General features: G+C 35.8%; 1 protein-coding gene across 1 annotated transcript; it reads right to left on the bottom strand.

Annotated features, from left to right (window-relative positions):
* Nucleotides 1-9866: 9866 nt before the first annotated feature.
* On the bottom strand, nt 9867-58361 carry LMNTD1 (lamin tail domain containing 1). The gene is made up of 9 exons (XM_032287097.1): nt 57924-58361; nt 54727-54959; nt 51818-51992; nt 37642-37828; nt 36974-37093; nt 30072-30289; nt 29328-29500; nt 14916-14978; nt 9867-10096 (listed from the first exon to the last, which is right to left on the bottom strand). The coding sequence occupies exons 1-8, from the start codon at nt 58010-58012 to the stop codon at nt 14947-14949; spliced, it is 1227 nt and encodes a 408-aa protein (XP_032142988.1). The 5' UTR covers nt 58013-58361; the 3' UTR covers nt 9867-10096; nt 14916-14946.
* Between the last annotated feature and the right edge of the window lie 12140 nt (nt 58362-70501).

The following is a 70501-nucleotide window of genomic DNA, read 5'->3' as shown; positions in this document are numbered from 1 at the left end:
TAATTTTTGTATTTTTAGTAGAGATGTGGTTTCACCATATTGGCCAGGCTGGTTTATAGTCCCAGCTACTCGGGAGGCTGAGACAGAATTGCTTGAACTCAGAAGGTGGAGGTTGCAGTGAGAAATTGTGCCACTGTACTCCAGCCTGGGTAACAGAGCAATACTCCATCTCAAAAATAAATAAATAAATAAATAAAAATAGTTAATGGTTAAAGTTTAAGTTCCTTGGGTAATAACCCCAAACAACTTATGAATGAAAAATCTAACAATTTAACCCCTTGGTTAAAACACTTATGGACATAAATAGTCTGAAGAGCTAAATATGACAGAGGACCAAGAGCTTTAACTTGCTAACTAACCTTTATTAGTTATGGCTATTTACACAAAGTTCAGCCAAAAAAGCAATTAATCTCAAACTTGACAGACAATTGACAAAACAGCAAGTGCATTTAAGTCACCTGGATAGTTAACTGTGTGTTTTTCTTTGGCAAATTAAAAAAACTGTTGAGAGATGAGAATTAAAGAGACATATTTAGATAATATACTTTATCCAATTAGAGTTTTCAATTAAAGTCAATTTCTTTCTAAATTATTTGTATTTTTTAAATAAAAATGTTTATGTAGAAAAATAATTTGCATGAATATGCTTCTTGAAGCATGTTTGTTTTAAGAGACAGAGTCTTACTATGTTGCCCAGGCTGGTCTTGATCCCTGAGCTCAAATGAACCTCTGGCCTCAGCCTTCCAAAGTGCTGGGATAACAGATGTGAGCCACTACACCTGGCCCAGCGTAGTTTATAATAGGAAACATTTGGTAATGAATTTAAATATCCCGTAGGTGAATGGGTGAGTAAATTATGAGAGATTTGACCCAATAGTCATTTTAAGTAGTTATGAAGAAACATGCTTGTAATGAAATTACAAAAGAAATGGAATTATAAAACGAAACCTCATGATATTATTGAAAAATAAAAAGGTGAATGAGGATTCAGGATATAAAGATTGTATGTACTGATTTCAAGTATTTGAAAGTGCTTCCAAAATCTTTAAGTTGAAAGAGCTTCCAAAGTCTTTATGTCATGGCTATAAATTTATTAGTTTCTTTTAAAGTAATATATTAGAAAGATTTATTTTGATGCCAAAGAGAAACTGTAAAACTGTACTGATAAAAATCTAAAGGAAACCAGAAGGCTTAGTTTCTTTTTAAACTATTTGACTTTAAATAAAAACCGGTTTAGCAAATACCCTTTTTAACTCCCTGCTCCTCCACCCTACAATTTGTTGAGTATCTGAAGGCTTTGGATAAGCCTATAATGTGTAATGTATAGGCTTCTGTAACACCATCCATTACTTTTCTCTAATCCCTCCTGTTTAAAAAGTTAGCAAGAAATAAGCAAGCAAACAAACCTACAGCTAGCAAAGAGACTAAAAAATGACAGATATTCATAGTGAGTTTTTTGCTAGTTGCAAAAGAACTAGCAAAAACTCCACTTGGGAATTACAAAAACGGTCTCCTGACCATAAACCTTTTTCTAAGATTAAGTGAAGTTTAAACTTTAATACCCTTTTTCAAGGGCATCATTTCTGAAACACTTAGCAATTACAAATCTGAACAAGGTATATACTCTTTAGTTGCCAATGAGCAAAAGTAGTAAATCTATTATCTAGGTGGAATGGATCATTTCATAAAAGCTAGAAGTGAAGCCCTTTCATTCTTATATTCAAGGTATGGAAAAAGGAAGCTTCATTTTACAGAGGTGTGGAAGAGAACTATAAACATGAAAATAAGTTTTTACATTTTTGCAAATAGTTTAAATTCAGAACTAAAGCCTTCCTTTATTTTTGCACCATTTTGCTTTTTCCTCTGGAAATAAATGTTCATCAATGTCCCCTAATGCTGAGCCAGCAATCCTAATTGAATACAGACATTAATCAACAAGAATCTACAAAGATTCTGTGAATCTAGTAATATACAGACATTCGTGCTTCTCTAAATCTGATACGCACACTAACCACCCAGGGAGAGAGTTAAAATGTGTGTTCTAATTTGGTAGGTCTGGGGTGGGTTCTAAGACGTTGGAGTTCTAACAAGCTCCCATTTAATGCAATGCAACTGCTGTAGGGACTAGTCTTTGACTAACACAACTCCAGGGTGACAAAGAGCAAAGTGGCATGCCTTTATGAAAGTGAAATCAACAACTGACTGAGGCAAACCATATGACTCTTGCCAGATACAGATGGAGCAGCTATAGATGAGTTCTAGCTGGCTACTGGTGTGGAGGTTCAGTGCTGCCTGAGGATGAAATGAAAACTAAAGTGGCTGGTTACTATGTAGGTGCTTGCTCATTTTCCCCTTTTTTTTCCTATAAGATAATTACCAAAGAAAACTTAGTCATTTTATACTGATAAAATCAAATGTTGATCAAGAGAGTGGGGTATGGGTATAATCAGTATACAGCAGACATTATATATGAAATGTGTTTCTTTTGGAACAAAAACTAACCTTATTTAACCAAAGAAGCTAGAAAAAGAAACTCTCTGTAAGAGAAGTAACAGAAAACTCTACAGAGCAGTGGTGGGGAGGGGCTAGAGGTGGACTATGAAGCTAAGGAAATGAGATGAGAAAGGAAGGTTGATGGAGCAATATAATGTGCCTGTATGGGGAGAAAGTCCTTGAGAAGTTGCTAGAGATGGGAATGCCCAAAAGACTTTAGAGACAATAAACATTCAGTTCTAAGTTATTTGCTGGGCTATAGACCAAGTAACATAAATTTTCTCTATTGCCCCAAGGCAATGTGGGCTGGACACACAGAGTCTTGTGTGGAAAGTAGTTTGGTGCTGGAGGATTTGGGGTGGTGCCAGCCTGATGGTGCCGTGCTGCTGGGAAAGAACAGAATGCACAGAAGGCAACACAAGAATAGACCATGGAGAATTCACCAGGAGGTCATTAGTGACCAGAGAAGCTCAACCCCTAAACAATCCACATTCCTCAGAGTTATTAGGAGAGACAATGGGTTTCCCATTGTAGGGGCAGGTTACAAGCCAATTTTTCGTTAGCTTTTTAAAAGGATAAGGCAATTCCAGCAAGCTGGAGTCCTTGGGAACATTTAGGGAGGTGATAATTTACATAAAAATAAGGTGTTGAGGCAGTGATTGCACAAATAGATACAGAAGGGCGAGACATGTGTCTAGAAATCAACCTGAAAACTTCACAGTTTAGAGTTTACTTTCGATTTCAAACGATGGGAAGTAAGACTCATTGTGGGATCTTGAACAGTAATGTGAATGAAATTGTGCGGCATTTTGGCAAAACCAGTAGGACAAGTTTAGAAGAGCTTATCAGTCAATCTTATGAACACGTTTTTTAAAAAGCCTTAAGACTAGAATATCTCCTCATCCTCCTTCAAGTTTTTACCTGAAAATCTTATAGCATAGGCTTAGCATAATAAATCGAGCCAACTTTCAATTTAGGCTGATACTCTTAAAGGATGTCCTTCTTACTTCCTGAGACAACTCCTTGCACATGTCAATTTCCCTATAGCATATTTTCATAGTGGAGATGGAACAATGTATAATTTATTAATTAATGATGATGAGTTGCATTGTATAGATTGATATTGGCTTAAAACTGAATTTTTAGGGGAAAAAGTTGTCATACAAACTATGGCTACTTTGAATATTTTATACTTTGTTCATTCTGATAGTAGATGATAAGGAGAGAAGAATTTTAAGAAGTCTATGCTTATAGCAAAGGCAGACATTTACTCTGAAGCCAAAGCTAGATCTCATCACTATATTTGATCAATAATTTTTAGGTTTTATAACTATACATGTGAGCTAGAAATGCTATGATCCATTTTTTAAATTAAACCCTTTTTAAAGCAAGTCATAAAAAGCAAGATTGAAAAAGCTGACATTTCTTAGAAAAATAACCACTATTTTATAGTGGAACAAATTCTGTCTTCATCACTATCCTACATGCTGCTGGATTCCAAAGGAGAAGCTAGGATTATTCTTTCTCTTCTATAACTTATGGGAGCATGTTCAAACACTTGGCCCCAGAATGCAAAGCTCGTGATGTGACTCAGTCTACCTTTCTGGACTCATTTCCTTATTCCTTCTTTTATTCCTTATTCTAAATGTACCAGTATAAATGACCATTTCTTAAAGCTGCCAAGTGCATTCCATGTATTTGCTGCATGTCCTGATCGGCCTTCCTTTCCTCCATTAGCCTGAAACATCTACCCTGTCTGTTAAAATCAGCTCCTTGGCACCTATCTGCAATTATTGTTCTTTAATCAATCCTCAGGACTTTGTATTTAGTTTTGTTGTAGTACTTCTATGATTCTTTAAATATTTGGTTACAAGCATCTTTCCCACTGGTCTATGACTTTCATGAAGGCATGAACAATGTATTATTCTTATACATTATTTTCATGCTTAGTGTATAATAGATACTCCAAAAATATCTGGTGATTACAATGCATAACAGTGAAAAATAAACTTGAAAGGTAAAAACTAAACAAAACTACCAGCCCTTCACAGTATAGCTCCAGCTAATCCCAATGGATTTTAGAGATTAAAGGAAGAGGGAAAGATGTTGAGGAGCCCTGGAAAGGTGGTGGAAGAAATTAAGAGTTAATTTATAATCTGTAGAACCAATTGTTGCTTCAGAGATATATTCAAATAGATTCTTCTTGCTTCAATTAAATTCACAATATACCCACCCAAAACATAAAAGGCCATAGTTTCTTGCCTGTTCTGATTCTTTGAAACATCAGGATTCAGTGGTTCCACGAATTGAATTTGGGGTGGACTTGGAATATATTTTATTGTCAGTGATTGGGGCAGACATTCCCATTCCCAGTTGCATTTAGAAAGACAAGATCAAGTTGCAAAGTAGTGTGTAATTGCTTGGCAATTTACAAATAATAATGGGTTTAAATGGCACACAATCCTTTGACAGGCGTTCTATAGAGAGGCCAAGTCTATATTGCCTCCCTTTTAATCTGGGCTCTGTAGCTGCTTGAGTAATAGAACATGTGTGAGTGATGCTGTTGGTTTCTGCATCCATAACCTAAGAAATGGGCAGCTCCCACTTTCTGTTTCTTCAGCCACACACCCTTGGAACCTAGGGACCAGGCGTGAGGAAGCCCCAGCTGCCTTAAGGTGAGGACGATGTGGATAGGAATGTGCTGTCAGGACCACTTTGCCAACCATGTGAATGGGGTGTCTTGGAAGTGGATTCCTTCCCCACTCCAACCTATCCAGGAGGCTTCTTATAATTCAAACTGTTTTCTACATAGTAGAAGGAATGAGACATAAACTTGAAAAACATTTCTTGTGGTAGTTATGCTCCTGGTGACTGTGTTGCTCCTTCTGTCTGAACTCTATTCACTGACTAATATAAAATACAACGTGCTATGCAGACAGAAGGTAGGGAAGAGTTTTATTACTGACCTTTGTAATGTGTTGATATTAAGGTAAAATTTGGTCACTTCGTAATCATATTGACTTCTTATTTAGGGAAGCTTTCTCCCTAATTTTCAGGACCACAATCCAGACACATACATAACTTATTTAGGACAGCCTAATACTCTTCTCAAATAATTCCAAAAGTTTCACATTTTTTAATATTGCTGTTAAATTTAAATAACAGGCTGGTAATCTCATGACATTGAATATACTGAAACTATGATTAGCCTAAGAAAAGTAAAATTTTAGGAAAGCAAAACTTCAAAAATAAAACAAAATTTCTACTTGTCTCTGGTTTGTCTCCATAATGTATTCCAAATAATATGATTATGAATAAATTTTTATAGGTATATTTTAAGTCAGTACTCTCATAAAGATAGATAATTGAGTAGTAACCATCTATATTGTCTAAGGACAAAGTTGTATTAGTTTTTTCCCCAGCATTATTAAGACAGGATTGACAAAGATAGTATATATTTACAGTGTACAACATGGTATTTTGAGGTATGTATATATTGGATGAAATGATTAATTCGATAAAAATAACATTTATGCTTACATACTTAACATTTGTTTTATGGCAAAAACGTGTAAGCTCTACTCTTTTAGCAACTTTCAAGTATACAATACATTATTATGAACAGTCACCAGGCTGTACAATGGATTTCCAGAACTTATTCATCCTGTTTAACTGAAACTTCTTACCCTTTGAACAACAACTGCTGCAGAGTTGTATTGTTATTTTGAATGTAAAACTTACTCGGATTGGTTAAATGTTAATGTCTCCTCTAGACACTGAAGTAAGGGCCAAGAATAGCAAAAGTTTACCCTCTAAAAGAACTCTAGCCCTGATACTTATCTGAAAATTTGGATTTCTCTTCAAAGCTCTTCAATTAATCAAAAACGTTATCATAGGACTAGTGTTTACCATTTCATATTTTACTATATCCTGCCAAAATCATAAAGTAAATGTGTGTGTGTGTGTGTGTGTGTGTGTGTGTATTTAGGCAAGATACATTAAAATGTTTACCTATTTTGGGGTATAAAGCAGGAGGTAAAGTTTTGGATTTATTTTTCATTATATTCATCTAGTTCATTTGTAGATGAATTTGTTTCCCTAAAATGAATATTATTAATGATGCTCATTAAAATGTTAATGAAGTAATGCTCACAATTCCTGCAAGATATTTATAAATAGAGTGCTGCTGCTAACTTGCAGAGGGCAATGATGAAGTGGCAAATTTCTGACACCATAAGATAAAGCCCATTGCTATCTAAGGCTGCTGAAACCTAAAAATCAATCTTTTAGCTTTTATTCACAGAAACTTAGGAAAATATAATGCTGCAAAAACACATTCTTCCTTTATAATCCTTGAATAGTCTTGCATGACTGTCAACATTTAGGCAGTTAATTATTTATACCATCAGAGATGAGTCTATCTGCCCTCACCTATGCCATACTAGAGAGAGGGTGACAGTCCCTGAGCAGGAAGATAGTGCAGGCATTGCGCTGGAATGTTCTGTGGTGATGTAACTGACAAGGAATCTATTACAAATCCCAGTGCTGAGCATTCATTTATCTCTTTATTGCAAGGGCAAAGGTTATATACTTTCTTAGAGCACACTTCACAAAAGAGATAGTTAAATGTACCACACTTTTGGCCACTCATGGAGGAAATAATTGTGTAGAAGAGCTCAGAGGAGATGCTTTATTAAGGAAGCATCGGTGAATCCGAGAAATGTAGATGAACTTTTCCTAAGATGACACCATCTTCAAAAATAAGGAAAACCCTTTGTGCTGAAACATGTTTTGGGTTCAGGAAACCTCTGTTCATATGAGAGAAATAATTGAAAACACCTGAACCTTACATACCAGTTTTTCATATGTTCCTATTACAGATCTTTGAGGAAAAGAGGTTGGGAGGGACGTGTGTTAGGGGTGAGATGGTTTATTGGCCATAGTCACCGGAGCCCTTTTGGTTGTATGTTTATACTCCCAATGTGAACACGATAATCATCACAAATGGAGACAGCTGGAAGAAATTTTCAACCATGAAATAAGTTAATTTTTATTGTACACTCTTAAATTTCCTGCTATTCTCCTCAAAACATTGTGACTGCAGTTTCTATAGTAACCATGAAAAAAACAGAAGAGTCTACACAATTTAGCAAACACATGATTCAGAGATAACACTTAATGGTGAAAAGTGGCAAAAAGTGTTATTGACAGTTTCCAGAAATGTACAAGTCTGCTCCTGCGTGTCCAAAGAATGAGGAAATAATGTGAACTGTGTGGCCCAGCAACTAGAAAATATTTATGCTGCATCATAAGCAGAAAAGTATATGTAAAATTATTTTGTTGAGCAATGGCTATCTTTTCAGATGCTTGAGACTAGAATATGATTTTTTCCATCTTGGAAATACTAGCCATATTTTATTAGAAGTACTTTGCAAACCATTTCAACCATTTTTAGTGTACCATTCAGTGGCATTAAGTACATTCACAATGTTGTGCAGCCATTACCTCTATCCATTTCCTGAACAGTTTTCATCATCCCAAACACAGACGCTATACCCATTAAATAATAACTTTCCATTCTCCCCTTCCCAGCCCAGCCCCTAGTAAATTCTGTTATACTTTCCATCTCCTTAAATTTTTTTATTGAGATAAGTGAAATTATATAATATTTGTCCTTTTGTGTATGGCTTATTTCATTTAACATAATATTTCAAAGTTTATCCATGTTGTAGCATGTATTATAACTTCATTCTTTTTTTAATAACTGAATAATATTTCATTGTATTATACACCATATTTTAAAAATCCATTTCTCTGTCCATGGACATGTGTTGTTTCTATTTTTGGGCTTTTGTGAATAATGCTCTATGAACTTTAGTATAAAAGCGAGGCAGACAGGTGGGAGGAAGTCCCTGGAGAAACTCCAATCAGCCTGCCCACTGAGATGGAGCCTTGGGTTCGTGCCCTTTGCAGAGGGGAGGAGACGGCCCCACCTCTTCCTGGTATTCAAATGGCAGTACAGGAAGCACTCTAGCAGGGGACCCTGGCCTTGCAGAGGATCCCTGTTTCCCCCATTTTTCCCCTTCTCACTCAATAAAACCCTGCTTTACTCATGCTTTAAACCATCTTGGAGCCTAAATTTTCGTGGCCTTTTGTGGCCGTGGGATGGACAGTAACTCTGTATTTAGCTAAACTGAGGAAAAGTCCTGCAACAAAAGCATATGTTGGGGCTGGACGCGGAGGTTCACACCTGTAATCCCAGCACTTTGGGAGGCTGAGGCAGGTGGATCACCTGAGGTCAGTAGTTCGAGACCAGCCTGGCCAACATGGTGAAACCCTATCTCTACTAAAAATACAAAAATTAGCTAGGTGGGGTGGTGGACAACTATAATTCCAGATACTCAGGTGGCTGAGGAAGGAGAATCACTTGAAAGTGGGAGGCGGAGGCTGCAGTGAATGGAGATTACACCAGTGGACTCCAGCCTGGGTGACAGAGCGAGACTCATCTCAAAAAACAAAAACAAACAAACAACAAATCATATGTTTGAATCTCTTGGTATATTTTAAAAATATATTTTTAGCTCTTGGTGTTTGGATGAAATAAACCAGCAAAACTCATTGAATTTCTCTTCATGGTCACCAATAAGATTTTGGGGTAATTTTACTCTCAGTCTTTTAAAAGAAGATATTAGAGAAAAATTCTTACTTTTCTCTTTCTCCTCAGACTCCAAGAAAGTATGTACCATATCTTCCTGTATATGCTATATAAATATATATAAATCAATTTAAATTAAATAGGGCTATAAGGTATAGGCAGGATATTGTCACAAAATCTGAAGCAATTATACCTTCTCACTACAAATAGGGTCAACATTAATAATGGGCATATTTTATGTTTTAAACTTTTAGACTGTTGATAGGTATAGAAAAGATAGCTATAGAAGAAGTATTAAGGATGGCATTTTTAAAAGATAGCTCTATTACATTATTTAATTAAAATATTTTTGTTTCTTTGGGATTTCCTGTTGCTGTGCATGGGATTTTACACATAGTATCAAAAGCTGAAAGGTGAGACTCTTTTGGCAAATTTGTGATAAGTGTAGGCAGGTTTAAAAACTTCCAGCTGGTTACTCCATAGAAATTTCACTCATTATTTCTTTAGGAAGCTGAATTAACCCATACATCAAGGAGATAGATTCCAACTATAGAGAATCAGATAGACTCCAAGATTTATAATTACTGACACATATGCTTTTGGAAAATTCATCTGCAGAAATTGTGGAAGTCATAGACCTAACAGTTGGGCAGGGTATAAAAGACTGAAGTCACAAGGGCACTTCATGTGAACAAAATAAAGACTGTGCTGGTTTTGCTTTTGACCAGTGTTTTTCTTCTCAACTGCTTAGAAAACAAATACTTTAACTTGTCCACTAACTCTACCTTTTTCTTTCAGAAATGGTGACAGTAAAGTCCTAAGGAATTTTTTTTTTCTAAAAGAAACCATTTTCTTGCTTGCTTGCTTCTGGGTTCCTCTCCTGTGTGATGAAGTTTGGTTGCAACATGCTAGGCATCTTCACTTTCTCTAGACTTGGATGTTATTGTCCTGAGCAAAACAATAAATGGCAATGCATGGTGAAATGTAATTCTGACTGGAAACATGCTTTAGTTGTTATGAGGGCAATATGAAGGAGAGGTGTTCAGAGTCTTTCCATTCATATTAACCTTAAATTAAGAACTACAATCAGCAGGTCTTGATCATATTCACAGATGCATGACAGTAACAGCAGTAAAGAAATTCTTTTTTTGTTGTTGTCTTTTCAGACAAGGTCTAGCTCTGTTGCCCACGCTGGAGTGCAATGGCATATACTCCAAATGATCCTCTGGCCTCAGCCTCTCAAATGATCCTCTGGACTCAGCCTCTCAAGTAACGGGACTACAGGCATGTGCCAACACACCTGGATGTATTTTAAAATTTTTTGTAGTTGACAGAATTTAGCTATGCTTCCCAGGCTAGTCTTGAACTCCCACCTCAGCCTCCAAAAGTGTTGGGATTACAAGCATGAGCCACAGTGCCCAGCCATGGGAGGAAATTATCTCCATGAGACCTGAACTTTTGCGAAGGTGAAAGCATTATTCATTTTTTCCCCTGTGAACTCAACTCTGTAATATGTACTTGTTTAGGCTACAGTTTAATGATTTATGATGTGCGGGCCTCTTTGACGCCTAAGCAGCTTAGCTATTATATTTCGTTATCTGGACATGGATACTGTTTACTTCTGGTCTTGAATATGGGGATCAAAATGGTTTTGAGGCAACCAGTTTACTGACCAATTTTTAAATGTTCACACCCTTCATTTTCTTCTTGGTGGTACTTGAATGGTGCCTAATTATTATCTTTTCCTTTTAATATTTCAGAAGTGTCCCAGACTTGAAAGAAACCAGGTAACATACTTAAAGTGCAATAGAAAAAAAAAAAAAAAAAAAGCAAGCTTTGTTTTCCTGTGTGCAACAGGCTTGAATTTTATGTAGATTTCTTAGCAGCAGGCCTTACAGCCTGAGATGTTTGTGCTCTATGCCTCCTCTATGAAAGTGGAACCCACTACGTTTGCTCAGGCATTTGATTTTCTTTAAGTTATGAAATGTCTTTGATTAGAGTGATGGGGAGCCTAGATTGCAGGTCTTTTTGCTCTTCCATAGAACTGGACCATAACACCATAAAGGTAAAGCTGGGAAAACAAGAAAAGGATAACTAACAAGAAGGGCACATGTACTTCTTTGAAAGAAGGAGGTAGTGGGAAAAAATACGAAATTTCAACTGACTGAAAAATTTTGGAAATTGATAGATCAGTTTGGGGCTGAGAGGAGAAAGACATTATCAGTACAGAGATTGAAGGAATATGTCACAAAGTATAGACAGAAAACACTGACATCAGAAAATGTAACTATTAGACTTTCAAAACTCCTTTAGGGCAGGTTTCACGTTAAAGAGCATTAAATATTAGTCTCTCTCTCTGGGCTGTTACATACCAACTCCCCACTCACAAACAGTGGTCCCAGGAGAAACTGCTATAAAAACTTCTTGTCATGTCCTAAGGAACACTCCTTGGAGGGCTAGAAGGACAGCCCATGTTTGGAATGTCCAGTTTAGACCACTGAGGATAGTAAGAGATACGTAAACATAGCTCAGTTCATGGAAAGACTCCATCACCAGCACTTTTATTAGGAATGCCTTGTGTGTGTAAGAGCATTTACTGGTTGTTAGTTTCTATGCTGTATCTGCAATGTTGGTGCTTTCTATGGATCCAAGCAATTGCATACTCTTGAGGACAGTGCTGGTGATCTGTAAAAGACCCATTTCTTCCCCTGCTCTTACATTTTTATACTTTTTTTCTGAGAATCCTCAGTGTTTCCTAGTAAGTCTGAAAGTTCATATGACAGGTGGAAGCCACATAGGAATATTACCTGGCCTTTCCAGAATTCTCTAACTTGTGAAAAGCTCTGTTTCTGCGGCATTCTGTAGCATTGTCCACAGACACTGTTCATTAGTCACACGACAGAATGCCCACATGTTCTTTGTAAGGTACTGAGTAAGGGGGCATTTGAGAGCTTGACTCTGACCATACTGCATGCTTTTAATCAGTTATTGCATAGAAATGTTATTAGCGGTCAAAGAAACTTGAGATTTAACTTTGGTTTTTTTGTTTTGTTGGTTTTTCGAGATAGAGGCTTACTCTGTTGCCCAGGCTGGAATGCAGTGGTGGTGAGATCTCAGCTCACTGCAACCTCCACCTCCTGGATTCAAGCGTTTCTCCTGCCTCCAAGCATTTCTCCTGCCTCAGCCTTTTGAGTAGCTGGGACTACAGGTGTGTGCCACCATGCCTGGCTAAGTTTTGTATTTTTAGTAGAGACAGGGTTTCACCATGCTGGCCATGCTGGTCTTGAACTCCTGACCCCAAGTGATCTGCCTGCCTCAGCCTCCCAAAGCGCTGGAATTACAGGCATTAGCCACTGTGCCCAGCCATGAGATCAAACTTTCATTTGCTTATTTGTCTCTGTAACTGGCATTCTGTCAAATTAACAATTTTGGAAGTAGAACCTAAATCTTTTTTGCAGTATAGAACAGTGGTAGCTCACTCTTCCTTTTGTGAATGAAAATGTTTCTTCTGGTCCTGTTTCTAAATGTCTGGTGTCTCTTTCAGACAAATTTGAGTGGGGCAAAAAGACAAAGACAACCTGAAAGCTTAATTACCAGAGTGGTGTGGAAGAGCAATGGCATCAGGTGGAGATTCCAGTCTTAACTTTGCCACTTACTAAGTGACTTTGGGTGAGTCACTTAATCTCTCTGAGCTAAAGATTCCTTAGCCATAATCTGGAGATAGTATCAGCCATGCCTACCTCAAAGGTTCAAGTGACATAATATAAAGGCACAAAATGCTATCCAAGTGTACATCATTACAAGTTGCCAAGGATGCTCATGAATACCAATAAGAACCAAACAAACAATGGCTGCATCTCTGAACAACTTTCCACTAACTGACAAGTCAGGCTCAGGAGCTGATTGCAATAGGTAAGTCATTCACTCATGAAGAGTTAAACTGAATAAGTAAAATTTTGCTCCCAGTAAGCTTCAGAAGGTCACAGTGAAGGACACATTGATGATCAACCCTGAAGATACCACTGGATGAGGGTGGGAGCTCTGAGAAAACAGAAGGCATCTTAGGAGGTCCAGAACTTTTCAAAACAGGGTGGTAAATTTTTTAAAAAAATCAAAGCTACCAAATAATATGCCACAGAGAGGATCTATGAACAAGTCTTTTACCATGGTAGCTAAGCAAAATAACTGAGGAAGATCAACCAAGGCTAAAAACCTCTGCCAATTATGTTATTTAATATCCAATGGGATGATTCAAACATTCTTTCCAACCAAAGCAAATCAATTCCTTTTTTTTGTGTGTTTAATAAAATGTCCTCTTTCCAACTCATCTGCAAATTCAGTAGAATTCTCTCTAGCTACAGAGAGTGAAGCATAATCAAATTATGAAAGTGCTGTTGCTAAATGCCTGGGCAGATTTCAGACCTCATTCTTTGCATTTCAGTTGCACACTACTAAAGCTTATGGCAACTGAAGGAACTCGATCACCATGTAGACATAACTCAGGATCTCTGGGAGCAAGAAGTATATCACTAGGAGTCAAGTCTGAATTATTGGCCCCCGGTAATATAATTCTTAGCCTTTAAAATATCTTGGGATTAGTTCTGCTTTTGTGGTTAATTACTGCTTAATTTTAGTAATTCACTTCTTCAGATTTCAGTTTCTTTTACCCTAAAGGAAAATGGTTAGATAAGTCCCTTTTCAGTCCCAGTATCCTATGAGTGTCTGCGAAGGAGGCTTTGATAGGGAAGTTGTAGCTATCACATTTTTAGGAAGCTGGCAGCTCAAGGATATGATGCTATAGGAATGAAGAGAGTGGGCTTGTCAAAGAGTAGTTGACTTTCAGAAAAATAGAAGATTACAATTAGGGAAAATTTAAGGAGAGACAGGCTGAAAGAAACTGGACAGCCGAGTAATCAGACAGAATCTGAAAGGCTGGTGCATAAATGAGGGAAACTAGAGAAACCCTGAGAGCCAGCAGGCTGTATGGGGTAGTAAAATTAAGTCATTTCTGCCAGCAGAATCCAGAATACCAACAAGTTAGGGTTCAGATGGCTGTAGTTTTCATCTTAAGGAATGAAAAGAAGAAGAAAACATAAATAGGCAGAAAAAAGAACAAGGAAACACATAAATAGATCAGTCGTGAACTAGAGAAAGACACCAACCGAAAGGAATCTTTATCAAAATACTACCTTGTCATTAGCTTTTTAGGAAAACATTTAAACTTGATCACTTAAAAGACAGAAAACCACCTTTGTTGAGATATTCCTCAATTACTTAGTTGATATCATAATGAAAAAGAGATGAGGCAACTTAGGCATTGACTTGTTGAATGATACAATATCATTTAGAAAGTGAGAACAACTGCAGTCTCCTTAGCCAGAATGACTTCCATGATGTAATTAATACTCTCTTGCTCATAGGAATTAAAATGTACTGATGTAGTTGCAGAGTTATTTTTTTTTTTAAGTGTTTGAAGTGACTCTGGAGTGCAAGGGCTCATTACTTATCCATCAACAAGGATAAATTGTGGCTATGGGGCAAAAAGTAAGGATGTGACATTTCCAATTTCCCATTCTTTGAAAGCTTATCATTCAACATGAAAACAAAAACTGATGACTCTAAAGGCAACATAAATATTTAACAGAAAATTAGTGACTGTGGAATATATAAGGACAACCCATGTTCTGATGACTTTCAAAGACATATCTGCCGATTACTTTACTTGTATTTTCTGTGGAGAAAGCAAATTTGCAATACTGTTACTTACCTTTAAAGGTTGAGTTGACTGCCTATCGCTTTTATGACTCAGATGTCTTCTTTTTCTTAGTTCCTGAAAATTAAAAAAAAAAAAAAGGAGTTCAGTCCAGTATTCCAAGTATTGATTTTTCATGTTAAAACAAATCTTGGAATAAGATAACAACAAAAGCATTTTCTTTCACTTGAAGAAGAAATCTGTGGCTTCAGGATAGTATTTAGTGGATAGTTGAACCAAGTGGTTTAAAAACCACCTGAAAAGGATTATTTGATTCTTATTAAGTCCAAGTTTCCAATGAATCATTTTAAAAGGAAGCATATATTTCAAGACATAATTAGTCAAAATTTTGAGACAAAAAATATCCATCTGGAAGATATATTTTTTAAAAAGGAGGTTTGCAGAATAATTTTACCAGCCTGTAAAATTCCTCAAATGCTTTCTATACATAGAACTGCCATAATGACAAAGTAGCTAGGGGAGGGAATTCCAGAAACTGGCTGCGTCAGAAGGAATGTGGACAGAAGGGGATGATGCCTCGCCTACTATGTCAGTCACCTTCAGCCTGGTGATGAATGAGGTGACAGATACGGTGGCCTTCCTCACTCTCATCTACTTAAGCTGGAATTGAAAGTCACTTTGTTTAAATATAATTTCCATGTATGAAGCAAGTGTATCGAATTGAAATATTGCTGAATTGAATGATCCCAAGTACAAAATACTCCTAGACCAAAGATGAGATGTTATTTTTATTCCTGTAAAACAAAAGGCAAGAAAACAAAATAATATCCTAGGCATAGGCAATAATGAGCTCCTCTGGGAGAAAAAAAAAACAAACAAGAAAAGCTCTTCAGTCATACCTAAGCCTTTCTTTTTCTATGCAACCTCAGAAGAATTATCAAGTTAAATTGCTGGTATTTTATTACAAAGAAACAATATCCAAAGCTGGAAGTGAAATATGATCTGCAAGGAAGATTAACAAAAATGCAGAGTGTTTCTGGTTATCACAGTGATTTTCTTAGCCACAAATAGGATTCTGAGTCTAAAGAATCAGGATGCTGTTTGGCACATTACAGCATAAACTTACTGAACGGTAAGTTATGCACCTAGAATATAAATAGCCTTCTAAGATATTTTCCTTGCTATAAGCAGTGGCTTAGATGTAAGAAAAATCTAGCTCATCTAGAGCAATTTGTTGGCACAAAACAGACTTTGTAATTATTTTATGTATATCCTTACAGATTCACTGAGAATGAATTCCCATCTGTAAGTTTTTGAAACGGAATGACAGAGCTATCAGTAGTAGTGGTGTCTGTCTGTTTCCATGTCAGTGGGTAATGGCAATTTTGGTATTCTTTTTTTTTTGAGCCTCAAGCATCTAGCACCTAGTAACTTTAAGCTAAATCCCCTGAATTCCCGAAATCAAATATTGTTACTTGTGTGAAGAAATGGACATCTATTTCTGTGAAGAAAGTTACAACCTTTCATAACTAAAGGGCAATCTAAAACATTTTGTTTTGTAATATTGAAATGTTTTGAAATAAATGGTTTAATAAATGGTGTTGGGAAAACTGGCTAGCCACGTGCAGAAAGCTGAAACTGGACCCCTTCCTGATGCCTTACACTAAAATTAACTCCAGATGGATTAAAGACTTAAACATAAGACCTAATACCATAAAAACCCTAGAAGAAAATCTAGGCAAAACCATTCAGGACATAGGTGTAGGCAAGGACTTCATGACCAAAACACCAAAAGCATTGGTAACAAAAGCCAAAATAGACATACGGGACCTAATCAAACTCAACAGCTTCTGCACAGCAAAAGAAACGGTCATTAGAGTGAATCGGCAACCAACAGAATGGGAAAAAATTTTTGCAGTCTACCCATCTGACAAAGGGCTGATATCCAAAATTTACAAAGAACTAAAACAGATCTATAACAAAAAAAACAAACAAGCCCATTCAAAAGTGGGCGAAGGATATAAACAGACACTTTACAAAAGAAGACATACATGAGGCCATAAACATAGGAAAAAATGCTCATCATCATTGGTCATCAGAGAAATGCAAATCAAAACAACATTGAGATACCATCTCACGCCAGTTAGAATGGTGATCATTAAAAAATCTGGAGACAACAGATGCTGGAGAGGATGTAGAGAAATAGGAACACGTTTACACTGTTGGTGGGAGTGTAAATTAGTTCAACCATTGTGGAAGGCAGTGTGGCGATTCCTTAAGGACCTAGAAATAGAAATTCCATTTGACCCAGCAATCCCATTACTGGGTATATATCCAGTATATATCCAAAGAATTATAAATCATTCTACTATAAGGACACATGCACACGAATGTTCATTGCAGCACTGTTTACAATAGCAAAGACCTGGAACCAACCCAAATGCCCATCGATGATAGACTGGACAGGGAAAATGTGGTACATATACACCATGGAATATTATTCAGCCATCAAAAATGATGAGTTCATGCCCTTTGTAGGGACATGGATGAACCTGGAAACCATCATTCTTAGTAAACTGACACAAGAGCAGAAAATCAAACACTGCATGTCCTTACTCATAGGCAGGTGTTGAACAATGAGAACACATGGACACAGGGAGGGCAGCAGTACACACTGGGGTCTGTTGGGGGGAAATGGGGGAGGGACAGGGGGGGTGGGGACATGGGGAGAGATAGCATGGGGAGAAATGCCAGATATAGGTGAAGGGGAGGAAGGCAGCAAATCACACTGCCATGTGTGTACCTATGCAACAATCTTGCATGTTCTTCACATGTACCCCAAAACCTAAAATGCAATAAAAAAAAGATGGTTTGATCCTAAGGCAGATAAGTCAGATCTATTGAATTATAATGAGCCCACAGTCCAGCTTAAGTAAAATTCCATAGATGTGATCTTAATATGGAGCTCACATTGATGAGACTTTAAGTGTTTCATTCCTGCATAAGATTGTCTATGTCTGCTTTCCTTTATTTTCTAGCAGTTGGTTTTTCATAGTGGCTTTGCCACACTCAGAAACAAAGAAACATCATCATTATTATTACTATGATAACATTTGCATAGAAGACAGTAGCAGGTGCAGAGTCCACAATTAAGACGAATTCCACTGCAGTGTAAGAGATGGATTGCAAAAGACAGGCAAAGTACATTCAACCACGAGAAAATGAAGTGTGTTAAACCGAAGATGCTCACAATATCAACTCAAAACAATGCAAAATACTATCTTCAGACTAGTTTCTGTCATTTAAGCTGAATTACAGAAGAAGACTGACAAAGTTGTTGACAATCTGCAAGCCAATCTGAGCAAGAAGAAAGCACATTCTCTCTAGGTATAGAATGAATAATGGCAACACAATGTAAATCTATCTGCTGTGTTAAAGGGCTGTTAACCTTCATTCTGATGACTCCTTTGTGCTGTACTCAGGGCCTAGTTTTTGTGTTCTAACAGCACCTGGTACTTTCTACATTCTATCAAAAATACCTGTCTTGTTTATTTTACTATTTCAAATTTTTATTGTGAAAAATTCAAACGTAAAGAAAATGTCAATGAATAATACAACCAAATTTGTATACCTATCACCCAGATTCAATCATTAATATTTTTGCCATATTTGCATTATCTTATTTATTTATTTATTTGAGACAGTTTGGCTGTTGTTGCTCAGGAGTGCAATGGCGTGATCTTGGCTCACTACAACCTCCACATCCTGGGTTCAAGCAATTCTTGTGCCTTGGTCTCTTGAGTAGCTGGGATTACAGGCAGGCGCCACCACATCTGGCTAATTTTGTATTTTTGATAGAGATGGAGTTTCACCATGTCGGCCAGGCTGGTCTCTAACTCCTGACCTTAGGTGATGCACCCACCTCGGCCTCCCAAAGTGCTGGGGTTACAAGTGTGAGCCACCGTGCCTGGGCACATTATCTTACATCTATCACATATGCCTACATCACCAGACCATTAGAGAGTAAGATCTCAGTATGAATCTAAGAATAACAAATGTAACCACAACACAATTAACACACCTAAGAAAAGAGAAATGACTCAATGTCTAATATTCACTCTGTATTCAAATTCACCTAATTGTCTTTAAAATGTCTGTTCTGGCTGTGATTTTTGTTTTCTTTTTAACCAGTAGCCTACTAAGGAAAACTAAATCTTAAAATGGTAGCATTGCTGTATGGGCCATCTGGCTCAGACACAAAAATCCAACCTAAAAATGGCATTAACAAAATTATTTCTTTCATTTAACAATCTGGAGCTGTGCCAATACAAGGCAGTTTGGGTGTCTCCTCCGTCCTTAGCTCATGGCTTCATCTCTCAGTTGAAATATGGCAGCTCTAGCCCCTGTGGTCATGCCATAGAGAAGACACAGGGGAGCACCCACTCCCTGGGCATGATCCAGATGTTGTAGACATGATTTCTGTTCACATTTCATTGTACAGGATATTGACACATAATCCTACTATTTTGGAGCAGAGACCATGTGTCTGGATTTCCCTGGACCTGCAAATCTTGTGTATATAGGAAGAATATTTTAAGGACTGCAATTAGCTTTTTCTGCTATGAGGTATTTCTGGAAATGACTGAGCTATGACAAACTGTATTAAAATTAATTCCCAATACACTGCAACATAATGATAGGTTTAAGCTTATTAATGGTTAAGATTGTTCTTCTCTTACACTAAATAAGCTTCATGTTAATATTCATTTTGAGTTCATCAAAGTATTTTTTTTTAGATTTTCTTTGTCCTTTCTTGTCAGTGTATAAGCTATCCATGCTCATTAATGGAATAATGCTTTCTTCCCTTTCCAGTTTTTATTTCTCATTAAGCTTTTTTAAAAAAAAATTATTTAAGTATAATGTATATGAAGGAAAGCTCACAAATTATAATTTACAGCATAGTAAAACCAGTAAAACATACTTGTAAATACCACTTGGAATAAGAAATGGAACATGTCAGTATTCTAGAAGCATTTTTGGTACCCTCTAAATATTACTCTTTACTTCTTCCAGAGATAACCATTTTTCTGACTTCTGACACCATGATTCAGTATTGTGTGTTTTTGAATTTTATGTATACAAAATCATCCAATAAATATTTCTTCTTGTCTGACATTTCTTATTTAATAGTATGATTATGAAATTCACTGATATTATTGCATGTAGCAGAAATTCATTAATTTTCATTGCCTATGGGATTGTAGGAACACATTGTAATTTATTTGTTCATTAAATAATTGATGAACACCTGGATTGCTTCTAGTTCTTGGCTACTACAAATACATTCACTCTGAACATTATTGGGAATGTAATTGCTGGTTTATGGGGTAATTAGTACGTGTATATTCATTTTCTTGCCTTATTTCATGCAGACTTCTAATACAATGTTGAATAGAAGTCATTATAAAGAGAATTCTTGTCTTGCTCAGGACATCAAAGAAAAAACTTTGACCACTTCATCTACTTCACTGTTAAATATGATATTGTTTGCTTTAGGAGTTTTGCAAATATTATTTGTCAGGTTAAGAAAATTCTTTCTAGTCCTAATATATTATGGTTCTCCTCTCATGGGTATGGAGTGAATATTTTATCAAATGCCTTTACTATTGAGATGACTATATAATTTTCCTCTTTATTCTGTTAAAGTGATTAAACTCAATTAATTTTCAAAGCTCAAACCGGCCTTGCATTCCTGAAATAAACCCAATTTTTTGGTGATATATTATCCCCAAATATATGCTGTATGAAAGAAGATATCACATTGGAAATTATATATTTTTAACCAAATGATAATGAAATTATGATATATGACTTTTTTGCTTTTTGAGACAGAGTTTTGCCCTTGTTGCCCAGGCTGAAGTGCAATGGTGCAATCTTGGCTTACTGCAACCTCTGCCTTCCAGGTCCAAGCAATTCTCCTGCCTCAGCCTCCTGAGTAACTGGGATTGCAGGTGTGCACCACCATACCCAGCTAATTTTTGTATTTTTAGTAGAGATAAGATTTCACCATGTTGGCCAGGCTGGTCTTGAACTCCTGACCTCAGGTGATTCACCCGCCTTGGCCTCCCAAAGTGCTGGGATTACAGGCATGAGCCACTGTGCCTGGCTCACATTCTTATACTATTCTTTTGTTGTCCATCCTATATTACAACATGTATTTTTTATTTATTGAAGTCTAATAAAAGTTGCTATTTTTACAACTTATTGGGCAAAACAGAAAATTTGGAGTACTTTAACTCCATTTAGTCCTCTCCCAACTTTTGTCCTATTATGTTGTAATGGATTGAATTGTGTTTCCCTGAAAGATATGTTGAAGTCCTAACCCTTGTGACCTGTGAACATGACCTTATTTGGATATAGGGTATAAAGTCAAGATGAGGTCATGGTGGATTAACCCAATGACTGGAGAAATTGGACACACACAAAGGAGGTAAGGCCATATGAAGATGGAGGCAGAGATTACAATGATGCATCTACAAGCCAGGGAATATCAAGGAATGCCGGCAATGACTAGAGACTAGAAAGATGCAAGGAAAGATCATCTTCTAAAGTCTTTGAAGTGAGCGTGGCTTGCTAATACCTTGCTTTTAGATTTCTGCCTCAGTATTGTGAAAGAATAAATTTCTATTGTTTTAAGACATCAAGTTTGTGGTGCATTGTTAAGGTATCCCTCCCTAGGAAACTATACAGCTGTCATGTATTTAAATTCTATATAAATTAAAAACTCTGTAAGACAACATCAGTATTATTTTGTATAGTAAATATTCATTTATGTTTATCCATGTTTTGATTGTTTCTATTTTTTACTTCTTCCTATAGCTCTGTGCATTCATATGGGATAATTTTCTTTCTATTTGAAAGTATTGCCATTAGTATTTCCTTAGTGTGGATTTGCCACTAATGAATCCTTCTAGTTTTTGTCAGAAAATGTCTTTATTTTATCTTCATCCTTTCAAGTATATTTTTCCCTAATATAGAACTCAGGATTAGAAGTTCTGTTAGCACATTGAGGCTATCATTCCCTTATGACTTCCATTATTTGGTTTTCTGAAGTTTTATTATGATGTATATAGATGTGTTTTCCTTTGTATTTATGCTGCTTGGGATTTATGATTGTTCTTGATCCTGTGGCTTGATGTCTTTGTATTAGCTTTTGAGAATTTTTGCCATGATTTATTTAAATATTGTTTCTGTCTGAACCTCTCCATCATCTCCTCTTGGGATTCAAATTACAACTCTACTAGATTACTTGTGCTCAGTCTTTCTCGCTAATCTTTGTTGTTCCTTTCTTTCCTTGTCCTTTGTTTCTTTACTGCTTTTTTTTTTCTAGATTTTGGGATATTTGGATTCCACTTAATTTTTTATATTGTTTCAAAAATTCTCATTAAAATACAAGTCTAACTCCATGAGATGCCATTTAAAAATCGTCAGTGTCTTTTTTTCCGTCTGTCCTTCAATATAGACGTATTAACTCCTATGTGTCATGCATTGAGTTTGGTGCAAGTGACAAAAAGATGACCAGAATAAAAACAATTTAACACTTATCAGAGATAAAGAGAATTTACAATACAGTGCAATAAATGCTTTGTTTGATCAGTATATTAACACATATCAGGAGCAAAAAGTCACTTGGTGGGAACCAGAGATGGGTTCTTTGGAGGTAGTAACATACAGGTAGAAACATTAAGAATGAATAAGCATTATCCATCAGAAGAGGAGGGGTGAGAGAATGTGTGAAGGCCTAGAAGTAGTCAGGGTGTGTTTGAAGAACTGAAAGAACTTCAAAATAGCTAAAGCATAGAATGCAAGAAGGCGAATGTGTGATGAGATAGGCCAGCCCAGGCTCAAAGATACTTAAAAAATTTTATGGGATTGAACTCCACCATGAGGACAATGGGGAGAAAATGAAGATTTTTAAGTAAGATAAGGAATGTTTAGGATACATAAACAAGATTGATTATCTTGGGACGTGAGGAAGGAAAAGGAGTGGAGAAAGACTGTCAGGATACCTGGGGTTTCTGAATGGCACTCACTTATGTAAGGAAAATCAGTGGAATGACACACTTTGAAGGAAAGACAATGATGAATTGTTATGAACATTCTGAGAATGAGATACTTGTAGGGCATCCAACTAGAGATTATAAATAATTAGCCCCATAAATCGGAAGTTCAGAATAAAATGTTGGGCTGGAGACAGAGTTTGGAATCTTTCCTACTCCATTTCATTTTTCACTTTTGCTTTTAAAGTTCTCTTCCAAACACAGATCTAACTATATGAGACACCTGTTTAAAATCCAATTGGTGCCTTGTCAGTATTTTCATAAAACAGTTAAAACACTAACATGGTGGTATACAAACACCTCTAACATCTAGTCCTTACCAAACCTGCTGGACTATTGCCTCAATTTCTGCTTATATTTCAGTTGGATACAATTTCTCACTGTTCACTGAACCTAAAGTTTATTCTTACCTCCTTGTGCTTTTAATATATACTGTTTCTTTTACTCAGAATGCTTTGTCCACCCTCCTTTCAATCTGAGTAACTCCTATTCAACCTTCAATACCTTAGTTCCAATGATGTCTACCCTGAGCCTTTTCTATTGCTATTGTCTTTTTATAAATATTTCTAATGCAACATTTCTTAAACAGCAAATCCTGCCCTCTCTATTGGTTAGGAAATAGATTTAGGAGGTCATGAGAAATATTTTAAAATGAAATAAAAAAGAATAGAGCAGGAAATATCAGAATCCATCATACTTAGAAAAATCAATATTGTCTTTTGTAAAGTTTGCTTTGGTTATGTAGGTTTGGAATATATATTAGCAGTTACAGATGAGTTTTTGAGCTTCAACAGCTGATAGTGGAAAAATTTTTTAATTTGAAGTTAGATTTGAATTAAGCAACAAAAAACAAACAAGACAAAAGCAAAAAGAAAAATATCCCTAGTTCATGGATGTTGCTTCAGGGAGTCAAGGAGGGGAAAAGGACCAGGACTAGGGAGAGAAATCTAGGAGACTTTTGTTTGACATGTAATGCTTATTTTAAAATGCAAATATGACAACATATTAATATTTTTCACTTGGGGAAGTGGGTAGAGGTGTGTCTTTTTTTCTTCTTGTTGTATTTGATAATATTACGAAAAAGTTCAAAGGGGGAATATTTTCTAGCTCCACCACTTACTAAATTCTTATTTGTGAAGTCGAAATAATAGTAGAGTTTATAAGGAACTGAAAAATGTTTTCTCTTGACATCTGCTATCAGATTCCTCTTAGGACAGGGGGAGGATACCTTAACAGGCTTTTGGTAGAAAGTGTGGTAGCTCCTGAAGCTATGGGAGTGAGAGCTCTTTTGAAAGAGACAAAGAGGGCAATTATGGCAAGAGCTTTGGCAGTGCATGGCATTAGGGGCCAAAGGTAACCCCTCTTGGAGCCAGTTGAAAGGACTCTTAAGGAGAACCTACTCACAATTTTTTGGTTTATTTTATGGGGAGGTGGCTTTAATGAAACCTCTTCTCATGACTACTAAATCATCAGAAATATTTACTGCCCACGAATGGTTTCTGGTATTTTAGTTTGTTGTGAACACCAAGGGGCAGGATGAATGTCACATTATATTTAATCCTCTAATGATTCATAGCTACAAAGTTAGCTAGAGGCCCTGTGCATTTGATTTGCATTATATTGAATAAAATTCCTAACTCCATACATTGTAGATTTCAGAACATTCCCCCAAATTTCTGCTAATTCCCATAGAAACAAATTCTTAGCAAAATGAATTCTCAGTGGTGACTTTCAGCAAATCTACTAAATGACATCACTTTAGATACATTCAAATTAAAAATATCAACAAAACAAAGTTGGTCATGCTCATTCGAAATATTTCACATTATTGCCAATGCAATCATATAAGAACTTGATATAAACACATAAGCATTGGAAAGAAAGGATATCATTTGTACACATTTGTACAATACAGAGGAGGAAAAAACAACCCATGAGGCCAGGCATGGTGGCTCACTCCTGTAATCCCAGCACTTTGGAAGGCCAAGAAGGACAGATCACTTGAGGTCAGGAATTTGAGACCAGCTGGCCAACATGACAAAGCCCTGTCTCTACTAGAAATAAAAAAATTAGCTGGAAGTGGTGGCATGCATCTGTAATTTCAGCTACTTGGGAGGCTGAGGCACGACAATTACTCAAACCAGAGAAGTGGAGGTTGCAGTGAGCCAATACTGTGCCACTACAATCCAGCCAGAGTGAGAGAGCGAGACTCTGCCTCAACAACAAACGACAAAAAGTCACCCATGAGACTACAAGTTATTAAAACTAAAAAGTTCAGGAAATTTGTTGAAACAAGAGCAATATATGTAGATAATTTTCCTGTTCTTTAATAAAGTGAAAAAAATGTTATAGAAAGAGATAGCATTTTCAAAAGCAGAAGCAACAATAACAACAAATCAATATACCTGCCTGAGTGAGAAATCTAACAAAAGGTTACAAGAATTTTATGGAAAAAAATGACAAAGTATCAATGAGAGCCATGAAAGAAATCTGAATAAATTGACAATTGATTTCATATACCATGACTCAATATCATAAAGGTATCAACTTTCTCTCAACATGATCTTTAAAATTCTTACCATTTTAATCAAACGACCAACAAGATGGTTTTTTTTTTTTTAATGTGAAACGTGATGAAAATGATTCTTGTAAAGAGGAGTAAAAAGTTTTAGAAAAGCCAAATGACACTGAAAGGGAAGAGCAAGAAGAGAGCAAAAGAATGATTACATACCAATAACAATGGGAAGAGAGTTATTGGCACAGCAATAGATCAATAGAACACTCTGGAGAGCTCAGACCCAGGCCGAAGCATAGGAGGGAGGTGGTACTAGAAATCAGTGGGCACATGATGGATGCACCCTCTGTTTGGTTTTGAGACAAACGATTTACTATATGAAAAAGGTCTGAGGTCACTATTTCATATCCTACATGAAAACAAATTCAAATGTATTAAAGACATATACAAAAAGCAAATTGGAAAAACTATCAGGAATAAATATAAACACACGATGTTCTCACTTATTAGTAGGATTTAAAAATTAAAACAGTTGAACTCATGGACACAGAGAGTAGAAGGATGGTTACCAGAGACTGGGAAGGGTAGTTGGGGCTGAGAAGGAGGGAGGTAAGGATGATTAATGGATGCAAAAAAAAAAAAATGAATGAATAAGACCTACTATTTGATAGTGCAATAGGGTGACTATAGTCAATAATAACTTAATCATACATTTTAAATTAATTGAAGGGTGTAAGTGGATTGTTTGTAACTCAGAGGATAAGTGCTTGAGGGAATGGATACCCTCACAAAATTAATAATTATAAACACATAAATTTATCATGAGATACAGAAATTTTTCCTTATTATTTTTACACGTGAAAAGATGCACAACCCCACTATTAAAGAGGAACTTCGCATTAGGATAATGAATTACTAGTTAATATTCATCAGATTGGCACACAATTTAAGATTCTGGCAATATAAAGTTAGGTGAGAATAAAGGGAATGTGAAATATTTTATTATGTTGGTGGGAGTATAAATTAGTAAAATTCTTCCTAGAGCAATTTAGCAAAATCTAATAAAGTTGAAGATACAGGTACCATACAACTGAACAAATACCTATAGGAATTCTAGAAGATTTTAAAAGTTTAGGTGTGAGCCCCAAAGGAATCTTTGTATGTATGTACAAGTAGACATGCACAAGGATAATCATTGGTATAGATATAACATTTTCTTAGATGCATTCAAAGACTTGGTAAACTTTTCAAAAGCAAAAAATAAAATTAAAAAATTTAAAACAATTTTTTCATCTACAATGTTGAAGAGCAAAACATTAATAGGGGAATAAATAAGATACAGTAAATTTGTATAATGAAATACTGCATGGTAGTTAAAGTGACTGAATTAGATCTCTCTATATTACTGTAGTAAAATCCCCCAAATTATACTAAGTCAAAAAGAGCAGGGACATTTAGCATGATACCATTTATATAACTTAAAAGCACACAAGCTATTTTAAATATATATATATATATATATATATATGGATCCATATGCATGTAAACAAAGTATAAAATGAGATCCAGAATGATTTATTCCAATATCAGATCAGAACTGCAAAGACAATCACAGGGAACTTCAAATTTATGAATTTTTCCTTGTGGTAATATGAAACAATACAACTAATGTTAACATGCATTCATTCTGCATGATTAATACATGGGTGCTTTTTAACATTATGCTTTCTGTATTTTAACATGTTTTTAAAAACAAAATGTGTTTAGCATAAATTGGACATATGATGTGTACATGTTTCTTTAAAATTATCCTATTTGTCAGTCTCTAGGCTCCTCTGTAGCATGTTTGAGAGACACAATTTAAAACAAGGCAACAATTTTCAGGTAGAAGATAGATTTCTTTCTATCGAAGATTCTTCCGTAACTCAGCAAACTAGCCTATTTATTAATGTAGGGTATATGGAGCAGAATTGAACAGCTTCCAAGTATAATTACTTTTTGTTTTGTCTGTTTTTGTTTTCTTTGCCAGCTATTGAGTGTATGCTAATGGTAGCAAATATTCCAGTAGCAGGCAAATTAAAGAGATACTGGGTAATTAATAACCATGTAACCTTCCCTCAAAGAATCATGCTACATATCCTTTCAAGGAGATGAACTGGTAATTCAGAGATCACTTGATTCAATCAATCAGCAACCAATCATTGATAACATCTTTTTCTTTGGGGCCATGTTTTGCTGTAGAAATCAAAGAAAAAATCATACAATTCTGATGTATATCCGTTCATACTGAAAATTTAGTGAATGGAAAATTAAAAAGTTATGTAATGATGTGCAAAGATTGTAGAGGTATCAAAGCAATTATCTTTGAATTACTACTACAAAATATACCCATACAGTGAAGTGTTTTGTGTTGAATAGCAATTGTCACTGAATAATCAAGATGAGTTGCCACCATTATATTATAGAAAAGTGCCTCAAAAAAATTTGAAATCAAATTTCTTTGGAAAATAAGTTGTTCTGAATAAGTAAAACAGTGAAGGTTGTCATTAAAAAACATAATATACTTCTTGAAAGCTTCAAATTTAAGTCATAAAGCACTAAAGATTATAAAGGACAAAATTTGTTACATCTATCTAATGTATCTATATCTAAAGCTCACACACATGCACAGAGTTTATTGCTGAAAGAGGCCTTCAATTTCAGACCCATATTTTTACAGATGAGGAAACTCAGGCACAGAGTTACATAGTATACAATTTTATAAAAAAGAAATATTTTCAGTAGTTTACAAAATTTTCATCATTCCACTTCTAAAAGGTACTGTTTTGGGGGTGCTATTTCCCAATGATGTGCTCACATACTAACACGATGGTTGTCATACTGTTTTACGGAGAAGCTTGTGATTTTGTGGTGTCTTAAAGATCTCAGGCAAAGAGAAAAGGAAGAATACGGGGGTCATGAGCAGTGGAAATTGCTACATCCTCTTCACCTTGGGCGGATCTATTTTTATGCATTTGATATATTGGGATTCTGCTTAAGATTTCACTTTTTTTTTTTTAAATAAGCTCTTCTTTCCTAAATCAAAGTGTGTGAGTCATTACAACTTCACCAGGATATTGCTGGTGTATTAAACAGGCTTTCTCCAACAGTTGAGGGTCTGGTTTCTTCTTGGCTTTATGTTCTTCTATTCTAGTTCTTGTTAAATACTTGTAGACATCTGATGAACTTCGTGGACTTTCTCCCCAGAAAAAATCATACAGACACCACACAATTTTGTGCCAAATGTGCCAAGTACATGGACTTCCTGAAATCCATTCACAGATCCTGTGTTAATCATACTAACTCTAAAAGCTTTATTTAGAGGACTTAAGAAACTTCCAATAGAGAAAGTTTGGAAAAGATGGAATTTTTTCAATACACCATAACTTGTAAGACCAATTTTTGCTGCCTGATGAAGAAACAAAAAGTATTTTTCATGGAACTTCAAGAATCATACATACTCTTGCTGGCCACACTGTTCTTTTGATTCATCGATTCATTCAACAGATATTTATCAAGAATAGGTATTTATCCAGCACAGTGGAAGACACTGTGCTAGGGGAAATGTAAGTGAATGGTTGACAATACTTGCTTTAAGTGCCATCTATTCTTGAGAATATGCATCATCTTTAACACTTAGCAAATTTTAATCACTTAACCCACTAGTTAACACATGTGCATGTGTGTGCACGTGCACACACACATACACACACACACAGACACACACACACACACACACACACACACACACACTCCTTACTCTCCACTGGAACAAGTGCTCTTTTAACTGACCTGGGGCTCGATTAGGTCTGGTTGACCGAGACCTGGGCTGTCTACCCAAGCTGCCTCCAGTGATGCATGTATTGTGTGGTTCAATCAGAGGACAGTATGGATGTGCAGAGACATAGGGATTCTGGCACCAAGGGCTGCGATTGGGGAAAACGGTTGGTGGGATTTCCTTCTCTCTGTAAAAGAAAAAAGCCTAAATGGAACTCAAAAGCCATTTTATGCTGTGGCGTTAGTGTTGAAGGCACAATTAAAGTGAAAGCATATTTCAAGGCCAAGAGAATATGACTTTTTAGACTTTGTGGGAAGGACTTTTATTATTACTTCAGAAGCATTTGCCTACAAATGAATAATATATTCTGCACCTCTGTCCACAGCCAGCTCTTGATCCAAGATAAAATTCCTGGATGTACACCTCTCCCTCCACCTAAGCACTGCTAAAGATTTGAGGATACCTCACCTCTTCACCTCTCTGCAACAACCTTGCTTCTTAATAACAGTGTCTGTGAAAAGTGAAATGGCCAGAGAGGTCTCAGTACTACCCAGTGAAGATCACCAGCCTTCATTGCCCCATGAGAATTTTTCTGCTCATTCTGTTTTTCTGCTTTTCCCGAGTCCTATTCAAAATAGTCGTTTCCAAAAATCACTATTAATTTATATATCACACATCCATTTGTCATCTAGTCATTCCCACATGCTCAGTTACCAATTGTGGGAAGGACTCATTCAAACAAACCAAACAACATTTACCTCTTAAGAAAAACTTCAGCTTGTTCCACCTGATAATTTGAAATGTCGTTCTTAGGTTGATCTTCTTTTTCTTTAGTTATTGTAGTTGTAGATGCTGTCCACTGAAACTTGTGCCTTTGGAATGTTGAAGATACTACTGAACATCTGTTATATTCAGTGTCAGTCTCTAATTTCTCCCATGCTTGCTTCCAGTGGATAGGAGTGTACCAGGCAACAGCCTAATGAAAATGATTTATTAATGTCGACTGTGTGCATTTGAGGTTTACAACATGCTGTTATGAGATACATATAGATAGTAAAATGGTTATTGTGGTGGAACAAATTAAGATATTTACCATCTTACCTAGTTACTCTTTTATGACAAGAGCTACTTAACAAAATCTACTTAACAAAAATCCCCAATATGATAAAATTTCATTAACTATGGTCCTCATGTTGTAGACTGGATCCCTAGACTTCCTCATCCTACGAATCTCTGCTACTTTGTATCCTTTGACCTACATCTCTCCGTTTTCTCCCCGGCTCCCATCCTGTGAACCAGTTTTATTCATTTTCTCCCCTGCTCCCATCCTGTGAACCACAGTTTCATTCTCTTTCTCTGAATATTTGACCTTTTAAAAATTCCCCATATAAGTGAGATCATGCAACACTTTTCTTTTTGTGTCTGACTTATTTTACTCAGTATAATGTCCTCCAGGTCCCTCCATGTTCTTTTTTAAGGCTGAATAATATTCCATCGTGTATATCTACATTTTCTTTATCCATTTTTCTGTTGGCAGACACTTAGGTTGTTTCCATGTCTTGGCTATTATGAATAATGCTGCAATGAAGATGGGTGTGCAGATACCTTTCCAAGGTGGTGATTTCATCTTTTTTGGGTATGTACCCAGAAGAGGGATTACTGGGTTGTATGGCAGCTCTACTTTTACTTTTCAAAGGGATTTCCATATTGTTTTCCATAAAAGCTTCACCAATCTACATTCCTGCCAACCATGTACCGGGGTTCTCTTTTCTCCATACATTTGTTACTGTATCTCTGTCTTTTTGGAATGCCATCCTTATGAAGTGTGAAGTGATAGCTCACAGTGATTTTAATTTGCATCTATCTGATGCTTAGTGAAGTTGAGCACCTTTTAATATATCTGTTGGCTCTTTTTTTAATGTCTTTGGAGAAATGTCTGTTCAGGTCTTTTGCTTGTTTTCTAAATCAGGTTGTTTTTCTGCCATTGAGTTGTAGAAGTTCCTTATACATTTTGAACACTAGCTTCTTCTCAGATATGTGGTTTGCAAACATGTTTTTCCTAGTTGGCAGGTTGATGTTTTATTTTGTTGATTGTTTCCTTTGCTGTGTAGAAACCTTTTAGTTTGACATACTCCATACCCCCTTTTATTTATTTTTGTTTTTGTGGCCTGAGCTTTGGTGTGAGACCAAGAAATCACTGCAATGGACTACGTCAAGGAGTTCTTCCCTAATGTTCTTTCCTAGCAGGATTATGGTTTCAGGTATTACATTTAGGTCTCTTATCCATTTTGAGTTGTTTTTTGTTTACAGTGTAAGATACGGTTCAACAGAATTTTAAAAATGGGCTGGGCTCAGTGGTTCACACCTGTAATCCCAACACTTTGGGAGGCCAAGTTGGGTGGATTATAAGGCCAAGAGATTGAGACTTTCCTGGCCAACATAGTGAAATCCCATCTCTACTAAAAATTCAAAAATCAGCTGGGCATGGCAGCACATGTCTGTAGTCCCAGCTACTTGGGAGGCCGAGGCAGGAAAATCACTTGAACACAAGAGATGGGGGTTGCAGTGAGCCAAGATCACGCCACTGCACTCCAGCCTGGTGACAGAGCAAGACTCCATCTCAAAAAAAAAAAAAAAAAAGAACTATATTGTGCGATTTACCTATGTGTGTGGCTTAGTGAACTACATGATGAAGATATTGTAAGACATCTTGGCCTTAATTTCCTGTTCTGAAAATTACAAGCAGTATAGCCTCAGATAGGTAAGTTACTTTCTAACATATGTAAAACTGAGAGGGCGGTAGTGGGAACTCCTTTACTAAAGTATTGTAAAATTCATCCAGCTACTGAATTTCATAACTGTAAAGAACTGTGCAAAAAGGAATGGTAATATTAATGTTAAGATTTTAAACATTTAAGACACTGTGTGTGTGTGTGTGTGTCTTATTTGAGATGGGAAAATGGGCAGTAGAACTAGAGACATGAACAAGAAAACACCTTCTCCAGGCTAGAATCCTAGGTGGGAGTATTAAGGAGACCCATGAGCACTAAAGCTGGAGTTTGCTTGGATTTCCTGAATATGTGACATGTGCACAACATACATGTGCCGAAATTATTCAGGAAAATCCTGTATAGAGACTAACAGTTATATTTCTATTCAACATGGAAAAAGTGATCTAACATTCTCCTTGTTCTCGTGATCTGTTTTTAGTTTACCAAAGTAGAGGTTTGGACTTTACGCTGTAACCACTGAACACTCCTCTGCTTGGCTTGACAAATAACATAAAGGCAACACAAGGCAAGCTCAGCTAGGCTATGCTTCCAGCAGAGAAAGATGAATTCTTTTTTAAAAAGTTTATTTTCATAGATTACAGCAAAAAAATGGACTTTTGTTACAGATTATTAGTTAGGAATCCTCCCTTTTAGTAGCTCAAACATATCATATTTTGAAAATATGTTCATGATCTTTTTAGTGTGACCTCCCTTAATGAGATGTGTGCCTTTCCTAGACAAGGCAGTATTTTATTTTTCCCTGTATTGTAGGAGCTTAAAAATATTCACTAATGATGATGATGTGATAAAGTTTAGCCTCAGCTCTAGAATGTTGGCCACATGAAAGCTGCAAACTATTTTTCATACAACAGAAAAGTTATTGGGAGCTAGAAGATATGGTTTTATTTTAGTTCGATCATGTTACTTGTCATGTGACCTTGAACAAGCCATTTAACTTTCCAAGCCCCATTTTTTTTTCCTTTGTAAAATCCTGAAACATTACTGAGAATCAAATGAAATAAGGCATATATAAACAGCCCTTCAGTGAGTTCCTACTGTATAGGACTGGTCTGTTCCACATCTGGATCTCTAATGCAAAACAATACATTGGGAAAGTACCAGGCATTGATAAACATAAGACATTTGTTAATTATTTCACATGTAATTTAGAGGCTCCAAATCCCAATGGGACAACAATGTGACTGGTAAAAAAAAATCTATCCCTGCTTTAAAGGTCCATAGACTCATGGGATCTTAGTGATTATATTATACAATCTCTTACTTTACAGATGAGAAAGTAGAATAACTATATAGTTAACACATGGAAAAGCAAAACTAAAAGCCACCTTTATATTAAGCCATAAGATTTGTAGCTGTACTGAATATTAACCATTGCCATGTTAGTGACAAGATGGCTCAAAAAGTAGTGTAAGATATACTTTATCTTAGGCTTCTTTTAAAAAATGACCCAGGCCGGCTGCAGTGGCTCATGCCTGTAATCTCAGCACTTTGGGAGGCCGAGGCAGGTGGATCACGAGGTCCGGAGATTGAGACCATCCTGGCCAACGTGGTGAGACCACATCTCTACTTAAAGTACAAAAATTAGCTTGGCATGGTGATATGTTCCTGTAATCCCAGCTACTCGGGAGGCTGAGGCAGGAGAATCGCTTGAACCAGGGAGTCAGAGGTTGCAGTGAGCTGAGATCGCGCCATTGCACTCCAGCCTGGCAACAGAGTGAGACTCTGTCTCAAGCAAAAAAAAAAGACCCATAATATAACTTCTCTTTGCCCCATCTTACAATATTATTCAAGTCCAGAAACAGAGTCTATTCTGATCTGTATAGCTGTCTATTACTTTAGACAGTGGATTACAGGCTCTGTGACTTTTTCCACAAGATACGGATTATTTTCTACATACAAATGATATAAATAGAAAGCAATTCCATGGTCATGATGATACTTTGGGTCTGTGTTTCAGCATGTCTATGGAAAGGCAGTAACCTATCTTTTTGAGGAAAATTTACCTGGGGGTTGCAGATAGTAATATCCAGTGCTATCAAAGTAAGAATGAAAATGAATTTATTAGAAAAAGAACTCTATACTTACATTAGGATTTCAAACTGACTTAAAGACACATTTGCGTCTATTTAAGGAAAATATTTTCTAGTTGATTAAATAATGCATATGGCTTTACCATGGGGTAGAATTTCCAATGGGATGTGACTCAGGAAAAAAAAAGGCTTAAAGTGAGTTCTGAAGGGCAGGTAGGATTTAACAGGTAAAAATGGAGGGAAGAGAGTCTATGGAGGCAGGAGCATGCACAAAGACTCTGTGGCGTGAAGGAGCAGTCAAGCACTGGAAAGTAAAAGTAGTATGAGGAGGCCAGTGTGGCTAGAGCAGAGTGCTTGGAGCAGCATGGAAAGAGGAGAGTCCAAGAGGTGAAAAGCAGTAAGATCACTGTGGTTCAGGTGAGGTGGGCTAACTCCTCCCCTCTATAGACTCCCAACACATGGCTCTTCCTCTCAATGCTTTTTCTAATACTCTCCTTTACAGAGTTGATATTTCTGACCTGGGCTGCATGTACTTTATTAAAGCATTGTTTCACTGTATTACAATTATTTATTATCACATAACAGTTTCTACTAGTAGACTCTGAGTTTCTTGAGGACAAGAAGTGTGAAATACTTATGTTCTTTTTTCTAGTACCATGTCTGACAGATACAAAATATATTTAAATATTTTCCATATGGCTCAATCAATCAGGTTCAGTCTTTCATAAGCAGGCGCAGTTATCTGTGCTTACGTCACCCCACAGAAATGGTCTGATCCTGTATGTGCAAAGTTATTCAAATCACTGGGTAAAGGAATAGTCTAAGTATAAAGCCTAATTCAGTTGCAAGGAATGAAAATTTATTAAAATCTGCATTCCAGGAGCTCAGGGGTCTGGTCTGTCTGGTTTGACATTCAGTGCCTGGAGCAACACACATACAAAGTAGAAACCACAAACCAGTTTGCACAGTGGATAACTAGGAAAAAAGTTCAGAGACAAGACTGCCTTAATTCTGAACTGGGTTTTGCTAATGATCTCTTATGAGGCTGAGTAAATAACTCAGATTGTATATCCTTATTTTCCACCATCAGTGAAAATTAATCTAAGTAAATAACTTAGGTAGTGTAGTCATACTGTCCCCATCAGTTAAAATTAATCTAAGTAAATAACTTAGATTGTGTAGCCTTATTTTCCCCATCAGAGAAGTATTAGAGAATTCAGTTCAAGCCCACAAGGAGATCTAAAGCTGAGTGGGTGAAGCCTGCTAAGTTACATCTAATGGGTGCTCTTTCCATCTAACAACTGGTCCCACAAAAAGACTCTTAAGAAATTAGCCCTGGCTGGGAGCGGTAGCTCATGCCTGTAATTCCAGCACTTTGGGTGGCCGAAGTGGGAGGATCATGAATGAGGTCAGGAGTTCGAGATCAATCTGGCTAACAGGGTGAAATCCCGTCTCTACTAAAAATACAAAAAAATTAGCCAGATATGGTGGTGTGCACCCATAATCCCAGCTAGTCAGAGGCTGAGGCAGGAGAAGCATGTGAAACCAGGAGGCACAGGTTGCAGTGAGCCAAGATCGCGAATTGCACTCCAGTCTGGGAGACAGCGTGAGGCTCTGCCTCAAAAATAAATAAATAAATAAATAAATAAATAAAAAGAAAAGAAAAAAAGAAAAAGAAATTAGCCAAGTCTATTTTAAAGGGAAAGTCCATCTCATCATAGATTAAAATGCAGCAAAAAAGAAACTCAGAGATAGATTATGCTTAACATATTTTGTGGGTTAGTAGTTATATGGCATAGTAAGTTGGACTGGGGATAAGAAAAAGATAAGTATGTAAAAATGATCTAAATAATATTTTGAAAAACGATTAACTTTTTTGTTGTTGTAAAAAAATACCTTTGAATCTTAATGGTGCAACCATGGGTATATATTTATGCTAATATTATACCAAAAGAAAGCCTGAGTGAAAATATAAAGTTGTCAAGTACTGGGAAAAAATTACACAAAGCTATTGCTAAAACCCTAAATTTTATAGGGAGTATAGTCATTTCAAATTAATACTATAAGCTCTTTCATTAGAATATTAGTTTTTTGAGTGCAGATACTATATCTTAATCTGTTATATTCCCAGTACTTAGCATAGCTCTAAAATAGAGAAGAATCTCAGTAAATATTTGAGAAATGAAAAAATAAATAGAAAAGACCCATATGGAGTACCTTCCTTCTCCCACTCTTCAGGCTAAATATCACAAATAAAATCCTCCCTTGACTTTGAAACTTGAAGATCCTTCCTAGAAATATGAGATATCAGAATTACTTTTGCCAAATTGTAAGTAGCTCTTGGGCCCTTTGACATTGGGAAGAGAATGCTGTTGACTTGACTAATGTGTTGTGGCATTTAGTGATGGTTCTATTCAAGCTTTTAAGGATGAAAAAGTAATTGAGTGAGCTAAGAGAATGGGGAACATAAGGAGAACTATCCATTCATTCATTCAGTGAAAAACCAGCCTAAATGCTCATCAAGCAACAAGTGGATAAAGAAAATGTGGTATACACATAATATGGAATACCACCACTTAAGAACTAATGAGCGCTCTCCCACCTGACAACATGGTTATCCATGTAACCAAACACCACATGTTCCCCCAAAACTATTGAAATAAAAAAATAAGTAAATTTGTAAGAAATTGACAAGAAAATAATCTTTTAGGCATAAAGTCAATTTACTGACATTTATGCACTTAGACACACTGTACAAAATAAAGATAAAAAATACAGATATGCTTAATAAACATAATATTTAAAAAATAAAAAGACTGTTAACAACCAGAAACTAACCTGGCCATTCGGTTCACACAGGATTGTTATACAATCAGGACTTGCTCTAAACTTGTCTTGTTCTTTCCAAAGAAAATCTGATGGAGGTTGATGCTTTGCTTCAGATGCTGCTGCCCATACCTGTAAGAAAATTGTTAATGACAAATACCACTGGAGTCGAATACAATTTTGTAAATGTCATAGGGTTACTCTGACATAATCTTTCTGAACAGATGAGGTTTTAAAATATAATGACTTTAGCATATACAATGTTAAGCTATGTAACACCAAACAGCTACTCTACAGGGCTTAAAGGAAAAAACGAGAAAGAGAGGAACCCTCCTGCATCAGCTAATTATCTGTTCTCTAAACAAATAATCTCTTTGCTTGTCTTTTCAAGTCTATATTTACTTGGTTTCAGGAAATAAGGAATTTCATTTTAATAGTTAAATTATAAAAACAAAATATTGTACACAAAATTGAAGACAGCTGTGGAAATTTTACTATGGGTATTAATTTACATCCAGAAGATGGACAGTGTGGTGTAATTAATCAACAACAACAAATTCACATCTTATGTTCAGATCCAGATCAAGTGATAATGAGACAGTGCTGAGCCACAGGCAGACAGTGTCAATAAGCTTGTTGTGTACAATTCTAATGTACAGTATTTATAGTCTTATACTCACGGTTACTGTGGAATTGGCCTGCATTATGATATTTGGAAGGAATTGGTACAAAGAAATTGTTTGTCCATTCACATTTTGCCGGAGAATATGATCTCCAATTGCCATTTCTTTGTCAAGGGAAGAGTTAACGAGCTTTATGAACAAACCCTTGACATTCACTTCAGCTATTTTAACATCTCCAAGAGAACTACAAAATAAAACACAAAGATTATAAGGGGCATTCAGATAGGAGTGTCTTTGACTCACTTTAAGAAGTGAATAACAAAGTGCTTGAAAGTCTTCGTATATACTGTTGGGCAAGTTCTACATAGAAATAGTACATTTTGTAACCTCAGACAAATGGCTTGAGCTTTTAGTTCTATTTCTTTATCTGCGCAATAAAATAATCTATTTCATATAAAATAAAGAAAACCTAAAAAGTACTTTAGGTGTCAAGATATAAAAGCCACAGGAAGGTGTGAATTAAAATAATTTAAATTTCCTACTGTTCAAGATAAAATCATTGAAACATGAAACTCTCAAAAGTAGATCAAGAGACAAATGATTTAATTCATTTCTGATAAAGTGACTGAAGATAAATAGAAACTATGTAATTAAAAGATTTTTGAAAGGTAAAAATGTTATAGAAACATAAAATGGCATTTTTCACCTTTTAACTTGTGTTGAGAGCTTATGTATGATCCAGGGATCAAGCTAATCATTTATATATCATTATATATCAGCATTTTTCAGATTGTGAGTCACAACTTATTAGTAGGTCAAAAATTACTTTGGTAGGTGAGGACCCTCAACTTAAAAATAAAATATATCTGTACTAATAATAACAATACTATTTATATGCCAGGCACTGAAAAACATTATATATCTAATATCTCTATATGTATATCTATGTCTATGTTTATATTATTTATCTACTTATCTCTCTACATGATTCTCCACAATTTATTTTCTGCAGTACCAAAGTCCAAAAAGCTCCAAAAAAACTCCCAAAAGTCTGGTCCAAAACTGAGGTGAAGCTATTTATTGTCTTTGTTCATAGTTTATGTGAATATTTATATGTTTTTCTGTGAAAAGTTTGATGTTTCATTTTTGATACTTCTGTAATCCCTGACAGAGTGTTATATAATATGTGTTCTAAAATTTCCTTTCCTAAAATTCTGAATTTGGAAATACAAAAGTTCCCATGTATTTTGGTGAAGGCATTGTAGACTCACAGTAACTCTTATAATTCTTACAATAACATACATATTTCTTATTGAGGATCACATTGAAAAATGTACGGAATGCTGTATTATCTCCTTTAATTCTTAAAACAATTCAGTTAGGTAGTATTTTTAGTCCCATTTTATAGAGAAACTGAGGTTTAGAGAGATTAATTCCCATGTCCAAGGTCACTCCATAAATATTAATCCTTGTCCTTCTGCCTCACTCAACTAGTAAAATCTCAAATAGATTTGACCTAAATATTCAGAGTGTTTAAATTCTGTATACACCATGGAGGTTGAGTGCTGCTAGCAAATGCGTGCGCGTGCACACACACCACACACACACACACACACACACACACACACACACACACAGATTGCTGCTACCAAAAATCTAGTGGTCTCCAACTACACCTGTGCCTTTGCTGATTGACAGCAAGTTGTCATCTTCATAAGCCAAGTCAGCAACTTCTGCCATCCTTCAACAATGTTCAAATCCCTGTCCCATACCTCTATTCTCTTACTTGGAAAATTATCTCACTAAGAAAACATGACCAACAGAGAGAAGTACATGTCCCCACTTGCCACTTAGAAACAGGCTCACCTATAGCTGAGCCCACCTTTTCTCTGTAGCCCACCCCGTTTCTATGGAAGAGGCCCCTTCTCCCATCTGCAGTGAAGCCCTCTGGTCACCACCTCCTCCTGATGCTTCAGCAACTCAGTCCCCTCATTGTCCTTCCTTTCTCCTTTAACACCAGCTTCTCCCTCTGGACTACCTATTTCCCCCAAATGGGTACACATCTTTGAGGGGCTATCACCTTAAAAAAAGAAAAAAGAAAACAGTCCTTCAACTTACAATTCCTACTGCCATCACAGCCTAGCTTTTGGAGAAGGCTATGTCACTTATTAAAATCACCTCTTATTTACTTCTCAATCCACAACCACCTACCTCTACTAGAGACCCACATGACCAGTGCCCTTTACAATCGAGAAACTGAGTGGCAACCGTTAGTCTACATCTTCATGTCTCCTCAGTATTGGCCTCTGCCAGATGTGTCCTCTTTTTGGAAACCCTTCCCTTTGTTTCTTGAAAGTCCACTGTTTTGCCTCTATCAGTCTTATTCTTTTTCAGTTCCTTTTTCAGATTTTACCCAGCACCTTCACCCATCTCCCAGATGTTGATCCCTGGGATTCTGTTCTTAGCTCTCTTTTATTTCCCCCATTTATCCTTATAGGTGATGTTATCCATGGACAGTGTTTACTAGCCATTAATACACCAATGACTGCTAAAACTTAATCTCCTGCCTAGACCTTCCTACTGAGCTCCAGACCCACAGAAACAACTGACTATAAGATCCCAAAACGTACCTCTGAATTCATCACTTTGGTCTGTTGCAAATTTACTCTCCCAAGCAGGAAACTTTTCCAGTGAACTGTATCATTTACCCTGTTGGCTAATCCTGAAACTTCCATTACTGTCCCAGTTTCTTACCCTTCATTCCTTAACCCTGATCAAGTTTTGCTGATTCTTCCTGTTTAGTGGCATCTATTTACATCTTCTCTCCATCCCTATGGCTACTGCCTTTATCACGCTCTCATAGTCTCTGTGAGACACTGATTCGGCATCCTAACTATTGTCTTCAGCTACCCGCTTCTGAACATTTCCACTTTGCTTCCAGAACAATCTTTGTACAATCCAAACCTGACATTTCCGCTTCCCTCCTGGAAATCCTTCAATATCTTACCATTTCCTTCTATAGAAAACACAAACATTACAGCATTCAAACAAAGCCCTACATAATGTCAGCTTCTTTAACCCCTTTTTCCTTACTTCCTACGTTATGCTTAAACTGCTATCATAAAGAATTCCTTGCAAAAGTATAATTCATGCTGCTGCAGGCTTCACTCACCACGTGCACACATACTATTTCCTCTTCTTGGTCCCCATATCCTTATAAACACTTCAAATTTTCAGCCTTCTTATTTTTTTTTTTTCTATCACAGGTACATAATGGAATCTCATTGTATTTTATTTTTTTCCTGATTATGTTGGGGGAAGCAGCAAAGGAGAAAGAACTTACAGAGTGTCTACATAAATTGGTTATTAGTAACACATAAACTGGGAACAACAAACTACAGCAAACTAAGGGAGGCCACTAGGTAGGCAAACTTCCTGCCTCATGTTCCAGTGCAGGGTGACCTAGGCTCTGTTACCATAAACATTGTGCTCCAGAACGTAAAACCCCTTCATTGAACTAAGATGTAACCAGATTTGTAGGCTCCCTGTAAGGTCCCCGTTCCACCAGCTGCACATAGATAATAGGCTAAAGATAACCACAGGTTCTTGTTTTGTGAAACTCCCGAACTGCCTCTGTAAGCAATCTTTAGAATGACACATCAGTTCTGGCTCACTGATTCACTCCACCATCACATCACCCTCTCCCTACCATCACTCCACCACCTGCCCTATAGATCAAAGTGATTGTAACCAATAAATACTGTGGAAGATCAGAGCTCGGGGCCTTTGCACTCTCGTTTATGCACTGGCTCCCTGGTCCCACTACATGTATTCTTAATCTGTCTTTTTCTCATTTCTTTTGTCACCACTGAACTCAGGGTACCCATGGGTGAGATGTGGGGCTGGTTGCCTACATTCTGGCACCTAACATGTGGGGCTCCCTACAGATTATAGGGCAGTTACACAAGCTGCTTATTGGCTACTCAGTTTTCCTCTTTGATAAATTGCCCGTTCATGTCATTTTTCCTCACTTTTCTGAATTTACATTTTTATAATTGATTTGTGGTATTCATAGCACAGCATTTAATTATATGCACATATTTCCTGCAAGAAGAGACTTCTAAAAAACTTCATCTATAATGTTTCTTATGGTACAGTTGATACTTCTAAAATTTTTACTATGATAAAATTTATCATTTTTTTCTTTATAGTTTCTGCTTTTAGTTCCTAGATATGAAAACTTTCCCTGCGCTAACGTCATATTTTCTTTTAAATATTTCAAGAATTTGCTTTGAACAGCTTTATTTGTATGTATATATGTGTGTATGTGACAGTATATTTCATATAAGGAACTAATTTTCCTACTTATATTTATTAGATTGTCTATCATCTCCCTGCTGATTGGTAACGTCACCTTTGTCCAATAGCAAGTTTCTGAATATTGTAAGGCTTTCTAAGCTGTTCTGTTGATCTAGCTGTTCCTCCTATGTCTATGCCAAATGGTTTTAATTTATATTGTTTTAGATGAAGTCTTGATTTTGGTTGGACAAATCCCATCTCATTTTCTTTTCCAATATTGTGTTAACCGTTCTAAACTTTAACCCTTTGTGGTAAGCAAAATAGCTTGATCAAAGATGTCCATTTCTAATCTCTGGATCCAGTGAAAGTATTGTCTTAGATGGCAACAAGGACTTTGCAGATATAACTAAAATTATGGATCTTAAGATAGGGAGGTTATCTTAGGTTATTTCAGGTGGAATAAATGTAATAAAATGAACCCTTAAAATTAGAATTTACTCCAGCTGGAGGCAGAAGAGAGCTGCAGCGGAAGGGAAGTTAGAGAGAATCCAAGCACAAGGATTTGATGCACTGTTGCTGGCTCTGAGATGTAGCAGCCTTTGTGCAGGGACTCGGGAGAGGCCTTTTGAAGCTAAGGGTGACTGCGCTGACAGTAAGGAAGTACTATCACCACAAGAAACTGAATTTGGCCAACAACCTCGAAGAGCTTAGAAGCAGATTTATTTCAGTGTTCAGGTAAAAGCCTGTTTGACACCTTAATTTTGACCTTGTAAAAGTCTAAGAAATCAACTGAGACAACCCAGACTTATGACCTAGGGAACTGGGTTACAAGTTAATAAGTGGGTGCTATTCATGTTATTTTTAATTTACAAAGTTGGTGGTAATTTGTTATGGCAGTAATAGAAAACTAATATATATTTCTTGTGATTTTAGAGTTAGTTAGTCACAAATTTTGCCCAGTTGGCCTATAATTTCAGTCCCAGTGTCCTCAATGGATAGTTAGTTAGTGTGTCTTTATTTTTCTGTTGATAAACCAACTACCAGCCAATATTTTTGTTGTTTCTTTGAAGGTAAATATCCTTTTTCTCTGGTTGACTTAAAGACTTTTTTATGTTTTCTGTTTTAAATTTTTTTTCTTTTTTTCTTTAACAATGTATCTAGGTTTGTCCACTGGTTTGTTTTCTGTCTTTTATCCTACTGAGAATTGGTAGTGCTTCTTGAATATTTGGCTTGATGTCTTTCATTAGTCTTGGAAAATTCTCTTCTGAATTTCCATCAATACTATTCTACCTCAATCTTTCTTTTCCTTCAGTGACTTCAATTAGAAGTAGGTTAAAAAAAATCTTGCCTTATTTGTCTCATACTTATTTATAAAATTCTTGCTATCTGTGATTCAGTCTGGATATTTACTTCTGAAAATATTCTAGTTAAGTAATTCTCTCTTCTGCTGTATCAAATGTACTGTTAAACCCATATACTGAAATAATAATTATCGTCATTGGATTTTTTTTACTTTTAGAACTTGTTTTTGTTTCTTTTAGTTCCTAGGTTTATGTTAAAATTTTTATCTTGTCATTTAATTACTTGAATATTTCAGTCATTGTTAGTTTGAAATACTGGTCAGATAACCACAATGTCTGGACCTTCTAGGCCTGTTTCTGGTGTCCACTTTTAATCTTGGTGTTTGGCCAACTCTTATCTTTCGTATACCTTGTTTTTTCTTGTTTAGTGCCTAGTATTACAGATAAAAAATTGCAGAGATAATTTAAGTTTCTGTACAATATTTTTTCACTTGAGATTTACTTTTGCCTGTGGTAGGCATCTAAGTTAAGAACAAATCACTTTAAATTAAATCAGAATGTAAAATAATTTGACACTGGACTGGTGTCTTTGGCATATAGCCTTACTCTTCTGTGTAGTTCTAACTGAAAGCCTTGAGTATTTATCAGTGACCCTCCATTTTTTTATAGGCCCTAAAATGCCAACTTTTATTCACCCAGTCCTATGAATCTTGAGAAAAACCTTTAACTTCTCGGCCTCTTAGCTGCTGCTTTCAAAAATTGGCAGCTGTCTTGAGGAGAAAAGTGGCTCTAAATGTCAGGCTATCACTCTGGATTTTGTCTCTCAGAAGAGGAATTATGAAAATAAAGGGTGTAAACTTCTATGAAATCTCTTGATATACACTGTCAAATTTTCTTCAAAATAATGGTCTCACATGCATTTTATATAGAATGCTTTTTATATAGAGGCTCACTTTTGAACCATTTATGTAACAATTTCTTTTATTCTTCTTTTTCTTTTGCATTATCATTATAGTTCTTACTAAACTGTGGATGTAACATTTTACTCTTTGACATCCCTGGAATTCCTTTATGTTATTCTCATCTTACTAAATTCTCTGTAGGATGCTTTTATTTTTTGACAGAACATCCTATTGTTTTTCAGACTTGCTTTTTCTGCCTGGGGATATGAACACTAATTTGACTGTTGTTTTTAAACAGTAAGACCCTGGAATGGCTCAGCTATTTTTTTTTGTTTTCTATATAACTGAATATTTAGAGTTGCTTTTCAAAAATCTTTCATTATACAAGCAAAGTGCTTAGTCATTAATCTTCAAGTTTTATTTTATGCATATAGATACAATAAATGTTCTTGTCTGAAAGAAAAAACGACATTGTTCATATCAGAGTACTTTGTCTTCTTTTTGACATAAGACCAATGCATGGAAATTCACAGAGGCAGGCTGTTAATCTGTTATCAGACAGCCTTTGGTAGTTATCTTTTTCTCTTCCCTGCCAGCCTTTCCATTTATCTCTAACAGGAAAGTGACTTGAGACTTCTACTTATAATTTGTGATTGGCTGAGAGTGGAGAGTGGTGGACAATCACTGTCAGTAGCCTTTGCACAGTCTTTATTTGTAAAGAGATTGAGGAGACACATGGCTATGTCGCTTTTTAAACAAAATTGCTTTCCATTATTGAAGCACTGATTTATCTATTTGTTGGACTCTCTTTGATAGCTCCATGCTATTTGTCTGCTTTTAGGTTTCTGTTATTCTTCAGTTTGCTAAAATCATCTTTGAAGTTTCATTTCTTCCAACCTGTACCTACCTAACACTTCCTATAGGTGTTTGTAGTTGGGGGCATGTGGACTTATGAGGGGGTACAGCATTTAAGAGTCCTTAAGTTTTTAAAGGACAAACTTACAAAGACTTAGGGAACTTAATTCAGTTCATTGCTACTATAAGAGCCCTCACACATAAAAGTTTTGATGGTAGATCCTTAATGTAATGGGGATGTAAATTTGTATATCACTACTACAAGGTTCTAAATCATCCAAGGGAAGAATAAACGGGGTTTAGTCTGAGTAAGAATCCTTTGGGAAATGAGTATATTTGCAGGCTCAAAATTGTTTTAAACCAGAACTATTCATGTGGTTATCATGATCTCAGTGAGGCCAATCTGAATCCAGAGCTTACCATCATTTTGACTCTAGACTTGTAGAATGCAGAATTTCTTGGGGATTGAGATGGAGGATGAGAAGTTAGCCTTCTTACTGTAGTTTGATCACATCTGAGACATCCAGAACTAAACTTGAAGCAAAGTAAGGTCTTGGATATAGGGATAGGGAGCATGTGTAACTAGTGAAAATCCTAATAATGTCTTTCCTTTGTTTCCTGTTTGCCTACAACTCCTTTTTTTTTCTGCTGCTGACAGTTATTAAACAGATCCCTAGAGATAGTGGGTGGTAGTAGGAAAGAAACAACAGCTTTGATTGAAAACAACCAAATTCATTATTATCTTCTGTTTCCAGCCAAGATGAAGTTACAGGAAATGCCTTTAGTCTTCCATCTGAAACAACTAAAAATCTGGAAAAATGTGTGAAACAATATTTTTGAAGATATTTGATACTAGTCAACAAAGAATAGTGATTCTTGAGAGACAGAAGAGAAACGTACTGAGACTTAAAATTTCTCCAGATTATTTCTAGAGAAAATTTCCCAGCTGCATCATGGAGGGTGCATCTCTCTGACTTGAGGAAATGGAGCCGAGAGCCTGGGGAGACCAAGGTGGCTGGAGGTCACAAGCAGAGTATCAAATAGGAAAAGCTGCAAAAAGAGAGAGCTCTGGCAATTTTCAGATGGTCCCTTTTGAGTATTCAGCAGATTGATCAGCACATATATTTGAGTAAATGCTCCAAGACTGTAGAGAAAGACTATTTTGAAAGAATTAGAAGGAACAGTACTTGAAGCTCTCACAGGGTAAGGAAGTTCCCACCAGCCAGACTGAAAAACCTCATGATTAATGAGGCATTGTGTAGAGTACTAAGGAGACTTTTGCCCCAGTAGTGGAGAATAACTAATAACAAAGTGAAGACATTGCCTTCTTTCTACTTCTAAAACCTAGTCCTCAAAGCCTCATACTATTTCCAAGTAACTTAAGTGGGTCCCAGAACAAAACTCAAGAATATTCATAGAAATACAAAAATATTCTAGCCCCCAAACAAGGTAAAATCCACAATTTCTGGCATATATTAAAAAATTACCAGGCATACATGTCAATACATTGACAAATACAGCTGTAACAAGGAGAAAAATCAATGAATCAAAACTGATGCAGAACTGGCACAGATGTTAGAAATAGTAGCAAAGGAAAAATCCTTATAATTGTATTTGTATGTGCAAAATGCTAGAGAGAAGACTGAACACAATATGTAGAGATAGGACTGAGATTTAAAAATACAAGGGATGGGATTAACATAATAGTAGTCATTGTAGGTGAAAAGATCAGTGAACATGAAGACATAATAAGAGATATTATTCAGAAAGAAACAATCAGAGGAAAAAAGTACATAAAAAAATAAAAAAATAACAGAGCATTAGTAAACTGCGGTACAACTTCAAGTGACCTAATATATGTGAAATTGGAGCCCTTTAAAAGGAGAGAGGAAGCAGGGACAAAAAACATTTGAAGAAATAGTGGTCAAAAATTTTCCAAATTTTTAAGATTTAAAATCTTTAAATATGCAAATGAAAAAAGTGTAACAACCCCAAGCACAATAAATTTGAAGAAAGTTATACCAGGCACATCATAATCAAATCTCCCAAAAACGATGATAATGAGAAACATCTTAGAAGCAGAATGAGGGGGAAAAATGAGACATATTTGTGCAGAGGAACAAATCTAAGAATGACAGAAAATGTATTAGAAACGATGTAGGCAAATGGTAGTAGAGCAAGATCTTGAAAATATTGGAGAAATGAGAAAAACTGGGACAAAGAGAAAACAAATAACAAGATGGTCGACTTAACCTAATCATATAAATGATAACCTTAAATGTAAATAGTTTAAATGCCCCAATGAAAAGACAGAAATTTTCAGATTGTCTAAAACAGCAAGTCTCAACTGTAAGTGCTACCTATAAAATATGCATTCAAAATATAAAGACACAAATAGTTCAAAAGTTAAAGTATGGAAAATGATATACCATGCTAACACCAGTAAAAAGAAAGCTGCTGTGGCTATGTTAATTTCAGACAAAATAGATTTCAGAACAAAGAATATTGCCAGAATAAAGAGTGATTTTATAGTGATAACATCTCATAGCAAAGCTTTAGAATACATAAAACAAAAATGATTGAATTGCAAGGGAGAAATTAACAAATCTACAACTTTAGTAGATATAAATACCCCTCTCTCAATAATTGATACAAGTAGACAAAAAATCAGCAAAAAGACAGTAGACAACCAACATGTCATGGTTTACATGAAATGCTCTACTAAACAACAGCAGAATATGTATTCTTTTCAAGTGTACCTAGACCATTTATCAGAATGATTAATGTGCTGGCTATAAAACAAGTCTCAGTAAATATAAAAGGATTCATGTCTTACAAAATATGTTATTTGACCACAATGGAATTTAATTAGAAATCAATAGCAAGAAGATATCTGGAAAATCACTGGAACTGAAAAATATGTAAAACACTTTGAAAATGAATAACACTTTTCAATTATCCAAGGATCAATAAGAAAATAAAAATTAGAAAGTATTTTGAACTGAATAAAAATAAAAATACAATATATTAACATTTTGTGGGATGCCACTAAGCTGTACTTAGAGGAAAATTTATAACACTAAATACCTGTAGTAGCAGAAAAGAAGAAGGTATCAAATCAATGACCTGAAATTTCACCTTAAGAAATTAGGGGAGGGGAAAAAAAGCAAATAAAGCCAGAAATATACAGAAGAGAGGGAACATAGACCAAAATGAAAATCAATCAGATAAAAAACAAAAAATAGGGGAAACCAACATAATCAAACATACGTTCTTTGAGGAGCTCAATAAAACTAAATCTCTAGTGATACTGATCAGAAAAAAGAGAAGATATAGATGACCATATGAGAAATGAGAAACGTGATACCAATAAAGATTCTACGGTTATTAAAAGGTTAATAAAGGAATATTATAAATGACATTATGCCAAAAAATTTGACAACTTAGATAAAATGGACAAATTTCTTGAAAGACACGAACTACCCAAGCTTATTCAAGAGGAAATAATTAGGATAGCCTAATATCTATTTAAAAATAATTTACAGTTTTAAAACTTTACCACAAAGAAATTCCAGGCCCAGATGGCTTCACTATTAAGTTCTATAAGACATTTATGAAAAAGAAAAAAAATTACTTCTACACAATCTCTTATAGAAAAGGATAAAGGAGAGACTATATCCCATCTCATTCCATGAAGAGTAGAATTATCCTGACACCAAAACAGACAAGGACATTATAGGAAAAGAAAACTACAGACCAATAATCTTTAAAAACATTGATGCAAAAATTTGAAACAATATTTTAACAAATAGAATTCAACAGTATATTAAAAAATAAACATTATGTCCAAGTGTTTATTTTAATAGTACAGGGATGATTTAACATTAAAAAATGAAAAACCATATGATGATCTCAATAGATGCATAAAAAGTATCTGATATAATCCAACACCATAGATAAACACCAACTTTTTATTTGTTGACCTTTATTAGTCTCAATTTCACTTATTTTTCTCTGATCTTTATTATTTCTTTTCTTCTACTAATTTGCAGTTTGTTTTTTTCTTGCTTTCCAAGTTCTTCTCTGATCTTTATTATTTATTTTCTTCTAATTTTCAGTTTGATTTTTCTTGCTTTCCTAGTTCCTTGAGATGCCTTGTTAGGTTGTTTACTTGAAGCTTTTTGAAGCTTTTTTACTCTTTTGATATAGGTGTTTATTGCTATAAACTTCCCTTTTAGTACTGATTTTATTGTACCCCATAGATTTTGGTATGTTGTGTTTCCATTTCCATTTGTTTCAAGACATTTTTAAGTTTTCTTCTCAATTTCCTCACTGATCCATTGGTTGCTCAGAAGTGTGTTACTTAATTTCCATGTGTTTGTGTATTTTCCCAGGTTCCTCTTGTTATTGATTTCTGGTTTTATTCCATTGTGATCACAAAAATACTTGATAGAATTTTTACTTTTTTGATATTTGTTCTGTGGCTTAAGAGAGTCTATTCAGGAGAATCCTCCATGTGCTGATGAAAAGAATGTGTATTCTGCAGCAATTGGGTGAAATGTTCTGCAAATGTCAGGCCTAGTTGGTCTAGTGTACAATTTAACTCTGCTGTTTCTTTGTGATTTTTTTGGTCTGGTTCATCTGTCCATTTCTGAGAATAGGATGTTAACGTGCCCTACTACTTATTGCAGTCTATATCTCTGTTTAAATCTATCCATGCTTGCTTTATATACTTGTGAGCTTTGATGTTGGGTGCACAGAAATTATAATTATTATGTCTTCTTGCTGAATTGACCCCTTTATCATTATACAGTGACCTTCTTTGTCTCTTTTTATAGTCATTGATTTGTAGTCTATTTTATCTGATATAAGCACAGCTATTCCTACTCCTTTTTGGTTTTCAGTTGAATGGACTATGCTTTTCCATCCCTTCACTTTCAGTCTATATGTGTCTTTGTAGATGAAGTGGGTTTCTTGTAGGCAGCACATAGCTGGATTTTGTTTCTTTATTCCTTAAGCCACTCTATGCCTTTTAATTTGAAAATTGAGTCCATTTTACATTCAGTATTAAGAACTTATTCTTTTTTTTTTTTTTTTTTGGTTGTTTTGTAACTCGTCTCTTCCTTTTGTCCTTTGTTACTATATTCTTTTGTGGTTAAGTAACTTTCTTTGGTAGTGTTTTAATTCATTGCTTTTTACTTTTTGTGAATCTATTATAGGTTTTGTATTGTGGTTACATGAGGCTTATGAAAAACATCTTACAGCTATAACAAGTTATTTTAAAGAGATGAATACTTAAATCACAACGGAAAGAATAGAAAAAATAGAAACAAAGGAAAAAAACAAAACAGAAAAACACCTCTAGACTTGAACTTCATTCTTCCACATTTTGACTGTTGGTTTTCTCAATTTACATATTTTTATACTGCCTATCTCTTAGCAGATTACTATAGCTATTACTGTTTTTGATAGAATTGTCTTTTGGGATTCATGCTAATGAGTGGATTGCACACCACCATTAAAATCATGGAGTTTTCCATGTACTTAATTTTACCAGAAGTTTTGTACCTTCAAATGTTTTCTTTTTGTACATTAGTGTTTTTTTCTTTCAGATTGAATAACTCCCTTTAGCATTTCTTATAAGATAGGTTCGGTGGTGGTGGATTCTCTTAGCTTTTCTTTGGGAAGGATTTTATCTCTTCATATTTGGAAAATAGCTTGGCTGGATACAGTATTCTTGGATAGCAGGGTTTTAACACATTGAAAACATTTTCTCATTCCCTCCTGACCTACATGGTTTCCACTGAGAAGTCTGTTGTTAGACAAATTCTTTTTTCCTGCAGCTTTTAGGCTCTTCTCTTTGTCCTTGACCTCTGGAGAGCTTAATGATTATATGAATATTTTTCACTTTTCTGTGGCCTCAGGAATTGTCTCATCCTCATATTTGGGTTCTGAGATACTGCTGATGATAATGATAATCTTGGCACTGTATATTTGTTTTTGTTTTCTGGGGTGGCTAGATAGGGATTGAAGAGAGCTTGCTTCCACACTACCATTTTTAATATCATTGAATTTTAACAGAATCTTTAAACATTGTATGCTGTTCCAAATTGCTCATCATTTTAACATAGTAGGTACTGAATGAAGGATCTGATGAGGTGTTTTTAGACAGTTGAGCAAATGTTTAGGCATTCTCTACTGTTAAATTGTAATAGGGCATGAGTGATTGATTTTAGGAAACATGGCATAAAGGGAGAGAAAATTTCCTTCATATTGACCCTCAACTCTGTTTTCTTTTAGCCTTCTAATGACTTTTATTAACATGGACTTATTACTAACATTTCAAATTCAATATGTTGTTCATGTAATAAGTAAAGCAGGGTTATATTAACATAAATGAATAGATCTTAACTCTTTTATTTTAGTCCTAATATTAACTTTCGTCCTGATCAGTTTTTTTTTTTGGTAGAAACTAATGGTCATAAAAATGGATCAATGAGGTAAACATTTATCTTTCTCCTTCTGTCTTGAACTCAAGAGCTACTAGAATAAAATATATGTATATTAGATCCATCTAAATAATTCACCAACAATAAAAAAGTATCTTGAACAACTGAGTTGACCCAATTAGTAAAGATTATGTGGCACTGTTTATTCTGGCATCTTTGAATAATTCACATTTCTTGTTTGGTTCTTTAGACCATTATATCAATTCATTTTAATTGATCAGAAGATGAAACAGTTATATTTCAATGAACTGATTAGTGTTTTAGATAAGATAATGCATATAACAAAGATTATAACTTTATTTTCTACTGATTTATTGGTCCTACCCCAACAGAAGATATTAAGTAGTTCAAATTATAAAATATGTACCTGGAGGTAAATTGGCCAACTTCTTCAAGAATCATAGAAAAGTATTTGAAAGTTTTCTCAGTGTAGCTTGAGTGTGCTATACGTTTTTTTGAATCACCAAACAAAGAAAGAAAATAATCTTCTCCATCCCCAATTATGGATGATTCATCATGTTTCTTTGGAACAATGAAGGCATCTTTCAAACAAACCAAAGAAGGAAACAACCAGGAGAGAAGTAAGTAAAATGACATTAAAAGGATCCAAAGCCATTATCCTTATTCTCTGATTCTACAAAATTATATGTTTATATTTTAATATCACTATCAAACTTAATGAGGTTAGAAGCTTTAAACAAAAGTCTTTAAAATAATCAGTAAGTGAATAGTTACAGTGGCATCTTCAATTCCTAGAGATTATTTCAGTTATCTTAAATAATAAATTCTATCATTAGCTTAATGACTATTTAACTGATTATTTAGTTGTGCTAGAAGCATCATCAATTTGGGAATAGGGAAAACATTTGAGTTTTTCAGACTTGGATATGTTACGTATAAATATAGCCTTATTCTACTTTATGTTTGCTAACTTCCCAAATGGCTACCCATAAATTAAAGCCTCATATGAATCCTTTCCTACAATGGTTAGTACTTTTGCCAGGTAAATACTTAAACTACTATTTAATTAAGATACTTTATTAGAAAGATAAAGTGATGTGCAATCAGATTGTAGTATCTTATTAGAAGTTTGCTCTTTTAAATCCTTACTACTTTGATTCAAATACAAAATAGGTTTCATAATTTTGAACAGAAAGAGCCATTCTGGACAAATCTAACAATATATTTACAAAGAAAGAGTTACACTGCAAAGATGCATCATGATGAAGTGGAAAGAACAACGTGTCTTACATTTAGACAGACTTGCAATTTTATTTCAGTACTGCCATTTACTAAGCCAAGTGATATAAATTTTCCAAGTTTCCACTTTCCTGAACATAAAATGAAGATACCACTACCTTATGTAAAAAGATAAGAGAGTTGGAGATCATGCAGATAAGTGTCTAGATAATGTTTAACATTTATCTGATAATAAATGAAAGCTATTATAACAGTACAAGAGTTTTGGTTAATGTGACTCTGTCCAAGATCCTCAAAGGATTAAGACAATCTAGAGTTTGAATCTTATATCTTTAGCAAAACCAAAACAAGGTGAAAAATACAAAGGAATAAAATAATAATATTTAAAGAAAATTCTTCTAAATATTTTGTTGGAATTAAATCAGTTCATTCTCAGTCAAGTACTTCCTTAATCCTTAAATTCCTTTGGGGAAGGATAATATATGGCATATTTCCTAACGGCTCCTCTTGAGAGATAAAACTCTTGGTATTCCAAAAGGAAAGAAGACACATTAATTTCGGTCCCTGTTGTTATTTTGTCTAGAACAAAAGATGGCAATGAACCAAGTGCAACAAATCTCAGTGAAACTAGGCATCTATCTACAGAAGCAGAATCTACAGTAATGGAAGACAGTAGGAAAAGACTACATCCCAATTCAGCTCCCATCTTGTAAGGGGAAGCCACTATATTTCATTATTTTTGCCCTATTACAAGAAGCAAAAGTTTAACCCAAATATAGAACATATGCCATGATGATATAATGACAAATGATAGAAAATCTTTTCTTCCCAGGTCTAAAATTTGTATTCGTGTTTTCAGCATATGGGTTTTGGTCATCTTAAAGGTCAGTGTAAACTTAGGAGTTCTTCTTGGGAAATTTTATACTCTTCAAACAAAAAATGAAACATAGGGAATATGACCATAATGGCAGGAGAACAAAACACTAACCCATGTCAAAAAATTTTTTAAATATGAGAAACAAAATGAAATATATTAAAAACAAAATGAATTATAGACAAAGGGCAGCCAGGCTATAAATGGGCACATAATCGTAGAGGATAATGGAGGTATCAGATAGTCACCAGACTATTTGTGCTATTAGTTTTGAAACTTAGTTGATTGGCAATTGAAACACAGACCCCAAATCTAGTCTATTTTAAAAGAAGGTGATTACAGGTACATTCAGATGCACAACTAATGTTTATTGAGTACCGATTATGTGCTAGGTAGTTTTCATAAATATTTAATCCTTAGGATAGCTCTGTGACATTTCTATTTTAATCCCTATTTTGCAGTTGTGGGGGAAATGAGATGCAGAAATGTTAAGTACTCTACATAAAGCCTAACACTGTAGAAAAACAGTAGGTCCTGTGTTTCAAAGGATGAGAGTGTTGTCAGTAAACCATGAAAACATACCCTCAAAGTTCCCTAAACATGGGGAGAAACAAACACCCTGGAGTGGGGGTATTGCTGAGTACATTGTTGACAATAGTCAAAACTTTACTTTTTATTATTTTAGTGCTGTTTTCATTTTCCTTTTTTTCAAATTCTCTTTACTGTTTTCCCATTTTATCTACATTATTTTATAGCTACTTTATATTTTTTCTTTCTCTCATCTGTCTTTCCGTTCCTTACTTAAGCCATATATCAACTAAAGACACAAAATACACAAGATGTGGTTTAATCCTGGTAGTGTTCAGAGGAAGGACAGTTAACACTATAAATTGGAATTTTGAATTCTCTAGCAATTCTGATGTATGTTAGTCAACTCATGAACCATCATGATAACTCAAGATATCTTAATTATAAGGATGATATATTTGGCACATACAGTACATGTATGTGGCCTGAATTTAAGACTCCAGTTCTAGGATCAGTGATGACCATAGTTAAGTTACTTTTCATAGGATGTTAAGAAGTTAGCATTTTGGGGTTCTAATAATAAAACATCATTCTGGCTAAGAGTCACATAAACAATCTATTGAAATATATGCTTTAAAAGTACTCTAAAAATATGAGGTCCATATTTTGCTTACCCGAGCTGTCTTCCTCTTGGGAACCATTACCTCCAGTAGCTTTAGAAGCCAATTGTCCAGTTGTTGATATAGTTATTCCACTAATCCGAGGACTAGATAGATTGTAGCCAAGAGTTATTCCACTGGATAATGAAGATGACAATGACAGTGTTGTGGCAACTGAACCCGTTATCTTTCGTTTTTGAAAATGTACTGAAGAATGTACTGGGGGATCTCCAAGTTTGTCTTCTCTTCTGTGTATAAAAATTATAATAAATAAAATAAATAAATTGGAAAGTCAAAGTGGCTGTGAATAAAAGAAGCATGGGCTATCATTATTACCCAGAATTCTGCTTTTCAAAGGTAGTATGCATCCAACACAAGCACAATAACATCTTGTATTTCTAGTGTTAACAACTGAAATAAAACACTTTATTATCAATTTTTTTATATGCTTTTAAAATATTTGAAAATTAATAAATTCCTATTATAAAAGGTTCTGAAAACGTGTAACTAGAAAAAAGATAATAATAATCACTACAATGCCACCACCAAGACATTTTACTATCTCCTTCCGGGCTTTTAAATGTATGTTTTACTCTAAGTTGGGACTTTATAAGCCATTTATACCTCCACTTTGATCACTTATCATATTTCCCCTTTCCATTATCATAAGATCATGATTATAATTCTGGTTTAATATATTCTTGTTTCCTATATACCCTTTTCCTTTAATTCCTGTTGCTGCTTAACCAACTTTTCTATTTAATTAAGATTGTTTAGTTAATGTCTGCCTTCAAATAAACTCTGCATGTTTGTGTATGTATGTGTATTGGTGGGAATGACAGAAAAGAGGGAGAATATCATTTTCATATACTACTTTTATAAGTGACTCTTACTATGAACAAAGATTTTCCTTTCTTTTTTATAACTATGAAAGCATTTGTTAACTAGTGCACAAGGTCCATAAGCTACAGTAGTATTATTTTACAAGTTAAACAACACTTTCATAACATGAATCATGAAAAGACTTAGGACATTTCATTTTATGAGTCACATTGAGGCTCTTCCCGGTGATCTCAAAGTAATTTTGGTGGGTGCATGTGTGCACGTGTGTTCAGTGCTTAAATTAAATTGTGAACAAAGTCCTCAAGTCCAAACCCTTTATTTCTTTGAAAAACGGGACAAATGGCCAGTTCAACCATCTCCTTTATGGGGTCCACATATCTATCCACTATAAGTCAGGAACTAATTATTTTACCTCCATGAATGATCTCTGTTTTGATCTATTTCTCAGAGCTTTTATAAAGTTATTTTAGCTAGTTTCTTTTAGGTTCTTATAGGAGAATGAGGGCCTGGAGTTTCCTACTTGCTGCTGTCACCCTCAATATCTCTTTGTTTACCAAGAGGTATTCACAATCATTTTGTTCTACAATTTGATATTTCCTTTATCAGAAATCTTATACCTGGAGTTTTGTATTCAAAACTAGACTGCTCTATATGTGCCTTTCAGAAGACACAGATGTCTCAGGCAAATTTTTAAAATAATTAAATGGCATTGGCTTTGAAAATGTCATGACTACTGGCCCAGTGCTTAATAAGCATGTACACTTAACATCCTGCTGACACTCCAAGCATTCCTATTTTCCAGAAAAGCTCTTACCCATAAAGATACGCTATTGAGTATGACCGTAGAGGTAGTGGGAAGGAGACTTTAGAGGTAAATTGTCAGATTACAGATATTTCATCTTTGTTCAACATGAGGCAGGATTGTATGACAGGACTTCTCCCTGACATTGACTATAACAGCAGAGAAGTACTTTTTTCTTTCAACATTCCTTACATCTGGGTTTCATAACTGACTGGCTATTCTTTTTGGCATGTTCATCTTATAAGCTTTCAATTTTTTCCTCTAGTAAACAATAGCATTTTAAAATAAATTTAATTCCACAAAAGATTCCCAATAAGCCTTAATAAAATCTTTGCAATCAGAGAAACCTGTCCTGGAGATATAGGGTGTTCTTATTTTGGCAGGTGAATAAGAAGTTTCTTTTCTTTTATTTTTTTTGTGAGATGGTCTTGCTTTGTCATCCTGGCTGACTGCAACCACCAGCTCCTGGGTTCAAGTGATCCTCTTGACTCAGCCTCCCAAGTAGCTGAGACTACAGGCACATGATGCCATGCCTGCTAATTTTGAAAAAAATTTTGTAGACATGTGGTGTTGCTATGTTGCCCAGGCTGGTCTCTAAGGCCTGGCACCAAGTGATTCTTTTGCCTTGGCCTCCCAAACTGCTAGAATTACAGGCATGAGCCACTGTGCCTGGTTGAATAAGAAATTTCTAATGGCTGCACATGTCCCTGGAAGAGCTGAGACATTTCAGGAATGAACTCATGTGATACAGCCCATCATCTGAACCTTCCACTTGTCAACCTATTAGACTCCTTTTGGAAGATGAGTGATTTTTCTCAGTGCTTAGTTAATTTTCCCTTAAGCAAAAGTAATTTTCGAAGCCCTTTTTGGTATTTCAGTTTCTCTGTAATTGGTTAACATTAAACCAGGGGCACTTACAAAGGCTCAGTTTTAGCATTTCAATGTTACTTCAGGAGATGCTGCGCTGATAATATTGACAATGATCATTTCTCAGAGGACCCCTAAGAACAAATATTTAAAAATGGACTTGGATTGAACAATAAACATAGGACTTCTAGGTCCAAAGTAACAATAGCTTTAAATTCTGTATACTCAATAATAAGTCAATTTTAAAGAAAACATTGGAAAACCAATGGTAATGCTTTAGTTGATGAAAGATTTATATTAAATGTAAAAATAGGGATTATAATTTTATATAACATTCTCACAGACATTTACAAAACCAACGTTCTGGTAATTTCTTTTTGTCCTCAGGTCTGTAAAATAGTTCTAGAAAGGAACTATTTCTGTAAATTGCCTTAACATATTAAACGGGAACTTTGGAATCTCAGCTAGGTCTTACATGATAGAGATCTGTCCAGGTGGATTTTTATACTTCTCAAGGGCTAGAACCTTATAAAACAGTAGTTGTGGAAGTCGTTGTATGCTACAGTTCATTATTTCTAGAAAATTTGTGGGATCTATTCTAGTTCTGCTTCATAAGAGTAATAAAACAAAAGAGGTCAAGCATACCATCATTCCTTCTCTATAACTCAGCTCTGCTCTCGTCTCATCTATGCATACTCACTGCTCTTGTTTCTCCATCTTATCTTCCTGCTTGTCGACTTTATTCTGCATTGCCTCTGGAGCTTCCTGAATGTCTTGTGTATCTTTCATCTTGGCTAGAAGAGAAGTCTCTTTTCTTTCCTAGGAAAGCAGATCATGACATCAGACAGTGAATATCACTAAGGTTCAAGGCAGATTTTTCTTTTGAAAGTGACCTTACCTGTTAATCCAACTACCTTCAAGCATCAGCCAGGTTTAATAATTTCTTTACCAAACTGGTACCAGAACCAGAATTCTCATGCGAATGTGTAAGTATCAACATAGCCAATCCTGATCTTGACTAAGGGTATCAGACAAACTATGGTGAAGGTGGTTAGCATTCACTGGAAGCAGTTTGAGAGACAGGGCAGTGACTTGGCAAAGAGAACTTTATGACTACAATTTTTGTATCTGGCCAACACTGCCTCTTAGAACTATGAGGTAATGTCTCCATGGTAACCAAGTTCCAGTTTCTGAACAATTACTATGTTGATGCTGCACCTTTTTTGCAGTTTGCAGACATTAAACAATGTAACTTGCTCTTAGGAGAGCCCTATCTTCCACCAGACTTTGCCACCAAAATTTTTGATATCTTGTTTTATGTAAGAGTCAGGCCAGGATGTAAATACTGGAGAAATTAATCACAACTCTTTTTTTTTGTTTGTCTTTCTCTCTCTCGACAAATACTTTGAACACATGGAACCAGCTAGGCATCAAGAATAGAAACCATAAAACTTCAATGCAAAAAGTCTGTTGGTAGAAATAGTAAAATCAAAGCCAGAACACCTAAATTCTTCTCCTAGTTATGCCAGCAGTGTGATTTAGAAGAAACCACTTAATTCAGTTTCTGCTCTGTGTAAAACACCCGCACTTAATATTTCATGATAATGATACTATGACAATAAAATTAGCAAATATGAAAGTCCGTGATCCAGAACAGTAAGATATATAAATGGTGATTACTAGATGAGTGAGTTTATTAAAAATATTTGATAAGATTCTACTATTTATTAAAAACTGGCTAGGTACCATAAATAAACATTATCTACTTTCAAAAATAACACTAAAATATCTTCAAATACAGATTTGAAAATAATTTTTAGAGACAATAAAGGAACTGTTTTAAAAAGCCAAAAGAAAAAGGCAAGATGTATATCATATAATAAGGTAAGTTAATGGAAAGTAATCAGTTGACTGTATTTTCTTCATCTCAGAGATGTAGCACAATTCTTTATGAACATTATGGGCCAATTATTTAAATATAGCATCAGAAGGTTTATAAATTTTTACCTATGCTTAACAAAGAATTAAAAATGGGCTTGTCATTTCCTGTCACTCTCCCAGTCTCCCTACTTGTACCAGTGTGGATGGTTTCCTAGCTGTTAAAAATTTCTCTACTTGAACTGCATATATTAGCATGAAGTCATTATGACCTCATTGGTTTTATCAGAGATACTGCTCATAATTTCCAACATATTTTAGAGAAATAAAATTCTGTCAGCTGAGAAGAACGTGAAGGCTTTAAATTTGCAAGTGTTTCAATATTCATTCCCCATGCAAGATATTTTTCTTATTTCCTTTTCTAAAATTACTGCATACATGCAATGAAAACCAATTTCGTGTTTTATTTTTGCTTAAACTAATTTAGTGGTTTTCAACAGAGGACAAAGTGAACCATAGAGAACATTTTGTAAACATAAGACGATGTTGATAGTAGTCATAAAGATTTGGGTCAGGTATTAGTGGCATTGGTAGACAGGACCCAGAGATGCTAGACTTTCCATGATGTGGCAGATAATCCTACTTAGTAAATAATGTTCCCATGTAACATATGCCTTTCTATACATTCGTGCAGGTGAAAAATAGATTACAATTATCTGGCTGGGTACAGTGGCTCCTGCCTGTGATCCCAGCACTTTGGTGGGCCAAAGGAAGTGAATCACTTGAGATCAGGAGCTCAAGACTGGCCTGGCCAACACAGTGAAACCCCATTTCTACTAAAAAAATACAAAAATTAGCTGGGTATGTTGGCAGGTGCCTGTAAACCCAGCTACTCTGGAGACTGAGCAGGAGAATCACTTCCAGGGAGGCAGAATTGCAGTAAGTTGAGATCATACCACTGCACTCCAGCCTGGGTGGTGACAGAGTCAGACTCTATCACCAAAAAAAAAAAAAAAAAAAAAAGATTAAAATTATCTGAGCTTAAAGCATAGCTCTATAGTTCATATAAATAAAAATATTTTTGCAGTTTTAATATATACCAGAGTCTTTAGGATATAACTATTTATTGTTTAAATTGAGGTAAGATTATATATTGATTTTTTCAGACATTTCCAAGAATTGTTTATCAGTTTGAAAAAAATTACATCATCAGTAACTAAACCACTTGGTAGTACTCATGTGGTTGACATAACTTATTGGACAGAGAGTGAGAGTAGCAATAATACCATTAACAGCAACAAAATCAACCTGAATCTGATGAATCCTCTACATGTAATACAGAGAACAGAAGAGCATGTTAGCTAATCAATTAAGAGATTTAAAAGACACCTTTTGTAATTTGTGGATATAACATATCCTAATTCAAGCAAACTGTAAAATTTATGACATTAGAAACTTAAGCACACGGTATTTAATGATATTAAGAAATAACTGGTAAATATTTTAGGTGTGATGTGGTATCATGATTATGTTTTTTGAAAAGGGTTCTTATCTTTTAGTGATACTACGTACTAAAACATTTATAGATAAAATGATATGTTGTCCTCTGTTTCTAATTAATACAGAGGGTAGGAAGCAGGCAAGAATGTAGATGAAAAAGTTGGGCCATGACTTGTAATTATTGAAGCTGAAAAATAGCTATAGGGAGATTCATAGTTATATGATTATTTTTTGCTGTAAATATCTGAATTTCTCCACAGCAAGAAGATTAAAATAGAAGGCTCAGTTTGGGATGCACAGACTCAGATGTTAATGGTGTCATCAACATGGCTCTTTCTGCTCAGGAAGGAAAGGGTCGGCAAGAGCTGAAACGGAGAAGCAGAAACACTGCATGAAGGGCAATATTCTTTATTTTTTTGAGATGGAATGTCGCTCTGTCATCCAGGCTGGAGTGCAATGGCACAATCTTGGCTCACTGCAACCTCTGCCTCCCAGGTTCAAGTGATTCTACTGCCTCAGACTCCCAAGCCTCCTGGCCTGCCTCGGCTTCCTAAAGTGTTGGGATTCAGGTGTGAGCCACTGTGCCCAGCCGGTGCAATAATCTTTACCCAGATCTTTCACCACAGCTCTAGAAGGTGGGAATTTCCTCATTTTTCACATGAAGAAGTGGAAGTTCCGAGAGATGAAATTGTTCTTTCAGGGTTATATAGCCAGTAAATGGCAGAGCCAGGATTTAGTCTCGTCCATCTGTTAGAGAGAGCTCCTCACTATACTCGCTGTTTATCTTCCTTTTTCTGTGGTATTTGCCTGAATGCTTGTCCATTCCTGAAAGAGCTTTATCCTGCTCTTTCTGCTCTGGTCTCAAATCACCTTCTTCCTTGTCTTTTTGGCTCTCTGTCAATTCTCTTTGGCTTTACCTCACATTGGGAAATACCAGAATTTTGTTGGGGAATTGAAGCCCTCTAAGAGTAGACATGGGTCAAAATAAGGTAATGAAAACTGAGTTTCAGGTTGTGAGATTTCTACTTTAAGAAAAAAATGAAAAGTGGCAAAATTCCATATTCTTAAATTTGTAAAACAGACAAAATATTACATATACGCAGTTTTTGGAGTTGAAGAACACAAAGAACTGGCTGTATATATTTTAGTTCTCTGCCTCCACATGTGGAGAAGATTTGCACAGCGAGATTTTATTAAATTGGTAAGACAAATAAAATGTCTTGCGTGAATGAAGGCAACATATATGAAGAGAATTTTCTTCCCCTCTCAAGCCATGGGTAATAAGCAGTTGAGTAATATTCAGTTTGGGATTACAATTTTAAACACTATGTCATGTTCCATTGTCTAAGAGTCAAAGAGTTTGGAATACAATTGTAGAAATTCAATTTCATATTTACACCCACGTAAAAACAGTATAAATTCTTATTATAAAGCATTTTCAAGTCTAAAAATGTACTCAGTCAATTCATTTCTTTCACATAGATCCACATGTAAATGATAGCCTCAGACACAGGTGCTATTATTTTACCTCAAAGTTAGGGTCACATTTAAGTCCTACTTGGCGTATTCAAAGAGAGGCTAATGGACATGTATTGGGAGTTTCAAGTTTCAGACAGTTTGTCCAAAGTAATTTTCATGGGCCTTCCCAATCACGAAATACTGTTGAAAAACAACACTAAGGTCTTAGCTCTGCAATTCTGAGGCTGAGAAATGAAATGCAAACACTGGTTTAAATCCTCATACCAATTTTAGCAGTAGTTCAAAATAACTGTCTAATTATTTGACACATTACATGTGTTTTAGGTGTAGCCTTTGTCCACAAATTTTTTCTATTCACTCTTTAGAGGAATATAACACTTATTTTTCCAAGTCAAGTCAGGACACCTCAGACTTGTTCAGGGGACAGAGATTCATAACATTTGCTCTTATTTGCAGAACACTATATTCTCTGTAGTAATTTAAAAATATAAATCAATACATTTTTTATTTCACCTGTACACTTTAATCTCCTTATATTATTTGTATAACATATGAAATCACAACCACCAGCCCACATGTCTTAAAATAACACCTAACAAATAGTTGAACCAAGAGCAAATGGTTAATTTTGAGGTTTCCTATTGACACAAATTTGCAATTTTATTTTCTTCTGTCATATATGTGCAATCTCTAGCAGAAAAGTGGTCTGGAGCCAAAGCCTTGTAAAACATTATTGGAGAACAATTTGAATTGAGAAATTATATTCATTAGATTTTATTCCCTCTGCAAACAGGATAAAGGCAGTCATTATTCAACATAACAGCCAAGTATTGATTCTCTAGCTTATGAAACGCTAGCGCCCCCAGGAACTCTAGTGAAAATATGTAAAATTTTTAACCTATGAGAGAAGCACTGGATTAAAGGAGTAAGAAAGAGCAGTATCAGTTGTAATGTCTTCTTTTCCATCTTTGACTTTATTTATTTGGTTCTTCTCTTTTATTTTTACTCTGGCTAAAGGTCTGTCAATTTTATTTAACTTTTCAAAACACCAACTTTTTGTTTTATTGATCTTTTGTATTGTTTTCATTTCAATTTCATTTATTTCTGCTCTGATCTTTATTATTTCTTTTTTCTAATTTTGGGTTTGGTTTGTTCTTACTTTTCTAGTTCTTTAAGATGCATCATTGGACCAGTTATTTGAAAATTTTCTTCTTTTTTGATGTAGGCACTCATAGCTATAAAATTCTCTTGTAGTACTGCTTTTGCTATATTCCACAGGTTTTGGTATATTTTATTTCCATTGTTTGTTTCAATAAATTTTCCAATTTTCTTTTTAATTTCTTCATTGACCCACTGGTCATTCAGAAGCATATTGTTTAATTTCTATATTGTATTAGTCTGTTCTCAAGCTGCTAATAAAGACATACCTGACACTGGGTAATTTATAAAGAAAAGGCATTTAATGGCCTCACCTTTCCAAATTTCTCACAATCATAGCACAAGGCAAAAGAAGAGCAAAGGGTAGTCTTACATAGTGGCAGGCAAGAGAGCATGTGTAGGGGAACTCCCTTTATAAAACCATCAGCTCTCATGAGACTTATTCTCTATCGTAAGAGTAGCATGGGAAAAACCCACCTCCATGATTCAATTACTTCCCAATGAGTCCCTCCCACAACACCTGGGGATTATTACAATTCAAGGTGAGATTTGGGTGGGGACACAGAGCCAAACCATATCACATGTATTTGTATAATTTCCAAAATTTCTTGTTATTGATTTATAGTTTTATGCCATTTTGATCAGAGAAGGTGCTAGACATTATTTCAATTTGTTTGAATGTTTTAAGATTTGTTTTGTGACTTAACATATGATCTATCCTTCAGAATGATCCATGTGCTGAGGAACAGAATGTGTATTCTGCAGCCATTGGGTGAAATGTTCTGTAAATATTTATTAGATTCTTTTGGTTTATAATGTATGTTAAGTCTGATGTTTCTTTTTTGATTTTATGTCTGGAAGCTTTGTCTAATGTTGAAAATGGAGTAAAATCTCCAGCTATTATTATATTAAAGTCTAACTCTTTATCTCTAAAAGCTGTGGTAGTTATCATTTTGGATTGGTTTATCCTTTAGTCCTTCTACATAACAGTAGCTTAAATACGTATGTTACAGTGTAGTACACTGTGCTTTTCTGTATATTTACTATTACCAGTGAGTTTTGTATCTTCAGATGATCTCTTTTTGCTCATCAACATCCTTTTCCTTTCTGATTGATGTGCTCCTTTTAGCATTTCTTTTAGGACAGATCTGGTGTTGAAATTCCTCCAGTTTTGATTGTCTGAAAAAGCCTTTATTTCTCCTTCCTTTTTGAAGAATATTTTTTGCTGGATATACTATTCTAGTGTAAATGTTTTTGTTGTTGTTTTTTCTTCAGCACTTTAAATATGTTATACCACTCTATCCTGGTTTATAAGATTTCACTGAAAAGTCAGCTGCCAGACATACTGGAATTCCATTGTAGGTTATTTCTTCTCTTTTACTGCTTTTAGGATGCTTTCTTTGTCCTTGACCTTTGGGAGTTTGATTATTAAATGCCTTGAGGTAGTTTTCTTTAGGTTAAATCTCCTTGATGGTCTATAACCTTCTTATACTTGCATATTGCTATCGTTTTCTAGGTTTGGGAAGTCTTTTTTGATTACCCCTTTGAATAAACTTTCTACCCCTATCTTTTTCTCTACCTCCTCATTAAGCCAATACCTCTTAGATTGGCCCTTTCAAGTCTATTTTCTAGTTCCTATAGGTGTGTTTCATTGTTTTTTTATTCTTTTTTTCTTCTGTTTCTTCTGACAGTGTATTTTCAAATAGCCTATCTTCAAACTCACTAATTCTTTCTTCTGACTAATCAGTTCTGCTATTAGAAGACTCTGATGCATTTTTCAGCATGCCAGTTGCATTTCTCAGCTGCAGAATTTCTGCTTGATTCTTTTTAATTATTTCAATCTATTTGTTAAGTTTGTCTGACAGAATCCTAAATTCCTTCTGTGTTATCTTGAATTTCTTTGAGTTTCCTCAACATAGCATTTTGAATATTTTTGTCTGAAAGTTCATATATCTTTGTTTCTCCAGGCTTGGACCCTGGTGCATTATTTAGTTCATTTGGTAATAATGGCAGCTTGCACTGGCAGCTTGCACTCTGTGCCAACTCCAACCCATGAAGGGAGCTGTAGGGGCTGCACTCTACAAACCCATGGAGGCAGAGCTGCCCAAGCCCTTAGGAGTCCACCCATTATACAGTGTGCCCTGGATGGAGAACATGGAGGCAAAGGAGGTATTTTGGAACTTCAAAACTTAATGACTGCCTTGCTGGGTTTCAGACTTTCATGGGGCTATTGGCACTTTCTTTTGGTTAGTTTTTCCCTTTGGGAATGGGAATGTTTACCCAATGCCTGTACCACCATTGTATCTGGGAAGTATGTAACTTGTTTTGACTTTGTAGGCTCACAGGTTGAAGGAGATACGTCTCAGATGAGACTTCGGATTTTGGATTTGCTGTTGGCATTAGTTAAGAGTCTGGGGGACTGTTGGGAAGAGATTATTGTGTTTTGCAATGTAAGAAGGACATGAAATTTGGGAGCCCAGGGGCAGAATGATATGGTTTGGATATCTGTTGCCTCCAAATCTCATGTTGAAGTGGAATCTGTAGTGCTGGAGGTGAAGCCTGGTAGGAGGTGATTGGATCATGAGGTCAGATTGGTTTAGCAATATCTCCTTGGTGGTAAGTTAGTTCTCATTCAGTTACTTTCCATGGTATCTGGTTGTTTAAAAGTGTATGGCACCTCCCCACTCCCTCTCTTGCTCCCACTCTCGCCATGTGCGATGACTGCTCTCCCTTTGCCTTCCACCACGATTGTTAAGATCCCTGAGGCCCTCACCAGAAGCAGATACTGGTACCGTACTTTCTGTGCAACCTGTAGAACCGTAAGCCAATTCAACCTCTTTTAAATTACCCAGTCTCCAATATTTATTTATAGCAATGCAAGAGCAGCCTAATATACGATGTATTATTGTCTGCCTTTCACAAATGAGGCAATTGATGCCTTTAGCAGTCAGGCAATTGCCCAAAGCCACACAGCTATAAAGTGGCAGAACCAGGACAAGAGGTAAGTTTTGTCTGACTTCAGAGGCTGCATTCTCAACCATTGTATTATACCATTCCCTGTAAAATACTGAGCACCATCATTTACAAGGCAATTGAACAGATACTCTATAATATATAAACATGTTCCAGGCATGCTTCTTGGTCTTCTGGAATTTGTTATTTAGCTGAAACTATAGTATCTGTGAATATAAAAAATAAATATAGTGCATGACAGAATGTGATAAAAATCAAAGGACCATTTTTTTCAAGAGCTTGAAGAACTCAGGGAAGCAATTACTTTGGCTGTTGTAGTTAGAAAGACTTCATAAAAGAGGTGACATGAGAGAGGGCCTCAAAGGTTAGACAGAATTGGGGGAGATCCAAGATGGCCGAATAGGAACAGCTCTGGAGTATGAGTGCAGTTCCCAATGAGAAGAATGCAGAGGGTGAGTGATCACCACATTTCCAAATGAATTTTTACTGCCAACAGACCAAGAGATTCCTGGGCTGAAAAGTGCCACAAGTTTCCAACATGGCTGTTTCAGCCTGTGCTGCAGGTCTCCGCACAAAAACTCACACAAATCCAGGCAGCTATTTCAACAGGCCCTGGAATGCCTGGGATACAGAGCCACCCATTCAACTGAAAGAAAGGGGGCTGAAACAGGAAGCCAGCTGATCTGGCTCAGCAGGACTCACCCCCCAACAAAGACCAGCTCAGTTGGGGGAAGGGCGTCAGCCATTAATGAGGCAGTCCACCACTACTGATGCAGTCTGTCATAACCAAGGCAGTCCTCCTTTACTGAGGCAGTCCACCGTTACTGTGACCACCATTAATGAGGCAGTTCTAACTGCACCTCTGCAAACAAAGCTGCAAGGAAGTTCATACAGCAGCTGGGCAGAGCCCATGACAGCTCAGTAATGCCTCTGCTGGCAGACTGTGACTAGGCTACCTCCTTGCTGGGTAGCGCATCTCTGAAAAAAGGCAGCAACGTGTCAGGAACTTATAAATAAAGCCCCACCTTCCCAGGACAGCACCTGGGAAAAAAGGCAGTTATGAGTTCCACTGCAGCAGACTTAAACGTACCTGCCCAGCAGCTCTGAATGGAACAACAGATCTCCCAGATTAGCACTTGAGCTCCTATAAGGGACAGACTGTCTCCTCAAACAGCTCCCTAACCCCCATATATCTAAAGACACACCTCATAAAGGAGAGCTCAGGTTGACATCTGGCGGGTACCCTACTGGGATGAAGATCAGAAGAAGAAACCGGCAGCAACCCTTACTGTTCTTCAGCCCCTATGGGTGATCCCCAGGCAAGCAGGGTCTGGAGTGGACCTCCAGCAGTTCCACAGCAGAGGGGCCTGACGGTTAGAAGGAAAACTAAAAAACAGAAAGAAATAACTTCAACATCAACAAAAAGGACATCCATTCAGAGACCCCATCTGAAAGTCACCAACTACAAAGACCACAGGCAGATGAATCCACAAAGATGGGAAGAAACCAGCACAAAAAGGATGATAACACCAAAAACGAGAATGCCTCTCCTCCTCCAAGGGATCACAACTGCTCACCAGCAAGGGAACAAAGCTGGATGGAGAATTAGTTTGATGAATTGACAGAAACAGGCTTCAGAAGGTGGGTAATAACAAACTTCTCTGAGCTAAAAGAATATGTTCTAACCCAATGCAAAAAAAAACTAAGAACCTTGAAAAAAGGTTAGAAGAAATGCTAACAAGAATAAACAGCTTAGAGAAGAAGATAAATGACTTGATGGAGCTGAAAAACACAATACAAGAACTTCACAAACCATACACAAGTTTCAATAGCTGAATCGACCAAGCAGAAGAAAGGATATCAGAGATTGAAGATCAACTCAATGAAATAAAATGAGAAGGCAAGATTAGAGAAAAAAGAGTGAAAAGAAATGAACAAAGCCTCCAAGAAATATGGGATCATGTGAAAAGACCTAATCTACATTTGATATATGTACCTGAATGTGATGGAGAGAATGAATCCAAGCTGGAAAATATTCAGGATATTATCCAGGAAAACTTCCCCAGCCTAGCAAGGCAGGCCAACATTCAAGTCCAAGAAATACACAGAACACCACAAAGATATTCCTCAAGAAGAGCAACCCCAAGGCACATAATTGTCAGATTAACCAGGGTTGAAATGACGGAAAAAGTGCCAAGCGCAGCCAGAGAGAAAGGTCAGGTTACCCACAAAGGGAAGCCCATCAGACTCACAGTGGATCACTCAGCAGAAACCCTACAAGCCAGAAGAAAGTGGGAGCAAATATTCAACATCCTTAAAGAAAAGAACTTTCAACCTACAATTTCATATCCAGCCAAACTAAGCTTCATAAGCAAAGGAGAAATAAAATCCCTTATGAACAAGCAATTCCTGAGAGATTTTGTCACCACTAGGCCTGCCTTACATGAGCTCCTGAAGGACACACTAAACATAGAAAGGAACAACCAGTACCAGCCACTCCAAAAATGTACCAAATGGTAAAGACCATAGAAACAATGAAAAAAAAAATGCATCAACTAATGGGCAAAACATCCAGCTAGCATCAAAATGGCAGGATCAAATTCACACATAACAATATTAACCTTAAATGTAAATGGACTAAATGCCGCAATCAAAAGACACAGACTGGCAAATTGGATAAAGTCAAAACCCAACCATGTGCTGTATTCAGGAAACCCACCTCACATGCAAGGACACACAGAGGCTCAAAATAAAGGGATGGAGGAAGATTTACCAAGCAAATGGAGAGCAAAAAAAAAAAAGCAGGAGTTGCAATCCTAGTCTCTGATAAAATAGACTTTAAACCAAGAAAGTTCAAAAGAGACAAAGAAGGACATTACATAATGGTAAAAGGATCAATGCAACAAGAAGAGCTAACTCTTCTAAATATATACGCACCCAATACAGGAGCACCCAGATAAATAAAACAAGTTCTTAACTACCTACAAAGAGACTTAGACTCACACACAATAATAGTGGGAGACTTTAACACTCCACTGTCAACACTAGACAGATCAAAGAGAAAATTAACAAGATGTCCAGGATGTGAATTGAGATCTGGACCAAGCAAGCCTAATAGAAATTTACAGAACTCTCCACCCCAAATCCACAGAACATACATTCTTCTCAGCACCACATCACACCTACTCTAAAATTTACCACATAATTGGAAGTAAATCACTCCTCAGCAAATGCAAAAGAACGGAAATCATAACAGTCTCTCAGACCACAGTGCAATCAAATTAGAACTCAGGATTTAGACAATCACTCAGAACCACACAACTTCATGGAAACCGGACAACTGGCTCTTGAATGTTGACTGGATAAACAATGAAATGAAGGCAGAAATAAAGATGTTCTTTGAAACCAATGAGAAAGAAGACACAATATGCCAGAATCTCTGGGACACATTGAAAGCAGTGTCTAGAGGGAAATTTATAGCAATAAATACCCACATGAGAAGAAAGGAAAGATCTAAAATTGATACCCTCTCATCAAAATTGAAAGCGCTAGAGGAGCAAAATAAAATAATCTCAAAAGTTAGCAGAAGACAAAATAAATAAGATCAGAGCAGAACTGAAGGAGATAGAGACACAAAAAACCCTTCAAAAAAATCAATAAATCCAGAAGATGGTTTTTTGAAAAGATCAACAACACAGACCACTAGCCAGATTAATAAAAAAGAAAAGAGAGAATAATCAAATAGATGCAATAAAAATGATAAACAGGATATCACTGATTCCACAGAAATACAAACTACAATCAGAGATTACTACAAACAACTCTATGCACATAAACCAGTAACCCTGGAAGAAATTGATAAATTCCTGGACACTTGCACCCTCCCAAGCCTAAACCAGGAAGAAGTTAAAACTCTGAATAGACCAATAACAAGGGCAGAAGTTGAGGCAGCAATTAATAGCCTACTAACCAAACAAAGCCCAGGTCCAGATGGGTTCACAGCCAAATTCTACCAGACATACAAAGAGGAGCTGGTACCATTTCTTCTGACACTATTCCAAACAATCTAAAAAGAAGGAATCCTTCCCAAATCATTTTATGAGACCAACGTCATTCTGATACCAAAACCCGGTAGAGACTCAACAAAAAAAGAAAAGTTTGGGCCAATATCCATGATGAACATAGATGCAAAAATCTTCAATAAAATGCTGGCAAACCAATTGCAACAGCACATCAAAAAACTTATCTGTCATGATCAAATAGGCTTCATCCTGTTGATGCAAGTCTGCT

This window comes from Sapajus apella, unplaced genomic scaffold (assembly GCF_009761245.1).
Source record: "Sapajus apella isolate SASKATOON/1434 unplaced genomic scaffold, GSC_monkey_1.0 scaffold2, whole genome shotgun sequence".
Classification (NCBI taxonomy): Eukaryota; Metazoa; Chordata; class Mammalia; order Primates; family Cebidae; genus Sapajus; species Sapajus apella.
Note: the sequence above shows the minus strand (reverse complement) of the source record. Positions and strands in the feature narration are given on the sequence as shown.

Bases quoted from the DNA above. Each gene is read 5' to 3' on its own strand.
- LMNTD1 (XM_032287097.1), bottom strand. From the start codon at position 58,012: ATGAAAGATACACAAGACATTCAGGAAGCTCCAGAGGCAATGCAGAAT. The intron at 54,960-57,923 runs GTGAGTATGCAT...TTTTATACACAG, and splicing joins AAGATGGAGAAACAAGAGCA to AAGAGAAGACAAACTTGGAG. The intron at 37,094-37,641 runs GTGAGTATAAGA...ATTTTCTTACAG, and splicing joins AGGCCAATTCCACAGTAACC to GTATGGGCAGCAGCATCTGA.